This window comes from Phlebotomus argentipes, unplaced genomic scaffold (genome assembly GCF_947086385.1).
Source record: "Phlebotomus argentipes unplaced genomic scaffold, Phlebotomus argentipes genome assembly scaffold_4, whole genome shotgun sequence".
NCBI classification, from domain to species: Eukaryota; Metazoa; Arthropoda; class Insecta; order Diptera; family Psychodidae; genus Phlebotomus; species Phlebotomus argentipes.
The window spans coordinates 9888418-9944166 of record NW_026776174.1 but is presented as its reverse complement, the minus strand read 5'-3'; the positions used below and the strand labels follow the sequence as shown (position 1 = coordinate 9944166).

General features: G+C 43.7%; 9 protein-coding genes across 13 annotated transcripts; 4 read left to right on the top strand and 5 right to left on the bottom strand.

The window, feature by feature from the left end:
• Positions 1-509: 509 nt before the first annotated feature.
• LOC132257719 (uncharacterized) lies at positions 510-1548 on the top strand. The gene is made up of 2 exons (XM_059754740.1): positions 510-671; positions 733-1548. The coding sequence occupies exons 1-2, from the start codon at positions 594-596 to the stop codon at positions 1513-1515; spliced, it is 861 nt and encodes a 286-aa protein (XP_059610723.1). The 5' UTR covers positions 510-593; the 3' UTR covers positions 1516-1548.
• A 169-nt stretch (positions 1549-1717) lies between these two features.
• On the top strand, positions 1718-16044 carry LOC132258119 (intermembrane lipid transfer protein VPS13B). The gene is made up of 6 exons (XM_059755241.1): positions 1718-1897; positions 1963-7725; positions 10936-13756; positions 13818-14617; positions 14677-15756; positions 15829-16044. Exons 1-6 carry the CDS (start codon positions 1811-1813, stop codon positions 16042-16044), a joined length of 10767 nt encoding a protein of 3588 aa, XP_059611224.1. The 5' UTR covers positions 1718-1810.
• On the bottom strand, positions 9880-10775 carry LOC132258126 (uncharacterized). The gene is made up of 2 exons (XM_059755250.1): positions 10261-10775; positions 9880-10181 (listed from the first exon to the last, which is right to left on the bottom strand). Exons 1-2 carry the CDS (start codon positions 10739-10741, stop codon positions 9958-9960), a joined length of 705 nt encoding a protein of 234 aa, XP_059611233.1. The 5' UTR covers positions 10742-10775; the 3' UTR covers positions 9880-9957.
• Positions 16045-16047: 3 nt separating the features above from the next.
• Positions 16048-19638, bottom strand: LOC132258124 (neurofilament heavy polypeptide-like). The gene is made up of 3 exons (XM_059755247.1): positions 19487-19638; positions 16729-17869; positions 16048-16659 (listed from the first exon to the last, which is right to left on the bottom strand). Exons 2-3 carry the CDS (start codon positions 17821-17823, stop codon positions 16414-16416), a joined length of 1341 nt encoding a protein of 446 aa, XP_059611230.1. The 5' UTR covers positions 17824-17869; positions 19487-19638; the 3' UTR covers positions 16048-16413.
• Positions 19639-19697: 59 nt separating this feature from the next.
• LOC132258125 (dnaJ homolog subfamily A member 1-like) lies at positions 19698-21727 on the top strand. 2 transcript variants are annotated; one of them, XM_059755249.1, is made up of 3 exons: positions 19698-19809; positions 20009-21129; positions 21206-21727. In XM_059755249.1, exons 2-3 carry the CDS (start codon positions 20035-20037, stop codon positions 21311-21313), a joined length of 1203 nt encoding a protein of 400 aa, XP_059611232.1. In that variant the 5' UTR covers positions 19698-19809; positions 20009-20034; the 3' UTR covers positions 21314-21727. The 2 variants fall into 2 exon arrangements, with proteins under 2 accessions (XP_059611232.1, XP_059611231.1); XM_059755248.1 differs by having other exon boundaries at positions 19727-19947.
• A 38-nt stretch (positions 21728-21765) lies between these two features.
• On the top strand, positions 21766-24919 carry LOC132258127 (putative transmembrane protein INAFM1). 2 transcript variants are annotated; one of them, XM_059755253.1, is made up of 3 exons: positions 21766-22232; positions 23812-24109; positions 24184-24919. In XM_059755253.1, the coding sequence occupies exons 2-3, from the start codon at positions 23881-23883 to the stop codon at positions 24531-24533; spliced, it is 579 nt and encodes a 192-aa protein (XP_059611236.1). In that variant the 5' UTR covers positions 21766-22232; positions 23812-23880; the 3' UTR covers positions 24534-24919. The 2 variants fall into 2 exon arrangements, with proteins under 2 accessions (XP_059611236.1, XP_059611235.1); XM_059755252.1 differs by lacking the exon at positions 21766-22232 and having other exon boundaries at positions 23205-24109.
• A 942-nt stretch (positions 24920-25861) lies between these two features.
• Positions 25862-30289, bottom strand: LOC132258120 (atlastin). 3 transcript variants are annotated; one of them, XM_059755242.1, is made up of 6 exons: positions 30159-30289; positions 28478-28686; positions 27465-28400; positions 27109-27389; positions 26957-27023; positions 25862-26890 (listed from the first exon to the last, which is right to left on the bottom strand). In XM_059755242.1, the coding sequence occupies exons 1-6, from the start codon at positions 30193-30195 to the stop codon at positions 26735-26737; spliced, it is 1686 nt and encodes a 561-aa protein (XP_059611225.1). In that variant the 5' UTR covers positions 30196-30289; the 3' UTR covers positions 25862-26734. The 3 variants fall into 3 exon arrangements, with proteins under 3 accessions (XP_059611225.1, XP_059611226.1, XP_059611227.1); XM_059755243.1 differs by lacking the exon at positions 30159-30289 and adding an exon at positions 29582-29856; XM_059755244.1 differs by lacking the exon at positions 30159-30289 and adding an exon at positions 29409-29483.
• A 285-nt stretch (positions 30290-30574) lies between these two features.
• LOC132258121 (ecdysone-induced protein 78C) lies at positions 30575-33137 on the bottom strand. Its single transcript, XM_059755245.1, has 4 exons — positions 32363-33137; positions 31656-32242; positions 31028-31596; positions 30575-30957 (listed from the first exon to the last, which is right to left on the bottom strand). The coding sequence occupies exons 2-4, from the start codon at positions 32227-32229 to the stop codon at positions 30577-30579; spliced, it is 1524 nt and encodes a 507-aa protein (XP_059611228.1). The 5' UTR covers positions 32230-32242; positions 32363-33137; the 3' UTR covers positions 30575-30576.
• Positions 33138-33242: 105 nt separating this feature from the next.
• LOC132258122 (integrin-linked protein kinase) lies at positions 33243-35683 on the bottom strand. Its single transcript, XM_059755246.1, has 4 exons — positions 35571-35683; positions 35386-35493; positions 34517-35228; positions 33243-34456 (listed from the first exon to the last, which is right to left on the bottom strand). Exons 2-4 carry the CDS (start codon positions 35472-35474, stop codon positions 33911-33913), a joined length of 1347 nt encoding a protein of 448 aa, XP_059611229.1. The 5' UTR covers positions 35475-35493; positions 35571-35683; the 3' UTR covers positions 33243-33910.
• Positions 35684-55749: the final 20066 nt, after the last annotated feature.

The following is a 55749-nucleotide window of genomic DNA, read 5'->3' as shown; positions in this document are numbered from 1 at the left end:
TTAAATATTGCTCTCTTTGAATTTAGTTTGTTCAACATTCGTTCTTAATTGCAGTAAATCGTAAGAAGAGTTCAAATACCACAATAAAATAAATTACTTCTCAAACTAGTGGTTTTGATCTTGAATTGTATGACGCCGAAAATTGATAGTTTCCAACTTTTCTGTTATATCACCCATGAATTTTGTATGATTAAGCATTTTTCCATGAGAATATGAATTTCCTTGATTCATTTCATTTCCTAAAAATACAATTTTTGAACATTCCATCAAATTTCATATAAATACAGCAAATACATATGAAATATTTGTATATCCAGTTTATTTCATGTTCTCCACTCAATTACATTAAAAACACACAACCAAATTGTTTTCTTTCTTACGAAAATAATATTCCGTACACAGAAAAATCTCAAATTTCGCGCGCTGACAATATTTTGGCGCGTGTTGGTGAATTCATGGGAAAGCTTTCCCGACACTTCCAATGAGGTGACGTCACCGCTTCCAAAGCTAAAGTGACAGCTGGAAGGAAAACATTGAAGACTCGAGCGTTTGTTGTTCTGTGTTTTCTCCGTGAAAATCGCCAAAAATCCATTATGAGAAACTGTTTTGTCCCCTTTTGTGATATTCAGTGTAAGATGATGGAGAAGAGGATGATGTTCCTGCCGCCGAAGGTGCCACAAGTGACCTGGAAACTCCATGAATCTGGCGTCCTAATGAGTTTGTTTTTCGCAGGACGAGGAGATCTTCGAGAAGTGGAAGGCCAATTTGCCCAAGAAGCGACCATTCAAGCGCAACGATAGAGTCTGCGAGAGACACTTCAACCCAGAGGATGTAATTAAGACGTGGGAGCACGTGATAAATGGGCAGGTGTTTCATTTAGAGCGGGGAAAGCCGCGGTTGCGGCCTTCGGCTGTGCCTTGCTTGAACTTCCCGAACGAGGATGAGATCCGGGAGAGGAAGACGCGCAAGAGAGCATCGAATGAGGGCTCATCGCCGTCCGGGAAGGACAGCAAGAAGCCGCGGCGAGATGTTGAGGAGCTCCATGAGGAGGAAGTGAGTCCGGTGTCCAGAACAGTGCACATGAAGCAGGATGACAACTCGGAGATCATCCTGGAGACGATCATTCACGACGATGAGCAGCGGAAGAGTGTATTCGCGGCGCTGTTCGAGGAGATTTACGAGATCATTCTGCCATCGCTTCTTTGGGGCATTCATCGGGATCCAAATCACGAGTTCTTCGCATTCACCTGCTTCGACGGGCAGCGAATGTGCGTCTCCAAGCTGGTCCACGTCGACAGCGACCTGAACATGTCGGTGCACGTGAAAGGAGCCATAGTGTCATCGGATCAGCTCGACTACTCAACCATCACTACAGACTACCTCTCGGCAATCCTGTCCGAGATCGACGACCAGGTGATTTGTCCGGGAGACGATGATAAGTGCAAAATCTACCCGGAGGAGAACGCAGAAATGTGCGATTACTGCTATGAGTCTATAAAGGATGTGGAAAACTAGCCGATAAACATATTTGATGAAATGAAGTACATTTGTGCGAATTGAGATTGCATTTTTCTTGGGTTATGCAATGGGCGGGAAATATTCTAGCACTTCCAAGAAGGCTGCACGAAATTGTTTTTTGACGTGTCAGCGAGAAAAACAAAGTGGCAGAAAAATTTTCACGTTCCATTTGAGGCCAAAAATTACTGTAAATACCAGAATTTCGCGGAGATTTTGAATGGCAGTGCTTGTGGGAGGAAGTGTGTGATGTTCTAGCTTTGGGGGATTCTGCAAATAGTGTGAATTTCGCAAGATGTTCCGCATCGAATCCTACATAACCCCCATCATCCTCAGTCACATCGAGAAGTACGTGAGGAATATCCGGCCACAGGATGCCCAGGTGAGAATTCGCAATTTTCAGCTTCCTGATTGCCTGCAACACATCTTGTCTCTCATCCTGACCAGCTCTCCCTGTGGAACGGCGAGTGGGCGTTCCAAAATCTCGACTTGCGCCTCGATGTGCTGGAAGAGGAGCTCAATTTGCCCTTCATCTTCCTCTCCGGGCACATTCATGAGCTCATCATCCGCGTGCCGTGGACTAAGATCGCCTCTGAACCAGTCACGATCACCATCAACACGATAGAGTTCGTGGTGAAGCTCAAGGATCCGGACGCGGGCAGTGCGACGCCGGCCAGGGAGAAGGTGAAGAAGAAACCGGTGAAGGATGAGGAAGTGCAGGCTCCGCCCGGATACGTGGCCAGTCTGGTGAATAAGATCGCCAACAACATCTCAGTGCAGTGCCACAATATCATCTTCAAGTACCTGGAGGAGGATATTGTGGTCTCCATGAACATCCAGCTGCTCTCCGTCGACTCCGCGGATTCGGAGTGGAATCCTACGTTCATTGACATCTCGCCGACAAAGGTGCTTCTGCGAAAGATTGTGAGGATTAGCGATCTGACAATTTGCCTGGACAAGAGGAACGAAACTGGCATAATTGATGTGTGCCAGGAGCCAATTCTGTACAAGTGCTCAATGGAGATGCGCTTCCTGCGACGTTACAACATCTCCACACTACATAAATCTTCGGTTGTGCGCGTAGATGTGCACACGGACTGCATAGACCTGAACATTTCCTCGCTGCAGTTCCCGATGGTGATGCGGCTCCTGAATTTGATGCTGGTGCTGAAGCAGGGGAAATTGAGAGCCAAATTAGGTGGCAGTGCGAGTGCAGAATCCAACCAGGATGCAGATCAATCGGATGAGAACGGAGAATCGATTTTCTCGTGGGCATGGAATCTGTTGCCGTCGATATTCCCAGACGAGGAACTCTCGGAAGGTGGTGAGGAGAATCATGGGCATGTTTTCCACTGTGGAACTTACGTGAACAAGCTGAAGGTAACTTTTAAGAATCAAGAGATCATCAATGACTCGATCGTTCACACCACGAAGAAGATCAAGTACAAGCCAATGCTCACCATTGAGCTGACTGGATGCTACAGCGATACGATTCTGGTGGGGAATCGATGGTTCTCGATGACGGGTGGTTGTTCGGCAATTGAAATCTTCCCCATTGGAGATTGCGTGTGCGGACAGCGTCAACTGCTGACGGGATTCATAGCGACAGAACAGGGAATGGGAACGAACTATCTCGAGGGATCTCTGAAGGATCCCACAGCTGATGAGAACCTTGACATTTACAAGACCTACAACATGCTGTGGGATTACTACTACCTCAAGCACACCGAGAAGAGTCTCTTGGCCAAGACACCCGGCCTGGCCTTCGATATGGTGCACACGGTGGAGATTCCGGATGACATTGCCAGGAGTTCTGACATTGGAAGTGATCTGGAGTTCAGTGATTTGTCGGAAAAGTGTCTCTACAGAGCTTTTGTGGGGCCCTTGACTGTTCGCTACGGCACTGGCTTCTCCCATTTGGTAGACACCTTCAAGAACTACGTGAATCTCTACAATTACACACCATACGTGGAGGAGAAACCACCATTGACTCTCGCTCAACTCTCTCCGGCATCCACAGATGACTATGATGCCCTCATGTCAGAGATTCCTTTTCGCGTGTTCGAGGTCACCGTGCAGAAGCCAATACTGGAATTTTACACGCGGGATCACGAGAAATTGCCTAAAATTGGGAAAAAGAAGTATTCCTTGCCTCAGAGACTGGATTCCTTGCCGCTTGGATTGGCAATTGAGCCCAATTTCACACTTCATGCGGAGCGAATTGAGGCCAAAACAGTGAGTCCAATGTATCCAAATCGTCTGGTTCACACGACATGCCAACTTCCTGATCCTCCAGCGAAACTCTTTACAGCATGCTATACAAAGATTGAAGCAGAGGCCAAGAGGATTGAGATTGTTTTGAGGAAGGGTGAAAGTAGAAAGAAGGTGATAGAAATACCAGAAGTTATTTGTGCATATTCAGATCTCTTGCTGCCCGAATTGTGGGAGAAAGATGATATATTTCACACCATAGCAGAGATGTCCATCAAGAAACTGAAGATGGAATTCAACAGACTGCAAGAGTTGTTCTTCCGAACATCTATTCGAGATTTGCTGATGACGGAGACTGGCCAAATGGATGCTTCTGAGGAATTGTTTGACAGCAATTTGCCTCAAATCTCCCTGGAATTGGATGGGATTACAGCTACGATTAACAAGACACGATGCACGAGTGTCTTCACAGGCAATCTGTCCTCTGTGACAGCAAGTATTTGCATTCCGGGAATCTCCCATGAAAGTCCTGTGATTGCACAGCATGAGAAGGAGCACTTCGCTTCGATGGTTTTGCAAATATCACACAATCCGTCACGAGTGGTTCATCAGCCAATTCTATCATTCCAAATATCCGGAGTCGTTGTGAATTTCGACCCTCTGCTGTTTGAGTTTTTCACCCACAAGTACAGCAACAAGCATCAGGATTTGTCCAGCTCAAGTAAATTCGATGCTCTTTTCCCACCAATTTCTGATACACCAAAAAAGACAATATCTGAGAAGATTCTCAAGCGACCACCGCCAAAAGTGTTGGAAACTGTGCATAGTAGTTCAGAGAAGAACACAACAATTGTGTTCACAAAGCGAAAGGACATTCCGAAGAAGCAAGTGAGTCTTGTTGAGATTTACTCACTGTGGAAGAATCTTGTAATAGCCGGCGAGGTGAAGTCATCCAAGATTGTCTTCCCGCGCGTAAGCTTGAAGAAGGAGAAGGATGAGGAGACAATAATGGATATTTTGCGGCGGAGAGATAACTTTGAAATTGTCATTTTACAATTTCCTCGACTTGCTGTGCAATCAACAGGGAATAAGATTCCCTTCCCGCTTCTTAGAGAAAACTTCCCCATTGCTTTGCAGTGGGACAGGGAAAAGGACACTTTTCCCTGGAGCTTGGTTCTGGCTGAGTTCTCGTGTAGTGTAATGGAAAATGGGGAAGAATATGTCTGCTTGGCTCCTGCCAGAACCAACATATCTCTGGCCATCACGTACAAGACTCCAGAGTTGGACAAAGTGGAGAGTCCATTTGCTGTTGTCTTTCACATAGATATCGCTCCGCTCATATTTAGAATATCAGAGAGTCAAGTGAAGCTTCTCGTGAGTACTCTGAGGAATTTCTTGTCGCTGCCCATGATTGCGAATTTAATGAAGATGGAGGAGAATCCGGGAAACAACTTGGAGATTGCCCAGAGACCCATAAGTCCGGAGACTGATGTGGATATCAAGGAATTCCTGGGCATGAAGACCACATCTACGCATGATATGTCCAGCGATACGACTGAAGTTCTGAGAGATGATCGCGCAATATCCAAGATCTCAGTGTGGCTGCAATGGACATTGACGAGGCTGACGCTGAAGTTCTACAACACTGCGCCGGATGGTGTGAAGCAGAAGTTTGAATTGGAACTGGAGGACATCATTTCCAGTGTGGATTTGCGTGATATCTACGTGAAGTTGAAGGCTAAAATCGGTTCCTTCGTGGGAAGTTCCTTTCTATTGGATGAGTCAAAGACTTGGCGGAAGAATCCTCTGATGGGAATCTGTGGTCGAGCAACTGAGAGTTCAGATCCGAACGACACATTTCTTGATTTGACTGTGACGAAGGCTGAGACTGGAAGTGTTCACACGAAATGGGGAACTTCCCGGAAGAATCGCAACCTCAATGAGAGTCTAACGGAAGTGATGTTGAATATGCAGCAAATCGACATGAAGGTTGATCTTGATTCACTTCACAGTCTTGTGGATGTTCTCAAGACGCTGCTGAGGAGTGAAAGTGGCACAAATGACGCTGGCGTTCGCAGTGTTGATAGCATGCCTCTGATCTACTTTCAGAGCAAGGGCTTTAGGATTTTCGTGCCAATTGAGAATGACACAGAGAACTGCAATGTGTACATCTTGAAGGTGGGACAAGTGAGTGTGGCTCCAGCTGTGGAAAATCCCCTGTCAAGGATGCCAGTTCGACCGGATATCTACACCAAGGCTGCCCAGCTGAGGATCCTCAATATTCCCGGGTCGAAAATTGAAGATCGTCAGTACGAACTCATGCTGAAGAGTATCACAATTGGCACGGGAAATTGGGGAGAAGTGATTGGATTGATGGAGGGCACGTCAAAAGGATCGATTGTGTACAACGAGAATCCCGCCTTTGTGTGGAATAATCAGGCTAACAAAGCCGCCGTGGACATAAGTGCAATATTCAAGGACTTCAATTGTTCCCTAGTCTTCGCGCCGTGCATCGTATTCAACAACATTCTCGTGTGCGGTCAAGGAGTGGAGTTCAACTCCCTCACAGATCTCATTCTTCATTTGAATACGAATCAAGTGAGAGTTGGTCTGATTCTGCTGCAGAAGCTGAAGACACTTGGAGAGGCTTTTGCTATGCCATCAAAGCGTGAGGAGTGTTTGAGGAAGAAGGCTGCTGTGAAGATATCTTTGAAATCATCAAAGCTGAAAAGAGTTCATGAAAAACCCGAGTCAGACATCAAAGATTCTGGCTTTGAGTCCATCGAGGTGGACAAAAAGTCCACAACAGAGACGATAAAGGAGAAGGCAATCAGCAAAGCTGTTATTCCCTACGATTTGTCCTTCGTCGGTGGAGTTTTCACCATCAATCTGTACCACCAGCAATCTCCTCTGACCACAGTGTCTGTGTTCCAGCCCAATCTCTTCATTACCCAGGGAGTTTACGAGAAGACCATCCAAATGAGTGTATTTGATATGAAATTGGCACTGTTTAGAGAGCAGGAGAAAGATGAGTTCAGTGAAGTGATTTTCCACACAAGCAAAGGTGAATTGGACGCCATGGGAATTCCTCCGTCAATCTTCAAAGTCAGACTGCATCAGAACATTTCCAATGAGTGCAACCTCACCATTCAATTAGGACGTCACATGAAAGTTTCCGTGTCTGACAAATCCTTAAGGAAAATCCTGGAAGTGCGAACAGTAATGCAGGATATAATGGACTGTGATTTCTTTGCAAAATCAAATCCAGACCAAAGAATATCTACAATGCGAAAGCCAGCCAATGCTATAAAATTCATCAAATCTTCATTTTTGGGATGTGATAGTCTCTTGCTAACGCTTTCCCATCTGGAGTTATCGGCCAAAGCGGAGAGTGAAGAAATCAAGGCTGTCGCAAAGGATTTTTCAGTCAAAGTGAAGCTTTTCGAGAGACCATCACGAGTTCAACTGGATGTTGTATTGAAGGTCCTCACAATCATTACAGGAGAGCACACTTTTCTCCATCCAATGTCTTTCATCTTCAACACCAGTCTCATTCGTGAGGTGTGGCAGAAGACTCCAGTGTGCACTTGTCACTTCTCCACGAAGTATGTTCAGTTGGACGTGGGACCAGAGAATTTTCTCATCTTGCAGAAGATCAAGGAGTCTTTGTTGGAGTGTTCAAAGGGCTTTGGGATTGTGGATGGTGACAATGAAGCATCGTCGGAGATTTCTCAACCAACAGATGCAGATTTGGAGAATATTACGCCAATAAAACTGCCCAAATTCTCTGGCAAGGACGACGGCAGGGTCTCAGAGGAGCACTACAGAGACGATCTCAGAGCGGGCGCTTTTCAGTTCATTGAAGTTCACCAGAGTGACGACAATTTGCCGCTACCTTATCAGATTCAAATCATCAATCGTGACGTGGGGATTATTTGCTGGCGCTATCCTCAACCGAGGGCCCTCAAGAAAGTCGATGTTTTTCCAGTTCCATTTCCGGTGAGTCATATTTTCTGATTTACTATTCCCACGAATTATGATTGAAACACACTGTTGGAAAATTGATATTTTCCGCTATCACGCGGTTATATGTTCGAACGATTAGGCTATGGATTGTTTATCAATTATCAAAACACATATTATCTTTATTTCCCTACCTTTATTGAGAGGAGTTCAATAAGTCCATTATCTGTGAAATTGCTTCACATCATTGATATAATTTGTTCGCGATAAGAAGAAGTGGAAAGAGAAGAATTGCTGCCGATGGAAGGATTTTGGGACTGAAACTCACTTCGTCGGTATTGCAAGCGTCTCCCTGGCACAGGATGCAGGACTTATCTTCGTCGTCGTAGCATCGTGAATCCAATACCGTTTTGTAAATGCATCCTCGTTGAACATAAGATATGGTTTCGCCATCACTTGTCGCGTCTGGGGATTAATTTATGATTAGAATCTTATGGGAACGGAATGAGAGACCTTTAAACTTACTGAGGCGCCTGCTGTAGCATCCAGTATGTTCTATTGTGTAGAAATTATCGACAGTACAAGGAGTGGAGGTCAATTCCTCAGGATCATCTTCGCATTTCCTCTTGTCTTCTGCATCTCCTTGGAGTGAATTGCACTGATAGCAACTCATTGTGGCCTTGCTAGCACTGTTGCAGCTCACAGAATAGCAAGGAGGATCACACTCATTTGAGTCGCAATATGAATCTCCTAGACATCCACGACGTACAACGTCGTTTTGGACAATTGTGTAGCATCCTTGGACATCATTGCTGCACTCACTGCTCTTCTGACCTTCCTGATAGTAGGAGCATTCTGTGTTGATCTGACCTGAACATTGGTGGCACCTTGATCGCTGGACTGGAGGCGGAGTTGTTGGCGGTTCTGTGGTGGTTTGTGGTGGTTCAGTCGGGGGATTCACAACTTCGTAATTGCATCCCTGTGCAGAGCACTTAATGCACTCATCTCCAGCTGCTTCGCACGTTGACTTCTCTTGTGTCCTGTCTGACATGCAGCCACGGTAGACTGAGTTGCCCTCCTGGACAGTGTAGCATTGATCGTCGAAAGCGTAGAAGCGACAAGGTTGGGGCGGATTTCCAATGGAAGTCATATCCTTGGGGCAATCTTCAGCATCACTGCACTGGTGGCAAGTAATGCGGTCCTGCGGGAAGATATTGCTGTTGCAACGACTATCATAGCAGAGTTGGCAATTATTGCTGGGACAGAAGGTTGAGATGTCATCGTCGAGTTCTTGTGCGCATCCTCGAACTGTTTTCCCATTGGGAATGACTAGCTGAGCACACTGATCACCGTAGGCAAAGCAGGTGGTTGTGGGCGAACTTCCTGGATTGCTAAGGCAAACTGACTCTCCAGAAACGGCTTCAGCTTCAGAGTCACACACGTGACACTGCTGAAAGTCCACTTTCGTATTGCAAGTTTGTCCTCGACATATTTTACACTCTTCTCCGGTGCGACAGAGGCTGATGAAATCATTTGTGGCAGTCACCATGCATCCTCTCTCGAGTGTGCCGTCAAGCCTCTTGTGAAGATAACAACCTCCAGCCTCGTATTCATACGTGAAGGGACAGACATTCATGAAAGAGGATGGTGTGGAGGCACAGTTGGGATCTGTGGCTGAATCACAGATCGCACAGACTTCTCTCATCGTCTGATCAATATTGCATCGCTCGCCCTGGCAAAATTGACAATTTCCCGTTCCACTTTCACACACTTCCAACATGTGAGGATTCTCTGAGAGACATCCTCGCACGGTGACACCCATTTCGGTGAATTGCACAAAGCACCGATCCTCCACTCCTTCTGGAAGGCCTCCGGCACACTCCGAAGCGCGATTGGCGGATTGCATAAAGGAACATGTCTCATCGAAGGATGAGTCGCACTTCACGCAGGACAATGCAAAGCTTCCCTGAATCAGTTTCAGGAGAACGATCAAAAAGATAATATTTTTCATTTTTCTCCCTTGAACAGTTCAGCCAAATTTTGAACTTCTCCGTTCTCGTGATCTTGGTACACTGACGAAATTCCTGTCTCTGTGCCAGTTATTATTCTTATCTCGGCATGTCGATAAGTTATTGGTATCACTGGAACAACACTAAAAGTGTATCTATGATTCTTCAGCTGAAGAGACAGCAATAAAGGTAGTTTATCTCGCCGAATAGGTTTTTTGTTGTCCAATTCCGAAAATTCATTTTTCCTCATTGCGAAGTATCAAAGATAATATTTATTGAGTATTGAAGATAGAGCTAACATAAGCAGTGCTACTGTAGGATACACTTTAGCGCCTAAGCCCACATAGTGAGTGTTGCAACCGTCTTCCATGCAGATGACGCAAGAATGGTCGTTTTCATCAAAACATCGGTGTACGTCATTCACATAAGGCAAATAATGATTGCATCCACGAAAGACATATATGTCATTATAGCGTGTGTCGTCTGAAATACAAATTTCGTTGCAAATTATTAAATATTGTAAAGATGAATGGATTTGAGTACATGTGAACGATATCCTTACTTGTTAAGATACTAAAACATCCCATGTCTTCCTTACGGAATCCGTACGTAACACAAGATGTTGGTTCGATTTTTTTTGCATTGTCTTGGCAGTTTTCATCGTACCCACCATAACGAGGATGTGATACACAGCTAATGCAGGACATTATTGCCTTGCTTTCGCCGTTGCAGTAATGCAATCCGCATTCTTCACACTCATGTGTGTCACAATATCCATCTCCAAGACATCCTCGACGCACAATTCCGTCCTCAACACTTATGTAGCATCCTCTTCTTGTCCCTTCTTCGCACAAAGTATGATCTGAGTCCGAAATAATGGACTCATTGAGTGGTTGATAGAAGGAACAATGATCAATGTTCTGTCTTCCTTCGCACTTGTGGCAATGGTGAGGATATGGTGTTTGGGTGGTGGTCGATGTGTCTTGAGGCAAACTTGTGTGTAGAATTGTCAGTAGAACGATCACAAAAATTATTATTCTCATCTTTGTAGAATTTCTAGTGTATCACTTTAGTCACTTTTGCAGACTGACGAGTTTTCTTGCTTTTATACTTCAGACTTTTCCTTATCTTTCAGTTTTTTCGATATAATTTATTGATACGCTTACGCAGTTCGTCAGCGATTCATACGATAAGCAAATCCTGGTATTTCAACGTTATTTTCCACGAATTTTTACAGACACTGTCACCTGTGGAGATTCGTTGCACAATGGAGTATTATTCTGAAGCTCATGGACACTTTCTTCATCACTGTGAGTTCACTTTGTCAGAGAGTGAGATGAAGACACTGGAAATGCCTAGGGCGAGGATAACAGCGTCAATCTGGCGAGTGGTGATGTCCAGTCCAATGGTGTCTGTGGATGGAACGTTCTTCGAGGAGGAGAGCTCGTCGGCTGAGGAGGAGAGTCTCTTGACGAATCGCGAGCCCTTCATCTACAATATCAACGATATTCTGCAACGAGTGGAGACAGACAAGCCAGGAAATGCCTCTGTATTCAATCTCCATCCAAAGATTCTCGTTGCATGTCTGAGAATTGATTCTGTCTTCAATCCAGCCTTGATTGCCAATTTGAGGGGGTGCATTGACATTGCTCAAATTGAGATCAACCTGATGAATCACATCTCACGGCGACCTGTGAAAATACCATCTGTGATAAAGGGCTTCAATCCCACCGGAAGCATCACGCCCTGTCACTCCGTTGGCTTGCTCAGGATTCTCAATGCCAAAGCACATGTGAATATTTTCGACGAGTGGAATTTGTCCCTGGGAGTGGATCTGATGGCTGAGCTGTGCATTCTCGACTATAGTTATCTCATAAGTTATCCCGTGATTGAGAATGCTAGGATTTCTGCAGCTATTGAGAAAGACTGCGATGCAGTGGCAATTAATGTGCTGTCAGAGCCTATCAGGGTGAGATTTGGCCCTTCGGTGGGACATGCTTTGGCCACTACACACTCGCTCTGGACGCTGTCGCTTCAGAACAGCCAAGAGCCAATGGAGATGATTCTCGTGACAAGATTCTTGATATGCAACGCCACAAACATTCCTCTGATATTTGGACAAACAGAAACTGACGAGAGAATCTCGCTGCCAGCGAAAGTGTGTCACTTTTATGTGTTTCGCAGCGAGAAGAAGGAGCAAATGATTACTTTCACAGTGGATTGTTGGATTGATCCACCACTCCAGTCAGAAGCCTGTGAAATCTCGCGAGAAGGCACGAAGTCTGTAAAGCTTTCCAACGGTGGCGTTCTAATTGTGGTGATCGAGAAGATATCCGCAACACAGCGCAAGATCACACTTAAGGGACAAATGGAGGTGTTCAACATGAGCACAGAAGCTGTTGTTGTGCAGTTCAGGAGTCCTGAAAACTTGACTGACATCCTTTTGCCGGGGAGAAAATCTTCTAGTGCACTGAATATTTTTCCACACGGAGAATTGCCACATTCTTTGCGAATGCGATTGAATCAGGAAGGCTGGTCGGGTGAAATTCCCCTGAAGGAGACAGGAAAGAATCTGCCGTGGCTGGTGAAAGTGCCCTACAAGTCCTCTTTTGTGAGTTTCTGGCTGAGGATCATTCGCGAAGAGCAGCATCCACGTATCATAATAGTGGTGTGGCCACTATTTGTGCTGAAGTCTAATCTGGGCATTAGCAGTACGATTTACGAAGCAAAATGTGATAAGAGCTTTTCCATTCCTGGCAGAGGAGCTGTGTCAGAGCTCAGCTTCCCAGGAACACATGAGGATGAGCACAATTTGCAGTTCAACGCGAAATTTGTCTCAGCTCATGGAGAGGATAGAAGAGACGTGATGTTGTCTTATCGCGCCATTGAGAAGAATATGATCTTTCAGGGTGTGAATCAGGGGGATTTCGACAAGATGATTGAGAGCTTGGAGAATTGCCTGGTGGAGCCAAAGTCATCTTGGCCGTGCGCGCGCGAAGAGGAGCTTCTGTGGGAGAGAAAGGTGAAGAATCAAGGTGCCACGATTCCTATCTATAAGTTCTCCGCGAGTCATCCGAATTCCAACTGTCTGATGCTGGAAGTTTCCTCCTGGTGTCTTTTTATCAATTCGACGGAATTCGAGACAAAGCTGACCAGCTGGGATGACAAGCAATCCACAACGGCTCGCAGCAATGATGTGACAATGCTTTTTGGCTCAAGTGAGCCAATCAAGATGAATCTCTCGATGGAATCGTGCTCTATCTCGCTGCCGCCAGTGTCCTTCAGTGCATCTGATAAGAAAGTGACTCAGAGTATAATTCTACCCGATGCTGGATCTCTGCCGATGGAAGTGGGATTCGAGTGTGGAATATGCAAAGTGCAATTGACATCCGTGCAGGATAATTCATCACGTGTTGTGATCCTCTCGAGTCACTTCATCGTGTCCAATTTCACAGGATATGATCTCAGGATATGGGCATTTGCAATACAGAATCAGGACAGAAAGACTCTAATCAAGCCAAATGACGCTGTCAACGTGGGAAATTACACGATCCCTCCGCAATCTGGGCAGCATTCGAAAGGAGTGGCGCTCACAGCATTCTATGATCTGTCGCCAAAGAGGAAGAAACCGGCCAAGAGTTACAACTACTTCTTGGCCATCAGGTGCTCAGAAGATGGAGAATTCTCCTGTCCCGTCCATCTGAACGAAGCAATAAACTGCAAATCCGTCAGTCTTCCAAAGGATAACAATTACATTCCGTTGAGGATTTCTCTGATTAAGCGACAAGATCAGAGCTTCATTACCATCCATGAGGATCCGTATCCCAGAATGTGGATTGAAAATTTCACAGAATACAGTGTTTATGTGGCCCAGGCGGATTCGGTGACGGTTGGCAAGACACCTGTTGCCGTCCGAGAGTGCTTCGATCAGCACTTTTCCTGGTATCAGATTGTCCCTTTCAACACGAAGATTCCCTACACTCCACCACTCGTCGATCGCGCCTTTCCCGACGATTCCCCATCGGATTTCGGTCTCATCTTTGCCTTAGTCACTGCAGGTGAGGATCTTAATGGAGGAAGAAATACTCTTAGATTGCTTACTTTTCTCTTCTTTTTCAGGTACAACAATTCGATGGTCAGTTCCCATGTTGGTGAATGAGAGGAAGCATGTCTTCCTCACAATTCCGCTGTGTGGAGATCTCAAGGTCTCAGTGGACACTCGGTGGAAGTCTACGAGGATCTTCATTGACTACATAAGTGCTAATCTTGAATTTTCGGCTCGGGATATTCGCTCGAGGCTCCTGAATCCCACCAGAGCACCCGAAGTGCCTGACGTCATGTCTCAAGACAAGGTGATCTCCACGAGGAAGAGTCTCCAAGAGGAAGTGGCTGTGACGTCTCTATCATGCAATGTCCTCGTGAAGGAGATCAATCTGGTGCTTTACTACGATCAAGAGGAGGGGAATGCCCTCAAGAATGAACTTATCTCAATCAGTGTGGATAATCTGGTGGTGAGATTTGAGAACAAGACACCGAGGATGAAAATAGGGATTGGCAATATACAAGTGGACAATCAGCTACATTTTGCAGGAAAGTTTGACTTTCCGGTGGTTTTGTGTGCGGAAAAGCCTCAGAATTCACTGAAAAATGTCTCTTCACCGCTCACACTGCAAAGTAATCTCGCTTCTGGTCAGAATGAGTTTCTCTGCGAAGTGTCAGTGGATTTCTACGAAAGGGAGTTTGTCATGAGAGCCATCCATTGTCACATGAATCCTATTAAGGCGTACATTGAGGACACTTATATGAATGCCCTGTTGGACTTCCTGGTGGAGTGTCTGCCCACGAATATCGTGTATAAGACTCCAACGGAGATTGTGAGAGAAACGTGTCCGAGAGGAATTGTAATTCTTCCCAACGAGGTAAGACTGATCTTCTCTTAAAATAAAGATTCAATATATTGAAGAGTTTTCTTTTCCAGATCGTCAATCATGCTGTGCGTCTAGCCAAGCCTCTTCAGCTGGAATCCCTGCGAATCGACATTGTCCACGTGCTCCTTTCCGTGCACACTTGCGTTCGATTCTACATTGCCTTGGATCACAGTCCGCTGGTGTTTTCGGCGTTTGAGCGCAAGAACATCAACACACAAATGATGCGACTGGGCTACTCACTGGGCATGCACTATCTCTCGGGAGCGATCTTCGGAGCTGGCTGGGTTGTGGGAAGCCTAGAGATTCTCGGCAGTCCCAGTGGCTTGGCTCGATCTGTGTCCACGGGACTGCGAGACTTTGTGTCACTTCCCGTTGAGGGACTCTTCCGTGGCCCATGGGATTTCCTCGTGGGCGTCACACTCGGATCGGCGTCCCTCGTGAAGAACATCACGGCCGGCACGTTGAACTCTGTAACAAAACTCGCGACATCCGTGGCGCGAAATCTCGATCGATTGACACTGGATGAGGAGCATCTTCAGCGAACTGACGCTCTTCGACGGTATCGACCGCAGGGTTTGACGCAGGGATTTGCGCAGGGTCTCACGGACTTTGGGATATCACTGCTGGGCGCGATTGGTGGCATTGCAAGGCACACGCTCGAGGCGAAGTCCGCCACTGAGGTGTTCACGGGTGTGGGAAAGGGGCTGATGGGGGTGATCTTGAAGCCGATCAGCGGAGCAGCTGAGCTCGTGGCGCTCACGGGTCAAGGAGTGCTTCACAGTGTTGGCTACAACGCCTTACCCAACTGTCGATCGCCAGGATGTCTCATCAACATGTCAGGCACGCCGACGAGCACGAAGATCGCATGGAAAGTGCTGCCGCCGACATTCGCGAATGACGCCACACTTTTCTCCGTCCACATCACACTGATCACGAGCGATCACGGATTGAGAGCCACTCTGCTCACGGTGAGCACGAAAATTGTGACGCTACTGGACGTGGCGCAGGATGAATTGATCCAAATCATCCCCATGGAGAAGATTCAGATGGAGATTGACGAGAATGACGCCACAATTGTGATATTAAAGATAGTGGCGAAGGCTAGCAAGAAGGCGGATGATGATGCATCGGTGAGTAAATTTGTTTTGTTCCACAATGCATAAAGGACATGCAGTGACATCAAAGGGAATTTGTCTTTGCAGATGAATCAATATCCTGTTCATAGTCGCGTTCGTGAGTACATTCAGCGATCTCGCGAGCAACTGCCCGTGTATTCAGACCAGGCGTCTATTCACAGCGTGGAAGAGACTGACGAGGATCGCGAGGCTAATGCAGAAAGCCTCTCCTTCTACATTCACTCGCACTTGGGACAGCACTTGGTCAGCTATGTGAACTTCTTGCGGACCATTCAATCATGAGCGCCAATTGAGAAATGAACTACGCTCAATATTTCCTCGCATTGGAAATAAAAAGATAATACAGAATTATGAGAAAAAATGTCTTTATTGTGGATTGTATTTTCCAATTCGAAAAAATTAATAATAAAAATGTCAAGGATAACTATTCCTCGCATTCTGTGATTTCAATTCGCGCTCTACACAAAAAACACTAATCGCGAGTAAATGGTCTATAAAAACTAAACAATTTCTCTGCAAATAAACACCTAGTCGATATTGTAATGCGTTTGTGGCGCTTTCAAGTATAAACGATACAATTGAATGGGTCCATAGTTATAAAAATTACGATAATATGTAGAAAATACACGGAGGTTGTTGATCGGTGGGAACTTACATGACGACACAGGCGCGACGTCCCTGGGCGGGTGTCTTCATCTCAATGTCCTCCACCTTCTCCTTGAGCAGCTCCAAGTCCTCACTCACGCCCTCAGGGCCGTCCTTGGGCTCCTCGCCGAGTTCCACGCTCTTCTCCTGCTCTTTGGAACAATTCAAGTCGACCTCCTTGTCGCCAGCATCCTTGCCCAGTTCCTCCACCACGAACGACTGATTGGGCGTGCTGCTCTGGATGTTTGCTCTCTGCAGAGAAACAATTTCACACACACATCAGAAATCCACACTTTCTCTCATGCAATTGGCATAAATTACCTGAAATTTATTGCGCAGCAGAGTAACTGGACTGGCCATGAATCCCAGAAAAGCACTCAAATCGAGCCTGGCTCGCTTTCCCGGCGTCTTGTCCACAATGCGAATATCATCGTCACTGTCGTGCGGTGTGAGTTCCCTCTTGCGTCCCTTCACAGACGCCACGATGGGAGTGCGGAAGCTGTCGCTGTGGATCTCCGAGCCAACGGTGGCGTTCACGCTGGAGATGGAGTCATCGTATGCCTCAGGTAGCTTCCTGTACGACTCCCTGTGCGCATTCTGGAAGGTGAACTCGCGCAAGGGACGATTGGAAAAGCTTCGCCGGCCGCTGACGTGACGCAACGAGCCGAAAGACTGATCCACAGGCGGCGACGGAGCTACTTCATTGCTCTGTTCGCTCACTGTGCTTAGATTCACGGCAGTGCTCACGTTTTGGAGGCGCTCCGACTTCCGGAAGGGACTGATACGGGCGCGATTGGGCGTCGCGACACCCTTCAGTCCCTTGCCGGGTGTCTTGTTGGGACGCGGAGAGTCAAATAGCGCCCCGGAGACCTCATCTGGCTGCAGCACGATCGACGCCATCTCATCACCGTTGTCCTTGAAGCCCTTCAGCTCCTTCTCCTTGGCCAGCGACATCGTGGAAGCCGTTGACGCATTTAACTCAGACTTCGCCTCCGCTTCCTTCTTCTCCACTTCTGCCACTTCCTTCTTCTTCTCCGCCTCCTTGGCCGCCTTCTGACGAGGGCTCTCCCTCACTTTGCCCTCTCCATTGGTCACCTCCTCCGTCTTCTCACTGTTCACGCCATTTGTCGCCTTCTTCTCCGACGTAGATCCATTCTGGGCACCTTCAGTGGGCGCCTTCGCTTCCGGCACATTAACTACGACTTTCTCCGCAGGAGAATTAGCGGCTTTGCTCTCTTTCGCCTCCTTCTTCGGTGATGCCGCCACTGCCTTCGGTGTTTCTATTAACTTCTCAAGCGTAATCTTGTCCAAATTACTGACAGACACAACCATTGATCCCTCAGCGAGATCCTTGGGGATCTTCGGCTTTGTCTGCGGAGTCCTTCTCCCGGTTTGCTTAGTAGTGGGCTGACTCATCTCTGTCGCTCGCCTTTCCGGCTATTCCTCACCGTTTTTTTCAGCTCTGCAAGTAACAAGAGTAATTTGGTTTTTCATGCAAAGCAATTTAATGGAAATCTATGGCATCCGGGCAATCGAATCAATTGATTTCCCAAGTTCTTTGTTTGCACATTCAGCCACTCCTCTCGCTCTCTTGACACACCTCGTGGACAAAATCCCCGATGCAACACACACCGTTTATGCTCCCTGAGCCCGTTTTCTTAGGCCTGAGAGACTGTAAAAATAAACCCTCGGTGACGCTGTGGCTGCCCACTCAGGTAGACACTTTGCGAAAAACACGTTGAGCAGGAATGTAGGAAATGTTAATTGAATAGAGAGATAATTTTAGAGAGAGGCACCTAACATACTTCCTAGCCACAGTCACTCTAGTGGACATCAGCGTGTATTCAAATTGTATCTCTTCTCGGGCTTGATTAATATCTTCGGGAATGTTTCTCTCCGCTGTAACGGCTTTTCGTTGGCGAGTGAAAGAGAGGCTGAGCAATTGGCTTGCCCTTGGGCATGGTCAAAGATAGACACTTGCGAGGCACTCCAATGCTCTCTTTCGCACCGCTAGACTTACAAATCATTGATGAGGTTTATATGCCGCTCACACATCCGCCGTACACACACTCTGTGCGCTTTGTAGCGACGAGGCGAGTTACAATTTCAGTGATTTTCTACACAGCTCAAACATTTAATACTCCGAGGAAGTTCTTTACACAGGAAACCGGAACAAATCGCTCCTGCGATGGTCACACCTGCCTAAAAGCTCCGCCCACAAATAATCCATCTATTGTCTCTCCAAAGTCCTAAAGTGATCCTCAAGTCATTCTGCAAATCATGCTACGCGTAAACAACAAACAGATAAAGTGAGATGAGCGCCAAAGAGAGAAACTCGTTACTTTCTTCCTATGCCTAAGTATTTATAGGAGAGATAAGAAGCAAAAAAGCAACTCTCGAGAATAGTGTTTGTAACTAGTTTTCTCCTTTCCTCTCGCCGTACGCCTTCCTCTTCCCACTCGGGCGCAACCATGCCTCTTTGTTGCCTTTCTGAGCGAAAGAGAGAACTTTGACACCAATTTAAACGTCTCATTCCACTTAAATAATCAAAATATTTACAGAAGAACGCCCCTATTCAGCGTAATATCACTCGGTGACAATTGCGTAAAGGGTAAACAGAGTAGGCGCGGAAATTGCCTACAAATTGACTCGGCAAGTGCCCAAAATATTTAATTTTACAACTCCATAGAACACATTGTTTGATCCGCTCATTTTCCCCGTACGTTTTATTCACACTCCCGCCAAGGGGGCTATTCAAACCCCATTTCCCACACACTCTCGCGCTCCTCTTTATGCTCTCCATCGGTGTTGAGGTGGATGAGAAAAAGACAAGATTGTGAATAGCTATTGAGTGTGTTGCAATAGAAATCAATTGTGTCGAGAGCGAAGGTGTACGAGACATGATAACTCCACAAGATCGATAATTGTGCTAGCATTAATTTAATAAAAACTTCTGCAGAACTGCATTCCCGCGCTCACTCACACAACGCCATCTGCACACTCTCTCTCACTCTCCCGCAGTCTGGGCAATCACCCGGCATTCTTGGTCCATTATCCCAGGTAATAGGGCGAAAGTTACCTTTATTTCCTGCTCACTATCTCCAGACGTACCTCAGCTCGGGCTTGAGATACTACTTTGGTGGGAAATGTTAGGATTTTGCACAGTAAATTACAGATTTCCACAGAGCAACAGCCAATCAACCAAGAGAGGCGTCGAGAGACAACTTCACACTGCTCGTGGTGAATTCGACGGAGGGGAAATGTGGTGAATAGCGGTTTGGGACATCAATGCCCACTTTTTGACAGCGGCCCTTTTGTGCAAAGCATCAGAAGTTTCTCGAAGAGGCACAAAAGCAGCAGCAAAAACCTTCGTGTAATCGCATTTTTGCACAGAAATTAATTGTGAGTACAAGCATTTTTGTTATCTGGTGGTATTGGTGGAAAGGACGAGCGTCTCTAGAAGCAGGGTTGCACGAAATTTGGTGAAATATAAGGAGAATTGATAGGAAAATTCCTAGACAGTGACCATTTTGTTTTAGGGTGAGAAAAAAGCTTGCAAAACGTGGTCTCGGAGTATAATGGTGGTTTTTCTCTGTTGCAGACCTCTGACAGAGACACAAAGCAAGCATGGTCAAGGAGACTGCTTACTATGATATTCTGGGTGTGCGGCCAGACGCCTCGGCGGACGATCTGAAGAAGGCCTACCGAAAGTTGGCCCTCAAATACCATCCGGACAAGAATCCCAACGAGGGTGAGAAGTTCAAGCAAATCTCGCAGGCCTACGAGGTGCTGTCGGACGCCGAGAAGCGCAGCATCTACGATGAGGGCGGCGAGGGGGCGATCAAGAAGGGCGGCGGCGGTGGCGGAGGCGGCTTCACGAGCCCCATGGATCTGTTTGATATGTTTTTTGGTGGAGGGTTCGGCGGGGGCAGACGCCGGGAGAGACGCGGCAAGGATCTGGTGCACCAGCTCAGTGTCACACTGGAGGAGCTCTACATGGGGGCGACTCGCAAGCTGGCGCTCCAGAAGAGTGTGATTTGTGATAAATGCGAGGGTCGCGGTGGTAAGAAGGGCTCCATTGACAAATGTGGCCCGTGCCGCGGCACTGGCGTGGAGACGAAGATCCAGCAAGTGGGGCCGGGCATTGTGCAGCACTTCGAGCACATGTGCCGCAGCTGTCACGGCCAGGGTGAGCTGATAGCGGCCAAGGATCGCTGCAAGACGTGCAGTGGCAAGAAGACGGTGCGTGAGCGCAAGATTCTTGAGGTGCACGTGGAGAAGGGCATGCGAGATGGGCAGAAGATCGTGTTCAACGGCGAGGGTGATCAGGAGCCGGATCTGCAGCCGGGCGACATTGTCATTGTGCTGGATGAGAAGGAGCACCCGCTGTTCAGGCGCTCGCGGGAGAATCTCGTGATTACTATGCAATTGCAACTCGTGGAGGCGCTCTGTGGCTTCCAGAAGGTCATCAAGACACTGGATGAGCGTGACTTGGTCATCACATCACTGCCGGGTGAGGTGATAAAGCACGAGGCTCTCAAGTGTGTGCTGGGCGAGGGAATGCCGCAGTACAAGAATCCATTTGAGAAGGGACAACTCATCATTCAGTTCATGGTCCTATTCCCGGACACTATTCCAGCCGAATCGCTTCCAGCTCTCGAGAGATGCTTGCCTGGACGACCTCAAGTCACAATTCCAATCGACGCTGAGGAGTGCACACTCGTGAGTCCTTTCAGTGATTCTCTATCTACTTCTCCCTGACTTAATGTGCTGTTTTTCCTCTCTCTCTTTATTGCAGTCGGAGCTGGAGCCCGATCACGGCCGTGGCCAGCGATCGGCCCATGATGAGGATGAGGAGTTCTACTTCCACCAGGGCCCACGAGTGCAACAGTGTGCTACTAGCTAAATTATTTTTAGATTCTCAACACATTTTTAACTCCATAAGTGTGGATATTGTACGGACATTTAAGAGGAGTAACTTATCAATTAGGTATTCGGTATAGTAATTATGTAAAATTGAAATCAGATAACGCGCGGAGCAAGTTATAGAAATTTCTTATGCCCAAAGTGTGAGGAGATTCACAGTGTGCTGCTGATGATGATGATGATGATGATGATGAAGTTGATGGACAATGCTATAATAATCATTCCGATGTGAAGTATTTTCATCCTAAATGTTGTGAACTGGACAGCAACCGGGCGCATCATAATCCTCCCCACTCAGAAGAGAAGCTTCTCTAGAACCTAGCAAATCACAAGAGCAAAACAAAATGTGTACCGTGTGTAAAAGAATAATAATGAGGCAAAATATTTCCAATTATTTATCGACTTTTTCCTTCCATCGGAGCGTTTCTTTCAGTGCAGCGGAATGACTAAACTGGATTTGCTTGGCGGTTTTTTTTCTCACTCTCCGCGGGCGCGAGAGAGAGAATCGAGCTTTACGAGAGGAAACATGCGTCCTACAGTATATTTTCAAATCGCAAACCTCCAGCACAGTCAGTCCGAGGTGGTCGTGGAATAGTCACTCTTGAGATTCGCCGCCAAATCCTCGCATTATTAATAGAGACGCAGCAATGACTCACAAGCGGGGCCGCGACGACGGGCACTTGGAGAGCATTCTCGAGGAGGATCAGAGTGAAGTGCAGCCCAAGGACAAGTTCGCCGGAAGTTGCATTAGGCTGTGCACTGTGCTCATCTACCTCTTCTCCGTCTCCATTGCCGCCATCATCCTCTCCATCTACTACATTTTCATCTGGGAGCCGTCCGAGTCGAAGGAGGAGCAAGTGAGCGTCCGGGAGAAGACATTCCGACACCATTAAATTTGAGTGAGTGCTCGTGTTTGCTTTGCCACCCAATATTCCAGTATCAATATTTGAAAGAACACCCTCTCAGTCCGTCCTTCGCGGAGAGGCGACCAAAGTGGGAGACAAGATGGTCAGAGCGTTGCGAAAACAGCCGATCAATACTGTTGGGCAAATAATTCTAAGGTTTCTCTCGTCAGCTTTGGTCTCGTGTCACGTGACAATCGAGCTGTTGAGGATCAAGAAAATGACTGAAGATTAAGGGATTTGGAATTTGAAGTTTAAAGCTCAGGGATTTTACAAACAGATGAAAAGTTGGCACTGGTACTCTACAAATCTCTTAAAATACTTCACTCGAGACTAGAAAATCAAATAATTTTCCCATAAAATTGCACTGCGCGGAATTGTAAGGCAAAATCTAGGGAAAAGCTAAGAATAGAAATACCTTTAATTTAATTAATTAATGTTAGATTGATTATTTAATTGTCTGGAAAACGAACAATCTAGGAAATACATGTCTTCATAGCGAATAATTTTCCTCCTTCCACCATTTTTACTCATAAAGTTGTCTCTAAATATTTTGAAACTGAAAAATACACACCGATCTTTAAATCAAAGTAATAGAAAATTGCATAAAGAAAAAATTGATCAATTTCTAAGATATATTTTGTAGAAATCTTTAAAATTCTCCCTAACTTTATTAAATATCTAAATTAGTGTAGGTATATTTAATTCATGCTCAAATTAGATATTTAACTCAATAATTGCATGAGTTGTTGACCCCCTGTTTGCTCTCCACACGCGATAAATCTCGCGGCGTTTTAATCCGCCTCTGAGACGTTGCAATCCACGAGAAGTTCAGAGTCAGTTTTCCCATTTATTGGGCGCAGCGGAGGAGCAAATTCCCGTCCAATTTGCAGAGACGGCTCGTGTGTGCGTCGGAGGAGAACCCAATGCGCCCTCATCGTCCATGCGCACCCAATTTCCACGACTCCTCCTTCAGCACTCGAGAGAGAGACTCCCGAGAGTGCCTTCAGTTTTTCATCGACTCCACTCAATGTGGCACATTTCTCGCGCTAATCCTCACATATTTGGACTGATTTCCATCTCAATTTTCACGCCAGCAAACAAACAATTTGCCATCACTTTGTCCATCTCATCGCCAAACATAGCAAATCAGTGATCATTTGGCGTGTGATCGAGTGGACGAGAGCGGGATTCTCGTGGCCAGTGACTGTGAAGGAGACGCAAAAGCACATATTTTGGATGTAGACCAGAGGCTGTTTAGCAAATATTGTGCAAATTTCCATCCCGTGGCAGGCTGTTTATGTTATGAGTCCGTAAATATAGCCAGTGATTGGTGTGAGCTCGTGAATCCCACAAATTGCTCCTCATTAGCCAGTGTTGGGTCGCAGTGCAGCTGAGAAAACTCTCAAGGCTCAATTGCGAGAGTTCAGGCATAAATCACAGTCCTGGCAAGCGCGCGGCCCTCCTGCACAGGCAAATTCCGCGGTGAATTATTTTGATGATCCATTAACCCAATTTCTGGTTATTTACCTCGATATAATGTTCGAATCGATCGGCGGTGTTGTGTTTTAAAAAGAACGCGCCGAGCACGAGTGAAGAGGGAGCGGAAAAGGGTCAGATGATGTGAGAAGTGCACTTGGTCAGAATGAGCTACAAGAGCAACTACAATCCCGAGGAGAAGATCATCCTGGCCAGAGACGATGCCAAGGATCGCCTGTACGAGCCGAAGCCCAACAAGAAGGCCATCCGAATACTAACGGTGGCCGCGTATGTCCTGTGCGTCTCCTTGGCGGCTATTATGCTCTCCCTGTACTACATATTCCTCTGGGATCCCACCGTGAAGCCGTCGATGCACGCCAAAGTGCCCAACTGCGGTCTGTCGCCCCAATTTTCTCACCCCCAAACACTGAGATTCCCTAACAATCTGCTATCGATTTCTCTCCCACAGATAAAACCATCATCCCCGAGAATGTGGCCATAAAACTAGCAAATTCATCGGAAATCTCACCAGAGCAGTTCTTCAAGATCTTCCTCAAGCGCTACCAAGCGTACCAGGACGCAATCTCCCGCCCAGATGGTGTGTATGAGCTGAGGCAGCTGCCGGAGGAGCCCATCGTGAGGGCCACGAAGAGCGCGCAGGACTTCAGGAGTGCGCTGAGAAACGACACGGAGAGCGATGACTCGGAAGGGGATGATGACGTGGAGTCCAGTGGTCAGAATGAGTTGTCGTACTCCCACATTTCCAATGACACAGTGCTCCTCTTCGATCAGGACAATGTCATCACGAACACTTACTAGCCACACATTCAGAAGATCTTTTTGCAGTAGCAGGAATTTGTAGAAACATAAGTGAGAAATGACCTCCACTCTGCAGATGGAATTACGCAAATTACTTGTATGTTTTCAAAACAGTGTTCCGGAAGAGTTATTTGGGAGTTATAAACACTGAAATGCCAGAAGGAAATCTGCAATCACTCAACTTATTACGTGTGAATTTGAACTACAACTAAAAAGCAGCATTTTATAGGAAAGGACAATGATTTCTGTCTAGATTTTCAGTGTTTACAACCCCTTGGGAGGATGCTAAAACACCCCTGACTTTAAGAATACCCTTGACCAATGTGTAGCATCTCCAGAGTAGTGTTGGGGGCGCCTTTAGGACGTGCTAGTTATAAGTTATATGCTCTATAGTTGTTACTCAACAGTGAAAATCCTGTACAGAGAGCTTAGAATCCTCCGCAAGAGTGTTGTTTGCGTAATATATTATTATAAAAAAAAATGCTACAGAGATGGAAAGTGCATATTTTTCTATAAAAAATATTTATTTTTAATTTTATTTACCTACACCAGAGGAAACACTCAATTAATTTTGAATAAAATGTTAGTGATTAGAATTCTTAACAGTGATATAATTTTACAGGATCTATGAGTTTTTTTTGTTATGTCTCCATCGTCCACAAGTTCTCTAACTATATCAACACACACACACCTTTGACAAAGGAAAAGAATGTCTCTTACTTCACTAGAATCGCCTAATTTATAATGCTCCAGTCCTTTATCATGTTTTTCTTCCTATTTTCTCTCTTGTCTCAATTTTATATTTATTCTTAAGGTTTCTTTCTCTTTACACGTTATCGTTAGAAGTAGATTTAGTTTTTTTATGTGTCTCTTCGCGCTTTTGCATTGCAAACAGTCTGAAAAAATCGAAGATGAGCTTTCCTCAATTTTCATCCGAAAAAAACAAACAATTACATCGACACAGAACAACATCAATTAATGCCAATATTACCAAAAAGAATTAAAATTGCTTTTATCCTTTGTGAACTTGTTCAACAAATTGTTTGGAAAATGTTATAAAAGTACGTTTTCACACCGTTATTTTTTTTTTACAAATATACATCATTATCTTATGGCACATGGAGCATTTTTCTCATTCTTTCATCTCAAATTTTCTCATTTCTCTCTCTTGTTTTCTTTTTTTCACTTCTCTGTTAGTAACGTGTCCCAAGCCTAACACATGAAGAAGTCCGGTGGGTTTTGGAAAAACCTTAAAGAGAAAACTTTTGATGCCTTTTGTCCAAGGGTGACAACAAAATTGAATGAATGACAATAGAGATACCAGAACATTACATATTTCATTCCAACACTGTAATAGGTTTACAAAAAAAAAGAATATAACAATAAAAAGGGTAGGGAAAGTGTATAACAATTCAAGATGGGACTATAAATACAGAGACAGACAGGACAACAAATTCATATTACGTATAAGAAAGAAAATTGTCTCATTTCTGTATGAGTTGGCAAGTATTATTGGGTTAAATATTGTTGATTTGATTCCAAAAGTAGTCACATTAACTATATAACTTCACATCCACAATTCAAAGGTACAACTAAATTGACATGAAACATTGTTAATTCTCATTGAATGACGAAATAAACAATAACATTCACTGGAAGAACAAAAAAAAACACTCTTTTCGAAGTGACTTCAGGTGAAAAGATCAGAAATTACAAAGTTGAGCTGACTGTCATTTATCTTCCTATGTAAACATATATACCTCTCTACGTCCATCAACAAATACATAATTCGTCACTGATATAAATTACAAAAAAAGAACAAAGGAGGACAACAGTGATAAAGTATTCATTTCATGGGGAAAATTATAATTAATTTATAAGTCGACAGTATGTCATGCACAGACTGAGGGTTTAAGTGCTAAATCTCCGCTCATGATTTGTGCCCAACAATTTTGGGGAGATGAGCAACTGAGCGCAGCATTTCCCAGTGAATTGAGTCAATCAACATCTCCTCTTTCGCGCCTCCGTGACTGAAATTCACATGAGAAATACTGCCGAGTCGCACGCGAAAACACTATTTCACTATGACCTCTGCTGTCTTCCTGGATGACTTATCAGCAATTATTGATTTTATTAGGCACAAATTTTTTCGACTTCTTGCGATTTGATGATGAATTCTGCTGTCTTGCATTCGCGTACTCTCATGAGCTCTTCACTTTGCCATTCGCCGCATGTTCACGGTTGCGGTGTCGCTGACTCTGGCGGTTCGTTCCGCCGCCCACGGACGTCTCTACGGCATGGGTGGCCACATGCTGGATGCCCTTCTCCATGCACCCCTGGTAGAACGGCTTGAGCCACTGCGAAAGCCAGAGAAAAGCCACAATAAATCACAATCGTTAAACACAGCTGCACGACAAACTCACATTTTCCCACAAGAAATCCGCCAATACGTCAAGCTTCGACCCAAAATCACTCAACTCTCCGCTGTATCTGTATGGCGAAAGAAAAAAAAATCAAATCGAGATCGAGTGATTCTTATCACTGATTAGGCATGATGAATCGTGCGAAAAATCACCTTATATAAGCCCACATCGCGAGTGTGAGGAGTGCAGCACCCATGACCAGATTTGCAGAATTTGCAAATGTATACAATCCAAACAGACCGAAGATTCCGCTCAAGATGTACATGACAACAGCAATTGCAAAGTACACGGCTGGCGTTCGTGCAGCCTTGAAGATGTTCTTGCTCTCGTTGTGCGCCCGGAAATTGCCGAAAGACTCCTCCAGATCCATGTCCAATTTCTCACGATACTTCTCTGAAAACTCCTCGCCTCCCATCTTCCGCTTGGCCGAGAACTGCAAATGCACAATCACACAGTTTAGCGCCAATTCAATTACAAAAGAAAACTCTGATGCGGATAATTCCCTCACCTGATGCAGCGCCTTCTCCTTGATCCTCTGATGTTCAGCGTCCAAATGTCCATTGCTGAGGAAGGGCTTCGTCCCTCCGCACACATCCTCCATGAGCTGCACATAGAGATCTTTGGCCTCAGCCACAGCCGTCAGATTGTTGGCCTCCGCCGTGGCCACCAGCATGCTCTTGGGCTCCGGCAATTCGCTGCCCCTGTAGATGTTCATGTAGGAGATGAAGTACTGGATCAACTCCCTCGCGCGCACCTTCTGTCCATTGATCTCCTTCACGATCAAGTGCTCCGGCGCCAGCAATTGCGGTATCAACTCCTTCAGACTCTCCTTAAATTCATCCGTGATGTCGGCCAATCTGCCGTCGAATTTGGGATTTGTGGCCACCGTCAGACCGGGATGTGGCATAAGGAAGCACGCAATCTTGGAGAAGCATGACTTTATGTGTCGCCGCAGGGATTGCAATTCAGGATGCTGCTTGTCCGACACCTCAAGGCGCCTCTTGAGGATCATCTCACCACCTTTGGCCCCATATTCCGCCTCATAGGGGAAACTCCAGTCGCGCACGAGAAACTGAAGTCGCTGGAAAGGTGTCTTGCCAGAGTCAGCGAGTGCAAGCCTGCCGTACTCTGTGAAAAGCTGAAGATGCTGCAAATCATCCTCTTGGATGTTCTGCGACAGATTGAAGATCTGCACGGAGGACACCATCGTGCTGAGGGCGAATACTGTGGCACAGTCGCGCACGGTGCTCTGACTGTCGAATGCGCCCTGCGTGTCCAGCAGAATTATGGCCACCTTCTGCCCATTCGGGTAGTCATGGAGGAATATGTCCGACCACATCAGGATCCCCGTCGTGTCCCTCTCCGATCCGCCGCGCCAGGAGAACCCACTCAGCGGCTCATTGTCACCGCCCAGCCAGTCTTTGGTCCGCTTTTGCTGGCCGTACTGCAAAGACACACACACAGAGCGAGAAAACACATTATCCGCGACCACTTCTGCCACTCAGAGTGCAAGTGACTCACCGTTGAGTACATGTAGCGCAGGAAGAAGTCAAGGAGGAAGCTCTTGCCCTTGCGAAAGGCGCCAGCCACTGACACCACAACCACAAAGCGATCCTTGATGTCATCCTGCAGCAGAATCTCCGTGAGCGCATCCTCCTCGAGCAGAAACGTGTGATCCTCACCAGTTTCGATGATCTGTATTGGTCGCGCCTGATCCATGTTGCCGTTCACTGTGTGGAAGAATCAAGCAAATTGTCAATAAATAAACTGTGACATCAATTTCTCTCCGTGTCTCTAGAAATCGACGCAAGTTCAATCTTTCGTGGATTTCATTCTACTAAAGCACCACTCGAGCACTCACACGCGCCAGGCATTGCCACTTCGCAAGCTTTTAATGTATTTAATAACAAATCGCCAATTGCGTATGTGATCTTTCCAAATATCCTCCCCAAAAAGCAATATTAATTCACGATCATTGCGAACATTCCACCAAATGTTTTCTGTCAATGTGAATTTCTCAGACCGTCTTATTCGCAGATACAGAGTGTCATTGTCTTTTCCTCGATTGTGCCTTTTTCACATAAACTTGATTTTTGTGCTCTTTGTGTCTCGCACTAATTTCATGTATAATTAGGTGCACATATTCGTGCAGAAATAGACAATCTCACTACCTAAGACTATGTGAAGTATATTTCAATTGATGACAAGATGTATTAGGACAGATGCAAAGCACAGAGTGCGGCAAAAATTGGGCAATTTCAGGTTCTTCTGCCACTAATTGGCATTTAAGGTGAGAAAGACTCAACCAAAAATACATTTATCATAAGAAATGCTATTCATCTGAGTCACTTTAGTGGAGTTAACATAATTTTGCATTTAGAATTTGTAGAATTTATAGACTCGCGACTGTGGAATAGTGTGTAAAATGTGATATTTTACAAGAACACTTTACATGATTTGGTCGGAAAACCCCGAAAACTGTCTTGTTGACGTCCGTTTCCGCCGCACACTGTGCTCACGACACGATCATGTTATGCGGATCTGTGATTCAGAAAAGGTGAGTGAGAGATTTGGGGAAAGCGCGCACTCTGCGATGCTGTACAATTTATTAATAAAAGGTTCAACCTTGGGGAGTCATTTATCGCGAGAACCTCCTGAAAACCCGCGAGCGACTTTCGCGAAATGCGTTTCCACTAATGAACTAGAAAATTATCACACAGTCAGCATGTCTCTACGATTTTTTATTCACGCGCCCGGACACCGTGGATTTTTCCTCGTATCCACACACAGAGATACAGTCGAGGGGAGAGAAGAAAAAAAAAACAGTAAATCGAGTACAAAGATCACGGAACAAATGCCCGTTCACGTCACGAATCTTCCCACCAGCGACCGTCCATCTGCTGAGGCGAATTTACGCGTAGAAGTGTATCCCGAATGTGACTGGAATTTGCACATTTTGCTGTTTCTCGCTACTTCTCTCGTGACTTTTATTTTTTATTCGCCTCTTCTGCGTTGGCCTCCGTAGGCAGTGAAGTCAGTGCGGACGTTGCGACAAAGAATGCACTTGTCGCCACTGCGAAGCGTGTTGCCGCGAGGATTTCACGAGAAAAGGACGCAATGGGAATTGGGGATGATTTCGCGATGGGAATTAACGTGGCAATCTCTCAGATAAGTGCAATTTGAGAAATTTATTTCAGCTCACCTGAATTATGTTTACTTCTCTCACTGTCAGTCGCCATATTTTCCCCACTCGCGATGGTCGCGTAATTTTCTATGATGTCATCATGCGATGTTTCTGACAAATTCACCACTCTCACTTCCCGCCACAATTTCCCACGCACTGCCAATTCAACACGGAATCCTCGCAAATTTATGAAAATCCACCAACCAACGGATTTCTCAGTAAAAATGCAATTTATTTAAATATGTTTCCAATCAATAATGTGTATGGCAGATAACAAAATAAGTATGCTACAGTATAAATCCATGTAATCCTTTTTTGTTGTAAATAAAAACCGTTGGGCAAAGGGAGTTCGCTACAATTGCGTGACAAAAATTATTTAGACAATAAACTACACAAATTTCTCTAAAAAAAAATGAGCACTAATTGGCTTTGCAAACTACTGTAAGTCTTCTTCGCATTTTGGAATATCGAATATTTCAGCAAAGAGTGGTGGAAGCCTCATGATGGACCAATTAGTCTTAATCCAATTCAAATGAACACAGTGTTTGGCACTCAGTGATCGCAGCTCCGCGATCTTCTCATTCAGTTCCAGGATCAGCTTCATGGAGGCCGTCTCATCCGGCCGGGTCTGCATTATTTGCACCCTGAGCGCCTCGGAGACGCGATCGCGAGTCCGCGAAATCACTCTCGGCTCCACAACGCCAGGACGATCCACTGCGAGGAGAATGAGAGCGGAGAAGAGCCCAATCTCCTGGTCGCTCAGCAGATAGTTGTTTAGCACGTTGGAGAATGTGAAGAAGGAATTGGCGTAGTCCAGCTGCGAAGAGGCACAATTGATTGAGAATTCATGAAATTACAGAGACATCGAGTGACTGAATCCAACTTACATCGTACATAATCTCGAGCTGCTGCTTCGTAAAATAGTAGCCATCGTCGAAGATCATGGTGGATTCCGTGGTGGACTTGGCGATGTGATTCAGCCACACCTCGAAGAAGCCCAGCTTGATGAGGATCAGCTGGTCGTCCTGCGTGAAATCACAAAACTCTGGGATTCGCTTTGCGAACTCCACGACTTGCTGCACGGATGGCGTGACGCGGTTCGCATACTGCTGCCACAGCCACATGCGGTGCTTCTCCAGTGGATCCTTCACCGGGAAGTCCTCCTTGCCTCGTTGGAAAAGCGAGGCGATGGGCTTCCGGCTCAGCGTCTTCAGCAAGTCATCAGTGTAGTTGCAGAAGGCGCTGTGAGCCTGCGAGACCAAGCTAATTATGTCGTTCACGGAGAGTTCCTCACTGTTGGGCGTGTCGATGTCCGTCACGATGCTCACGAGCTGAGATGAGGACGCCACGGTGTCTGCTGTGGAGCATCCCGAAGAACTGGACACGGCGGCAGAGGAGTTGTCTGGCAATCTCGGGGAGTCTCGAGGCTTCTTGGGAACTCTGCCATATCGGACAGCTGAAAGAAGGAGTGATATTATCGATAGGGATCAGACGAATGATCTCAAGAGTCAGTACAGTCTCGACTCATTCCAACTGAGAGGCACTTCTTGAAGCGACAGAACTGGCAGCGATTTCTGTTCAGGCGAATCACAAGGCACTTCCCATCGCGCAAGCATCGATACTCGATCTGCTTCTGGATGCTGCGTCGGAAGAATCCCTTACAGCCCTCGCACGAGGTCACGCCGTAGTGATAGCCGGACGCCTTGTCGCCGCAAATCTTGCACGGGATGAAGGACTTCACGGCGGCGTCCTTGGTGGAATCGGCCACGAAGAATCCCGGACAATCTGTGGCCTTCTTACCGGAACTGGTGACAATGTGAGGATCTTCTGCGGTGGGTGTGGCGAACTTGGTCGGTGGGGATTCAATTGATGTGGACTCCACGGAGTCAGGACTGCCGAATGTGGCGGGAAGCTCGGATTCCGCCTTGGCAGCGACGCTGCCCTCACTGAAGTCCGTCGAGTCGAAGAAGTCGAGATTCAGCACGGAATTGGCGTCAAACGTGATCTCTGGGACATCCTCAGTCTCTAGGATGTCCACAAGAGTGCTATCGAATCCCGAACTGGACGACTTGATCTTGAATACATCCATTTCAATCTCTTCTCTGGAAATTGGGAGAGAGAGAAAGAGCGTTGAGAAGAGAGAGAGGGAGAGAAAGGAGAGGAGAGCGAGAGAAGATAATCTAATTTGATATTCTCGATCATGATCTGAATTCGCCCCTCACCTATTGTGTCATAGCGGAGGATTATTGGCTCTTATCGCATTTTAGCACTTGTGGAAAATATGTAAATCATTTGATCAGAGCGTCTCTGGATCTTCGTCAGCGAAGAAAGCACACACTTGGTGGGCAAAAAGCAATGCAACTGTGATCACGAACACTGCATTTCTGCTGAATTGCACAAAATTCACGAACAGGAACCACTGACACTGGCGGAACTGGGCAAATGGGCACACTTACGAGCGCTGGAGTGTCCCAGCGTGAGTCTTCCTCTCGCCAGCGCGATCACTTTCGTCTGCCACAGATGAAAACTTGGGAATAGAGATCACAAAATATCAAAATTGAGCGTAGGGAGAGGAGAAGCGTAGTGAGAATCTTGGCAAATCGGGAATGCCTGAGATCCCCAACCAGGTAGATGTCAATGCCATGGCCACTGTTGCAATGAGGCGCGAGATGGAAGACGGCGCAGCGACTCGGGCTAGAGGAGGATGCCACTATGAGGAAGAAACATAACAAGTTCAATGACCGACGTAAGTTTTGTTGGAAATACACTCGCCTATATCTATATGGAGTCCAACTTTTGTAATATATATCCATGTATTATATGCCTCTACAGAGGAACATACACACGATTGATGAAGGTTGTTGTTTCTCCTGGTGGAAATTATCTCGCTCTCTCTCGAATGCTAAATTGATACAATTCTCCAGTCTTTTCTCCGCGCATAGAAAATTTCCTCCACATCTTTTTCATTATCATCTTCTCCTCTCGCGATCGGGCCCGACAGAACTCCACCAGATTATTGCTCCACAGCCAATACACAGGCGCGGGCATGAAAAACAACCGATTGCGAAAATCCCCAGAGTGATTGGGAAAATAAAATTTAAATTCCTCCTCTTGTTAATGACTTTTTATTAAAACAATTATACTCTGCCTCATGTAGACACTACTATCAAAGTGAAAATACACTCTCTCCGCTGCAGAAGAAATTGCAGACAACACGGTTATGCTTGTTTCTCGGATTTTGCTCCTCTGGATTCGCTGGATTTATCCAGTCTTCTGGTCTGTAAAAGTTAACTCTTTCGCGTTCGACTAGCTCATCTCAGCACATTCATTGATCGCGAAAGGGTTTTCTCCGCGCAATTCGCCCCTTACGTAATGCCCAAGAACTTGTGAGTCAACTGAAGTGCTTATTAAAATTCCACTCAACGATCTCCGATCGCTATGTATCACTACTACTTGTAAATAACGATTTTTGGCACGAACATTGGAAAAAAATACCCAATTAAGCTCCTTCTGCTGCAGCGTCGAGAAAAAATACCTCACAGTAGGTTTACAAGAGAGTTAAGGCCAAGTCACACAGTATCGTCAATTTGCACTTTGCATTGTAAGAACACTTTTATCTTCTCCTTCTTTCAAATTCGAGAGTTAATGGCGATGAGGAATTAGTAAAAAAAAAAAGAAAGAAGTACATTTTCGATGAATTATCACGTGGAAGAGAATTAGGACGCAGGAAGTTAGTCTCTTTGTGAAATCGAATAGATACAGCGCATAATTTAGCGCTTCATTTTGTCAAGAATGGGGACAACCATGTCGAACTTGGGTCGCTTGCCTGGGTCCTCATTCATGCAGATGCGAATGAGTTTGGCCAAGTAGGAGGATGTACCTGGTGGGATCTGCACGCGCAGTCCCTCTGTGGCGATGCGCATGCCACACTCCATGGGCGACAGATCAGCAAAGGGGATCTCGCGCGTCGCCAACTCCCACACGCAAATTGCAAAGCTCCACATGTCACACGCCTCCCAATTCCGGTCGGATCGCTTCTTCTGCAGTGCCTCAGGTGACATCCAAGCGGGCTTGTACAGACGTCCGCGCTCCTGGAAGGAGAACTTGGCGTCGCCCATGTTGATGCGCGCCGTGAGATCCTCGTCGATCATCACGTGATAGCTATTGAGGTGATACTCGGGGATGATGCGCTCCAGTGAGTGCAGATACGCCATGCCGCGAGCGATGTCCAGGGCGAATCTCACCGCCTGAGCGGTGTCCACCACAACTCCCACGGCACCGTGCAGGAGATCGTACAGCGATCCACGCGGCATGTACTGTAAAATTAGTGCCAATTATTCACTACACGCCATAAATCTAATCTCAAGAGCACCCACCTGACTGATGACAATCAAATTTGGTGGTGAATTGCATGCCCCAATCACGGGCAGGATGTTGGGATGCGAGAAGATCCTCAACTTGGGGAACTCCTCGTTAAAATCCCGCGAAGTCCTAGGGTTGCACTCACGTATGTTGAGTATCTTCGCCACGATGTCGTTCTTCTGCCAGCGTCCGCGCCACGTCTCACCGGACGCCGGGATGGCCAGCTTCGTGTGGAGCTCCAAGTCACGGATATTGATGCCCTTGTACCGCGACAAGGTGGCATCGCGCGATCTGGTCTTCAGTCCCAACCAGCTCTGGTCCTTGAAGCTGATCTTCCTCAGCTCCTGCCCACTCTCCACCGCCAGATCGTGCAGTCGCTTCGCCAACTGCGCCTTGGCTTTGTCCAGAGGCGTGTCACCGTCCTTGTTGGCCAGCGACACGAGCCCACCGTGATTCACCAGCTCCTCCGCGATGGCAGTGTATCCCCAGAAGGCGGCGTAGTGCAGGGGTGTGTTGCCGTGCTCATTCGTGGTGTTCACGTCGGACTTGTGGCGCAGCAGCATCATCACGATCTCCAGATGTCCGTGAGCAGATGCCAAGTGCAGAGGGATGTCATCGCCCATATTTGTGGCATTCACCCGAGCTCCGCGCTGCAGCAGCATCTCCACCAGCTTCGAGTGACCCTCCTTGGCGCACCAGTGCAGCGGACTGAAGCCATGATCGTCTCTGCGGGCGAAAAGGCAGAGATCACTCACCATCTGTTGTCCACTCGAGCCATTGCTCAATCTACGCCCACACAACACTTCATCCCATTTATAGTCGTCCCCGGACGGCTCTTCCGCAACCCACTGACCCCAATCAGCCGAGAATGCATGCCACTCACCCCTGGTTCATGTCGTGCTCCGTGTCGTCTAGCCAGAGACGCACCTGGATGGAATTTCCTTCCCTGCACCAGTGAAAAATGTCCTCCATGATGGGCGATGAGGGAAAACTGCAAAATACCAATAGAAATCAATGCAACAGCCACATCACTGCAGTGTGCAGCGCATCAGCGGAATCTAGACTCACCGATGGTGCAGAAATAAAAGGCAATTCTGCTTCTATTTATTAGGAAAAAGGCGAGAAGAAGTCTGAGGGAGGGAATAAAAAACAAGATATGACGTCACTCTTTGACACTTCAACATGGCAGCCATTCTATCACTTTTTCTCACCACATCGACGGTCCGCCATTCGCGCGCGCGGTTTCAGTCGCGATGGTGAAATTCTCGGTACACAGCTGATGGAGAACGCTAGCTGAAGAAACAAGCAAGATTGCCAAAAAACCACAAAACCCATCCCCTAAAAAGTGCATATTGTTCTCCAAGGTGATTTTTGTTCGCTCAAAGTGAAGAATCTGCGTTGTGGTAAGTTAGAAATTAGAAATATGAATATATTGCTGTACTATTTGTGGCTTCCATGTGGAAGGAAAGGCAATTTTCCATTTTACATTTTACTTCCGATTTTTTGTAGGTTTGCTTGCCTCAACTATCGAGTTATGTTAGTTATAGAAGTTAGAAAGTTTATGATTTCGCTTCCGTCTGCAAAATTGGCATGATGTATTTGCAGGCCTTTGCATGCATGAGAAAAAACCCTTTTTATTGCGCTATTTGTCGACAGAGGGGGTTTGAGAGTGTAAGCTTGCCTTCACTTACCTTCCTGCACTTTAGCAAATTGAATCTCCTGTGTACACGTAATACAATCTCAGATAAAGAGGCCTCCAAAGTTCCACTTAAATAGTATCGAATACGAAAGCACCTTGGCTCCAGGCAGCCTCGAACTTCGACGTACGTCCTTATCAGCTCACACTATTCAATAGTGAGATGCAAAGCCCCCTTTTCAATCGCTTCAAGTATTTTATGGGCCAAAGTTGACGGGAGATAGAGGCTGAAATGGGAGTTGTTTTCAGCAGAGGGCAAAAGTTTCAACGAGTTTCCTTCCCCAGTGCGGATGATTGTCAATAATATTGCTTCAGTGATTAATCCTCTAATTGGGGGAGCACACTGAGGATCTCAAGAGGAGTCTCTGGTGGAGAGAAAAAAAGTAATTTGATTTGCGCAAGGGTAGAGAGACAAGTGAGACAGCATTTGTGTGAGCCTGTTTAAAATGCAAAGCTAGCGCTCATGTCCTAATGATCTAACGAGAACATTTCAGACGGTGTTCGTTAATCAGGATGAACAAATCAGTGACATTTGGAATTAAATGTTATGAACTCATGAATTTAAATCCTAATTTACCGTAGAGCGGCTTCCCAACCTATCTTTTGTTCATTTATTCAAAATATTACCCTTCACGAGAGGCGGGTTAAGCCACCACCCCCAGTGGGAGCCCCATTGGAAATCTGTCACTGCACAGAGCGGCCCGGCTAAATGGCCAAATGGAGGGAAAAATCATTTTAATTTATATTTGTTATTGAAATTATGGCTAAAGTGGTCTATTTACTGAGAACTTCGCCATATGTAGGAAGATTATATTTTTCGACGAATGATGAATGAAGCGAGTTTTTGCACACATTATTCAATGTTGGGGGGCAAAATTTATGCCATCAAATAATATGAAATAGCTCAACAATATTTCATTACTAATGATCATCTATTTACTTTTTTTCTCCCCCACTATATCATATATATTCTAACGTTTTTATCCGGCACAATGAACATATGTACTCATCGTGCTTCTCCTATAGAAGGGAATGCGAACACATATGAGAAATGCCACTAATTAGTCCCCAGCATTTCAAAGTGGCATTGCCAATTTAGTTGTGGTGAAATAACTTTTCAATTTCCTACCGTGGTGCATATGTCAAGAGCGAGGGTGGCATTTATACACACAATATTTCAAAGTACCTTCCAGATAAATTGCACAGTATTGAATGCCAGGGAGAAAAGCTCTCAGCTTGTGGTGCCTCTTATATACGACAATCAATATTGCAGCATCCTCGACAACCAATACCAATAAGCGAATGGTATTCTATATTGAATTTATTTTCATGTCAGTTGCAACTTAATTTAAAGATCTTCAATGCCATATTTTTTCACAAGAAATATATAATGCATGGAGGCACTTAAAAGGGTTGCTCCGGGAGACTCCACGAGAAAGTGGCCCGCCAGAACCGCCTCTCGGTGGTGAGCTTTCAGTGGTGCGAGCATATAGCGTGTGTATGTGCCACTATTATGTTCATTGTAAGCCCGGCAATAGTATAGGAAAGTCTTGCTAACAGTTCAGCAAGTTTGGTGGGAAAATTTATCAGAGTCACTCCCATGGCGTATTTATTGCAGATTATTAATATGGTTTACCTCGCTCACACACAATTTATTTTGATACCAAATTTATGACTCCAAGTCTCTCTTCTACTCCATGCAACATTTTATGCCACAGCGGGCGAAATGCGAGGAGGAAATTTGCAAACCACTGACCATTTGGACAGTTTCTTGTCATTTTTATTTCCTACACGAGATTCAACTCCATCGCGATGGTACTTTGTGAGTCTAGAGGCGTTTTCATGCCTCCCTCCACCCACGCCCGAGGCGCTCCTGTTCCGTCTCTCTCTCGCTCTGTTCGTCTTCGGCCAAGCATGGCCAGAAGGGAGGCTGAGAAAAAAAGTGCCTCGTATCAATTTGGCCATCTGTGAGTAGATCTCGAGCTTAAAATGTCGAGTGGAGAGACATAAAGATGAGCTTTTCACTTCAATATAGGCACATGACCCTTCCCAGGAGGTACCAAGTCCTTCATTTCCCCCCGCATCTCGCCCGTCATCTTCCCCTCAAAAACAAATTTTCCACATCAATTTTCCTCGAAAACGTGCCCAATTTTTTTCTCTCCACTTCTTCTATGTTTCAACTCGCCCAAATGGCTTCTGAAGGATGGCAGAGCTTGGCAGCAGCAGCAGCGGCGGCCGGAAAATCTCGCTCCTCTTGCTGATGGTGGAGGTCTTGCGAGATTTTATCCCATTTGAGAGTAATATTTGTCACAATATGTAACACCAATTCGGGATAATTGAAGTGCTTCATGAGGGGTTTGCCTAACATTGTGCTGAATAATTGTACATAAAGCATGTGAGTTACAACTGGGCGAAGCTTTATGATTAACCGAATATCCCTTGCCTGTCGAAATGTGGTACGTAAAAGCTCTCTGTCATTATCGTAGCTGTCGTTCATTAGATACTTAAATGCAGGTGTCGTTGCGTAAATTGGTCTGTTTTCTATGTGCCATGGCAGTGCTATTGCTATGGATGGAGATGTACGTGTAGCTATGTTGAACAAATATGCCATTCATTTAACACCCTTAAACTCACCGCAAGTCATTCGTAACGTATGAGTGACGCTGGATTATGGCGACAGTGACGATTAATTCCATTCCAAAGTAACATTTTGGGATGTATGCTGTGAGTATTGAGGTGGTTCAACTCTTTCTGCCACTCCATTCCCATGATGGTATCTGGGAAAGCACATGAGTGGAGTGAGTTGGAGATAAGTTGTTGGTATTGATTCTTGCCTGAAGTTTGTGCAGAACAAACTTTACATGTTTCGGATCTAATGAATAACCAAGTTTTCATTTTTTTTCTAGATACTCTGCAGAGTGTATCCTAACATATTCCTTTCGCCAAAGTTCCTTTTCTAAATCAATATCCACGTCAAAGTTTAAATATACCAAACTCTGAGCACAAAGGAAAGTTTACAGCAACGAATTTCTTTAATTCACAACTACCGTATAATGATAAAATGTGAACAATTGTTGATGACTATCTGGGTCATGTGTACAGACCTAGAGTGGTCAAATGGAGCATCCGATTTTCTTATCGAGTGCCCGAGGCACCTTGTTATCCTTGTATGTACAAGTGGTTACACATGGTTTGCAGGAGGAGGTCCCACCATTGTTGGGAATGTACATAATGTCGCTTATATGTGGCGTTGCGGTGGCATGAGAAACGCATGAATTCTTACCAAAAAGTAATTTCCAAATTTTCCACATTGTTACACACCATCCAAAATTTTAGGACGAAATTTATACTTCGACAATACGATTAAATTTTCTACATCTCTCGCCATGTGTCTACCCAGTAATGGGTGTGCGGAGGGCGAGAGAGGAAATTTTGGGGTTTCATCCCAATTTTCTCACCAACTTCCACGACTGATATGAATGGGAATAGTACTTTAGATAATATCACCCAGCTCAGTGGGTTTTCGGGTGTGTATATGTGTGTGTGTGTGTGTGAAAGAAAACACGGTGGGAGTGGGAGAAGGGAAGGTTGAATTTTGCACCAAAAGTTGGAAGTCAATATTGGCCAAACTATGCTGTAGTCATGAACATTTCACAAAGAGAGACTGACAGAAAAATAATCCTAATGAGTCAGCTGTCTAGCGCGGGGCGGTGGGTGGACTAACCATTTGGAGCGTCAATTAGTGTCAGAAGTCACCCGCAGGGATTTTTCCTCTCGCCTGACCATTTCCATCCACTATCGAACAGAAGAGGGAATAAGAATGAGGAGATAGAATAGAGGAAGAGTCTATCCCATCTAATGGTGCAGCGTGGAATTGCTTTCAAATACCATTCACTCTCTGGCTCAATGTTGAATATGTAAGAATTGTGCCACATATCCCTCGCAGGCTTATGTCATTTCAATGAGTCGAGAATTCATTCTTTCCTCTTTCTCTCTTCGCTCCAATCCCGAAGCGTGTGTTTTATCAATTCATTCCACCCTCCAGTCCGATGTTCCTCACTATATACTATAGCGTTGGTACTCATCGTCCGGAGAAGATTTAGTCATTCCATTTAAATTGACTAAACAATCGTTAAGATATTCTCACACATTGTTTATTCCTCAGTCACTCACCCGCCCACATTCTCCTAAATGCTAAATCGAAAAATTATTCAGGGTAAATCGCTATTTAAGTAATCCCCAGTTATTCCTTCATTTTTAATTCAATATTCGGTTCCTTTAGGAAATAGAATATTCCAATGTACCACCCAAAAGAGGAGGTAGTACATATATAAATTTTAATTGAATGCAATAATTCATCATAAATCCAGTGTTTTCACATAAATGACTTTTCCCATTATTCATACATTCACTTCCCATTGCCAGGAGTGAATTTATTCAAAATTTCACACAGGTACTTAAGAGTAAATGTCTGAATGATATGACAAAAAAATGTAATAGAAATTAGACTTAAATGTTCTTTGAGTTGAAGAAAGGACGAGACGCGCGTCTGCTTCTGCACACCTCAGCATGAATTTCGGCTTGCAAGCAAAAAGGAGGTGAATGCTTTTCCCCCACATGCCGCCCAACATGTGCGAAAGCGCACAGGGGTGAAAAAAGAAAATTCCAGAGCACTTGAGAGGTACAAGAAAATGCAAAACCTCAAACCCCATTTATCAACGGGGGTGCTTTAATTTTGTGTATCCCTCAGCGCACCACCCGAATTGTTCTTATCCCCAAAATTTCTCTGACACTCAAGGAGGGCCTGAGAGCTTTCCCATACTGGCGACGGTGGATGGGCTCGGAAGAGTGCGTTGAACAGACACAATCTCATAAACATCGGGCGGGGTGATGTACTCGTGGAGGCTGTATATATTTTCCAAGGGTGGCATAATGCTTAAAGTAGGAGCCTCGATCCAGTTTCACTCTATTTCTCACTCCTTCAACTTCACATTACATACATCCTTCAAGCAATACAAAGTTCTGGCAGTGACTGGGACTTGGAGGAAGCATTTGATGGCGGTGTGCTTCACCATCAGTTTTGCATTCAATGAGTGTGATTTATTTTGTCTGTAATAAATCACAAGGAAAACGGAAATCAACCCTCCTATCGCTCTCCCTTCACTCGGGTGTATTTCTCTCTCTCTCTACAATATAATACAGCACAATATAGCATTTCAAGTAGACGCGCGTTCTCTTGTTCTTCTATACAGTCATCTATATTGTGAATCTGTCTATAGCAATATTTTTGAAAAATTGCTATTTTAATTACAGACAGAAAGTTTTATGGGCATGGACGTTGAGGATCACGTTGACGTGTCGAAGGCGTCAATACTACGTGTTTCCTTTGAGCGCTGCACTGACGGGAAATATCTATATAAAATCGCCAGCGTGCATTTTCATCGCTCTATCATCATTACATACACTGCTGCTGATCCATAATACAGTCTTTTTACTTGAAATAATCCATACGCAGACGTGATAATCATAAATTGCGCCATATACATAATTAATGTACATATGTATGAGATAGAGAGCGACCTCCTGCAAATTATCATTATCATTCATCCTGCGGGCATTTAATTAAAATCTCCAGTGTGTTAATATCATTATGCGGCAGTGTTAAGTTTATATGAATGCCGTATTGCATATATTAGGTGACGATGTTGTGATCAAATGACAATTCGCATATACTTTTAAAATATGATTTACATGCCGTAGCGGGACAGTAAATTGTGATTAATCACATTTTGTCTAAACACAAACTTTTCCCATCCTGAAATCTCACTCGCTCTGCCGCCGCCAGTGCATTAAGCAGGGCAGAAAAAGGCTGAGAAAGCTTTTCTTATGCTCATGTATAACTTATTGGGATTTTGTAAAGGAATTTTTCCCTTTCTCCTTTTCCCCCCTTTTTCCGCGCTATGTGTATATTTTTGTCAATGTGCCAACTTGGGCAATGGAGAGGGATGGAAAGAGATGAGAGTGAGAGAGAGGAAGAACTTGAAAAGACGATATTTTTTCAAGTTGATTTATTGCTATAGAAATAAATCACCACATCCTTTCGATGTTAGATATATGTATGGAGAAAATTGGCGGCCATGTGAAATATATTATACATTTCCATTGAAGAGGACGTTAGATTATTGCTCAGCTCAATGTAAATCACGAGAATAAGTATTTGCTTGTATCGACATTTTCGCTCGGCATCCAATTCTCCAAGGTGGTTGCTTCTGCATATATGTATGTATTCACACCTACTCGGTGTGGAAGACACACTTGCTCCGTGTGAGAGGTATTGATTAGAAAGCTGATTAATTTAATTGATTTGCATCCATTTTCCACTCTGAATACACAACTTAATCCGAAGTTCAAAGGCACGACGGGAAAGGTGGCAAGAATAAAGATCACACTAATCTATTTGACAATCATTCGCTCCATCGTGTGACACTTATAATAGATCCCCCATTCACACACTTGTACGTACGATGGCCGCTGGAAAATGCTGAGAGAAACATAACACACAGACGGAAGGGGGTGTTACAAATCCCACTTTCTATTTCATAAATCATTCCGAAATGGACCGAATAGATTGTGTACACAAGAGGAAAGCTCTGAAGCGAATAGAGTTGAGTGGCGGAACATGCAAATTTCGAACCATTTAAATGTATGTAGATTTGATTTCTGTCTCTCTTTGTGATATGCAATGGATGAGGGAATATAATTCCGCACAGAAAGGCGTACATGTGTTCACACAGTTTCAACCCCAATGTTGGATACTTTGTCGTTAAACGGGGCTTTCGGATAATGCGCCGCACAGTCAGAAAGAGAGTTCATTAAGTTTCCCTCGCAATGGAAACGGGAAAACCCCACGCGCTCCTCTCGCTGTGCAACTTTCAAATATTTTTGATGATTCACTGGCAAATTCTCCCCCTTAATTGTTTCATTAAAATTTTAATTTCTCTCTAAACTCTTTTGCGCTCATCCACGTTCATTTGCGGGCGGGAGAAAAAAAGCGCCCGTGAATACGGTTGATGGATGAGTGAGTGAGAGATAGAGAGAGAGGGAGAGAGTGAATGAGTGGGAAAAGTCCCAGAGCTTTTCCAATTTTATATTCAATTGTGTGACATGACAAAATAAACTTTCAACAAACAACCCAAAATTGTTTGGAATGCTTTTTTGGTTGATGTCCCTCACAATTTTGGGTGACAGAAAAGCCATGGGATAACAAGAAACAAATTAGAATCAATTAAATTAAAGGTGTTTTCATTGCATGTGACGGTCTGAGCGAATAAATCCACATCCACCCCTTTCACTCCCTCGCACCCCAGCCGCACCTCAACGTCGCTATATATCTCTCTATCGAGCATTAGTGTTTATTCCCGTGGCATAATCCTTCCATCAATGATGGATTGTTGTTTTTAACGGCTCATTTCGAGTGCAATAAATAATTTTCGACATAGTTTATCCTATCTGTCTCACTTTCCGCATAATGACATGATTAATCGCTTTGTTTCAAAACGCTCTATGCATATTCGCGCACATACATAGGTATCTATGTCAATTATAAAATACTCCTTGCGAAAGTCTCACGAATTTCAATCCATATTGAGCCACTATGCGCACCAACTCAGAGATTTTCCCTATTGCGATGTAACGAGTAATTGGTACATCGTGTTTCGCCCAGAAAACACGAACGATTCAATTAAACAGCATCAAGACATAAATATAGTCCCAGCAACGTATTAATACCCATTTGGGAGTCGGGCAGAATCTGATAATGATAAAAAATAAATGAGATAGTAAATGAGTAAAATGGCTCTCCATGGCAAACAGGGCGATATAGCAGTGCGAGCCTTTAGCTAAATGGAGGAGAAATCATTCTGCTACCCACTGATAGTGAGTTAATATTTTTATGTACAACGATTACAGCCTCACTCCGTAAGGGGAGTAAATGGGGCGCATTGGATGTTTTCCGTCAAAGGGGCGCGCACTCGGGGAAAACACAGAATTTATTCCGTTCCATATATACTTTCTTAGCCATTTCTCTCCTTTCCTCTCAAGTGTTTTTAATCTCAAATCCCGTAAAACTTTACAATTTATCGGTGCTTGCGCGCAAAAGTTGGTCTCAACCATAACAAGTGATTTTTTACAATGTTCAAAATACACTCCCTGTGCACATTACATAGTGGATATTGGGCTGAGGGTGTGGGCTCTGGACGAATGGGGTTAACGATAAATGTCGCCAAATTGGAGATACTTGTGTGAATTTTAAAATGAATTCCAAAGTACCCATCCGACAGGTGTTGCATTAACATTTAACCACCATCCATCCGCCAGAAGTGGTAGTGAGCAACAGAGGACAAGCGGCGCTACATTATTAATAAAATATTTTCGTATCATCCCCATCTTTATTTTTAAGTGTGCAGAGGAAGCAACAAATTCCAAATTACTCCCCATCATCTACTTTACGATATACAGTGTGTTCCGTCTTCAGTACAACAATATATAGAATTCAATTTATCAGGTTTCCATTGTATCATGCGTCATTCGTAAAGCATAGCATCAAAGCAGATCTCTTCATTTGATATCTCAGAGTGAAATTTCACTGAAGCATTCGTCATTGATCACATCTGATGAAAAAGCGCAATTGCATTGAAAATGAGACACACACTGCAAGCTGTAGTCATGCAATACTGGTATATGGATTTAAGCATTTTATGGAATACAAAATAGAGACATTATGTGAAATTTTCTTCTCCGACTGTGCAGCGAGAGAAGGAAACATTTTCAGATTTATAAATTATGTATGTTGCAAAATTGAATGCCCTCTATCACAATAGAAATGCTCAACGACGTCCTCAGCAGCGTTGGAGGATTTTGCTCGAAATTACGTTTCCCCGCTCACCCTCATAATCTCTCGCTACTCTTGCATTTAATCAGCACTTGAATGTACACATTCACCTGAAAATATGTCCCACTGACATTTATGGCATCCACATATGGAATAATTTTCCCGGATGTGGCAAAGTTTCGTTGGAAAAATGTAGATGGTGGATGAGGGAAAGAGTGGAGAAACTCAAAGAGAAGCATTTTTCATTCCAGCTGAGTGTGTGTGTGTGGGCTTTTTTGCATAAAATGGAGATAAATATATGCATACAGTGAAGTCAGTTTCTAACATTTTTTCCTCAACATCCAAGCGCCCCCCGGCCCCTAAATCAGGGTCTCTTGAGAACTATATTGGAATGTTATCTGAGCTTGTAAGCAAACCTGAAAAGCTCACAAAGTTTTATATGCAAAATTATACTAAAACTTTGGATTTTATATGAGGTATAAAGATGTGAAAACAGGACTCCACTGCCATCAGGAGAATTTTATATTCTTCTCTCTATGTAAATAGATACTCAGTGGGTGGAAAAAAAGACTGCTCTGCTTTTCTCTTCTTCTTCTTTTCATTTTTTTTGTTCAACATTTGATACAAACATGTATGAATAATATCAGTGAAAATATTGAATTCCTTGAGATCACTTAAAGTGGCAAAAGAGCCTGGGTGTGGAATCACTCACTATACATGACATCCTATTTTCACGGCTTTGTGTATCCTTTGTTTGTAGGGTCGGAATAAGATTACATGCATAACTCAATGATACGAATATGAAGGAAATGTGTGCATTTTGCGTTACATTTCATTCTCCGTCTCTGTCCCGCCTCGCATTTTCTCGCAGTGAAAAATGATACATTCTCGATGCTGTGTGTGATGTACTGTTTTTATGAATATAAATACGTTACAGCCAAATATGCATGCTCGTTGCTATGTTTTTCCTATTTTCACGCAGTCGCAGATTCGTAATACTACGTACTGTGTAAAACTGCGTTATATACCTGAGAAAGGTAAAGATGCAATCATACCTATACGTGTATCGATTAAATGGGATTTTAGCGCACCTCAGATGAAATTGATTTGCATGAGCCTTGATTTTTTGTCCAGCCCAGTTGACATGGTGTGATTTTGCGTAATGTGTGCTATATGTGGTATCTGGCATGCGAATCACACAGGACACACGCTATTAAATAGCAATTTAATTGACATGGAACTTTTTTCTTCCCTCATTGTGTGCTGGAATACCAGACGTTCCATCGCCATATAAATATGTATACGTGAATACATGTATGGTGTGGTGGGTATATGTAATTAAGAAGCTTTATGTGAATGCTTCGACGTGCTTCTCTTAATAAAGGAGATGATATAACAGAAAAGAGGAATGGGAGAGGCATTATGAGGAAAAAGCACACGTCCACAATACAAATATTCCGCTCCGGTGAACATAACACACATACATAAATTATAAGTTTGGAAAGAACAACAGCTGTGCCATTTTCTTCTCTCGGTACCACTTTTAGTTACCCAGTGATCATCTTTATGGGGTACAAATAGATAGAAACAGCGAGTCTACAAAATCTTGATGCGCTTGCGTTTTCCTTTTTTCTTCACCACTGCCCAATTCACTGCGCCCTCCCACCAGCTCGCTCAAGCGTGTCTGATTCTCAAAAGAAAAGACTCTTTTCTCCAGATGTCTGTGCGAGGAGCGCATCTTTAAATCCCTCTTTAAGTGAGATGTGTTTTCCAGGTATCCCCGTCCGCCCCGCGGCATGTTCGTTTGATGTAAATTGTACAGTTGCAACAACACCATTGTACATTTCACGAGAAATAGTGGAGAAGGAGAGAAAAATTTCACATGCACCGCTAAGATATTGTTTGGGGAAAGCAGGTTTACTTTGAATACTAGACAGTTTCTATTATGTGTATGTACATATGTTGTTTACAAGGATTTTGAAAGTTTCTTTCAACTTCTGATAACCAATGCATTTCACAGAATTTCATCCCTATGGATTATCGCTCTACTAAAGGGCAATGCAAATAGTGTCTTAGTAATTGATTTTATTCTTTAAGATCGGATTAGTATGTACAGATTTTATCGCCACAGCGATTAGTTTCAATTTCAGTACTACCACTAAGGGATGGTATAGCAATAATAAGATGAATTAGAAGGTCCTTCGTGTATAACATTTCATAATTTTAGCACGGCCCTCCAATTCCCTGCCGTCTAGTGACGATATTATTTATGTGGGTGGCAGAAAACTGATAAAGACATATATACATGTTACGAATTCATATGATAGAGTGCGGAGTGGTTGTGAATTGAGGGGAGTGGAGAGAAGGAACTTGAAAGTTTAAAACTCGGGCTACTTAAACTCTCCTTATTCTCATTATTGTTATTACAGTTGTTGTTGTTGTGAGTCGTTATTACTTTAGGAGTCTCTCTTACGTAACATTTATAAACTATGTTGTCGAACACCACCTGAAAGCGATGGTTCAGCAGCACAAACAGCCACTACCAGTAGTTACATAAAGCAGTGTCTCACAAGATAAATGAACGAAAACATAGTAAAATGTTAAAGACGCCAGGCGGAGAGTGGGAAGATTTGTGAACCCCACACACGATGGAGCATTTGCTCAATGGCAGCACAGGTCGAGACGGTGGTGAGGAAGCGGGGGTGGATGTGAGGAAGTGTGTGATGAATTATTATTAATTTCTAACTTCATGCTGGCTCAGCCGGAGTGTTGGGGGCCTTTCTTTGTATGTACGCCAACATTCACCCCGTAGGATAATTGATAACTTTGTGGCAGTGGGTGAAATTGGCACTTTAGTTTTAATTCTTACATCGAAATCACACTAAACTTTGTGCTAACTGCACAATGCTGCACTATTCACTATGTATGTGAAGGGACTGTGAAAACATGTAGTATTTTGCATCCGTAGAGAAGTCTAGGAGGGTTTGAGTTCAGTCCCCAACTCAACCGACCTTAATGCATATTCATTGCCATAATTGGCAAGTTCACAATCGAAGCACGTCCGCAAACGTGGCCGGGGTGTTATCGTTTCTACATGAATGGCGACATCAGAGAGAATTGGGGACGTGTTATCCGGTCAACCATAACATTGAAATAGTTACAATTTTATTTTTACCTCCCATTCTATCCTTCTCCGTCGTATTTCTATCCCTTTAATTCGCTACAAGAAGTTAGTTAGAGTTTTCCAATGTTAACAGATGAAGAGTCATGCATGAATCGAAATTCAGTTATACGCTTACTCACGCCTAATGGATGCAACCTTCCTGAATCTCCATGTGATTTGATTTTCTTTTTCAATTTTGCATATTTATTCCTCTGCCATTCCCTCTCTCAGCCCATTCTGCACGATAACCTGTCACAGTTGTTTGCCGAAAATTGTCTTGACAAAATTTCTCCACTCACTTTCCTGTGACCCGGACTAATGTATCAAATGTATAGGGATTTCGTTTTCTCCTTTTTTCTGTGTGCGCACACTGAGGAAGTAGCAGAAATAGGCGGAATGACGATATCAAAGGAGCAGAGAGATAAAGAAAGTATTTTCTCATTTAATAAAAAGCAAACAAAAGGTAAGGTCTCGGCGAATTTAATGGTTGAAATAATATTTATTTATTAAGGGAATTTAGAAGCATCAGAGTGATATGTACTTCTCTGTGCTTTCTACATATACATATGCATATATATATATATTTGCTATTGAGATCTGAGAGCGACTTCGTCTGTTCCTGAAAGAGAACTAAACTTCGTTTCTGTTATTGCCTTATATTTTCCCCACCACAGAACGTCATTCAATAAATTAGGAAAATTTCCTCTCAGTGGCTTAAGGACAATTGGACGGTGTATAGCATCGTACTCAATTGGGGGTGAGTTGCACGGAGAGAGAAAAAAATATGACAAATCAATTGTACTGGTACTTTTCGTCATGCATATACGGAGAAGGCAAAGTAGGTCAATTTTCATTGCGCTTGCTTCACAGTTAAAACTCTGGGAACATATAAGGTGTTCTCTCCACATAATGTACCAAGCTGGATCAACATAATGTTTCTGTTGATTTGACGAGCAATTTAATAAGTATGTGTATCACGTTTGGGGCTCCATGTTCCATACAAGTGATGATTGTAGTGATGATTTGATAGAAAAGTCATACCCTAATTTAATTGTCTGAAATCAGTGAAAGTTGATTAATTCAACTGCAGAATGCTGATTTTCTATTTTCTATTTTGCCATGCACACCGTGAGATTCACTCATGGATGAGGGTTCGTCAAGGCAAATTGGATAACATTATTTGATATATATTTTTTCTATTGAAAAATGTCACTAAAATTATTAAGAGACTGAATGCGAAAATATCCACTGGGAAAATTCAAATCACGTGCTACGTCAATTTATTTATGATTTTCATCAATTTGCGGGGATCCAATCTTATTTGTGGAAGATTTTTCGGCATTGGGGGAAGCCACTGCAAATAATCCCAACACATGCTCCATCATATTCTCTTCTCTCTACCCCAAAAATCACTTCATGAAGTTCAACAAAACTTCCTTCCCCGATACATGTTGTAATCTAGATAAGAAATCCACATCTCTTGCTCTGGTTGTGTTTGGAATTCCTCTTTTATTTGATTTTCATCAGACAACAAATGGGAAACCACGAGAATTTATATTTTTCCGATAGTTTTCTGGTGTGTTTTATTTTCATCCCCCGCAGAGCTTGGATTTTCTACCTCACATGCAACCGCTGAACTAATATTTAGTGATGTAAATACAATTGCAGTGAGTGCACATTTTGACAGATTTAAAGCTTATGTATGAAATTTGAATTAATTTCTTTCTAATCCACTCAATGTGATAAATTTGAAAATATGACAGTTGATTTCGTGAATTATTACACAATTTCCAGTCTATAGCAATTACGCGAATATTTATAATGAATCAATATTTATTGTTGATATTGCCAGATGAAAGAGGAAATTCCTTTATTGCATATTTTATTGCATTGCAAGAGTCGCCCGGAGCGCCCGGACAACATTTGCTCTACGTACTGTCAACTGGGGTAAACTTGCTCACATCCATTCGCTGTTTTCCAAGTTGTTAATGCAAATGAACGAGCATATCGCAGTAAGCTGCAGCCTCTGCTACTCCCTTTTCTATTACTGTAATGTAATTGCGCAATAGACTTTTTCCACAGTCATATTAAATTGATTTATACAATATATGCGATGTATAATCTGCATATTAATTATAAATATGTAAAGTTATATGTATGTATTTTCATTTTTCGATTTCTACATATTCAGTGGACTTTTGCAGCGCATTCAACGATTTTGATGATGATGAAAATTCAGTGAATCGTTTCAATTTGCAAATTTGAATAATTGATGAACAACTCCCACACCCCATGCAAATGCACTGGCTGATGTATACATCATAAAATTGTGGAAAATTCATGGAATGATGTGTAATGGAAAGTATAGCATCATCACTCTCTATCCCATATAGAGTCAATTGCATTAAATATTGTTATTTAGAAAATTAACTTTAGCGGAAATCTGATATAACGCATGGCTCTTTTGTTACACCACCATAAACGAATTTTATTTATGATTATTTCACAACTAAAGTATCATCGATGATCTGCCTTTTTTCACCCCTTCGTCAATCCTGATGGTGTGAGACTAATGCTGTGGGGATGAAAAGGGACCAAAATCCGATCGATATCATGAAAATTCAAGCGTAGTTCTCGCAATCGGAACTTTTATCATGGCTCACAAAGAAATCATCTCCTATTGTGAATATATTGGAGAGAATCAAAGTGAAATTTGCTTTTACAATTTTTCTTTGATGTCCTCACTCTTCTCACATTTTGCTTATGATGGAAAATATTTTCATTGACCAGCTGACTTGACCCCTTTTCCACTTGGTCGATTTCACTAAACCCTCCAGTCGTAATGAGACCATAGCAAGGATTCCCTCCTCCCGAAAGGATGTTACTTGATTATGTATGTATTCTTTGATGAGGTCTAATAACAATAGAATTGATTACTGAGGAAATATGGTCCATTGCTTGGTGTGGATGTCCAAGGCGCTCCATGACCGGAATAATGTATGTTTTGAGAGTCGCCAAGAGTCAATCAGAATGAGACTCATTTTTCTTTTCAATGAAACTCATTAATTAAGAAATGCTCCTCTTCGTGATTCATCCTCGCTGTTAATACGCAAAACATGAAATTTTATTGTTGCCAAAGATATAACACGAGAGTTGTACGCACAGCGCCAGGGAAAAAAAGGTTCCCATTTGTTTGGAATGTTCCAACAAAAACAATTCCTTTGTGAGGCATTTTCTCTCTCCTTCACTTCTTATGCAATATAGCAAATACATGGGGTATAATCTAGAAATTCTAATGGCGATATAATGCGAAGAGATAATTCTTCTGGGTGGCACAGATGTGGCCTCATTCTTATGAAAATAGCAATGGCGAAAGGAAGTGTGCGGCTAATGTGACTCTTGACCTTTTTAATCCCGCTTCTCGTTCATCAAATTGCGATTTGCATCTCTGTGGAAAGTCCCTTCAGCGTCCAGGGACGAAACAATATAATTGTTCTTATTTTCTCTGCCAACAACCTTTTAATTGTAAAAAAGGATGTCCTGTGGATATATTCAACAATGTTGGCAATATTCAACAATGTCGTTTGGGAATCAATATTAGCTCCTCTTCACATACGTTTTAAGCTAATGACATCAATCAGAAAATTGCTTTACATACCTGGAAATTAGTTATTAATGAAATATCAAGTCAAATAAACACTGAGTCGTACAAATATCCATATTAAATTCTCGGTAAATTCTCTATCTCTGTCTCTGTCTTTTTAATTAAATTGGTGAAATGTCGGTTCAAAAGGCTCAGTTTGAAGTGGTTATTGCTTTGGATATTGCCTCTATAGCACCACTTGCTCATCATTTCACCCCCTCTGACTGGCGTTCCTCAACACCCACACCATGGCACAGAAAAGGACACCCTTCAGTGTTGTTATCGTGTGTAAATGACCATCGACAACAAGCCACTTATCAGAAAAACAAATAAACCACTCATACAACAAAATATAAAAGCACCCAGCGATGGTGTCCTGCTACATAACGCTACATCGTAATGTATATTACGTTAATTGTATTATTTGGGGAGTTATCGGACGGCAGGAAAATGAAGTCGTGCCTGTATCTTTTCGGAGTGCTTAAACAAAAGTAATTAATTAATCAAAGTTCCGAGGCAAAAATACCATAGGGCAATCACGCCGGGCGACTTTCTGGTGGCCAGGGTCTGTTTTGAGGTTTTTTCAAGTCAATTATGCTTCAGAATGAAAAGGAAGAGTGAAAAAATAGGCGTACAGCTCTCCTCGCTTTCTTCCTCTTGCCAAATTAATTTTCCACCCCCGTCAGGAAAAATTATTGAAGTGAAAAGGTGTGATTTTTTTGAACGTGCGCAAAGAGATTATAAACGTAAATTTCATTTAAACATTTCGCCTATATATATAACATATTTTTCACATGTTTGACGGTTGGTTGCGTGATTCCGTAAATCATACATTTTTCAAAAGACACACACACACACACACATGGAGAGAGGAAAAAACATCCACTTTATTAAATATTCACCTTTTACCACAATTTCACACACAAGAATTGCCTGTGCTATGCATTGCCAAACAACTGATACATATGTACAGATTTATTGCTAAATAATTCCTTTCATATTTCCCCAAGCAATTCTCATCCTTTTTATTTCTCTTCCCGCCGCATTTCAATGAATTACCCCCGTCTTGGCAATAACTATATGCGGTGGGAATATGGAAGGTTGTAGGGATGAGGGTGAACACGAGGCGCAAATGTATTTGCACAGTGTTCACGGCAACTGACACAGTGCAAGGTGAAAGAGGAAGCACTTGTCAATATACTTGAGGTATCCTTATATTGCTCCATCTGAAAAATGTTCCATCCCCGGAATATTTCTCCTGAGGAAAACTGATACCAATGTGAAAATCTGCTCTGGCAAACTCATTTTGATTCTTCTGAGATATTCATAAATATTTTTTCCCGTCTCCTACTCACCTTCAACCCCCAAACGCCCCTCGGCCCATGTCATAGTTCAAAATCACAAGTATAACATGTATTTTAACCATCATGCCGTGTATAACCTCTGCAGACTCATACATTTTATATAAACTTTGGTATTTTGATAGCTATTCGAGGAATTGGAATGACATTTTTTTTCCTTCCTCGCACTTGGGTGATAAATCTACAAGTCCAATTTTACGGTAAAATCGTTTAAATAAGGGAAAGAATTCCGATAGAATCTTCTGCTATAACGTTGAATGAAATAATGGCTGGAATGGAGTGATTCGGATTTATTTTATGGCACGAACAAATTGCAAAATAAATTACAATACATATGACCCATATTTCCGGATGAACTTTCTAGATACGGGAAAAATGCATGACTATCAATCTAATAACGTAGTGACCAATTAATAAAATGTACTTGAAAATGTTGAAGGATGCAAAGAAAATTTATCAGACAAGCTTAATTAAAACAAAAACATAACTAAGCGCGAGTGTATTAAAAAGCAAATTAATAATTCGATATAATGTTTTCAATCCAAATTCACACTTTGAACGACAATCTCAAATATTAAATTATAAAATTAATTTAAAATATATGTTTATGCATTTATTTATAGGACTGTCACAAAAACAGATGCAAGGAAAATGATGCAAATTTTGTTTTTTTTTTATTTTGTTTGATGTTTAATTATTTTTGCAATTTCCGAGAATCTAAAAATATATAAAATTCTCTTTCAAAAACTTCCTGCAGAAGTTTCTCGATAAACCCCTTTAAAAAATTTTGCCACCGTCATTTAACTTTATTCTTGCGTGAGAAAAAAAACAGTAAAGAAAACAAAAATGAGTGTTACAGATGTAAAAGCTTTAGATGGTGAAATTCTACTTAGTGAGGAAGAAATAGGAGCTTAACACAAATTAATTACACTTTTTCCTACACATTTATATAGCCAGGTCGGGAGGGAAAAATGGGATTTATTCTCGGGTTTCGGGGGCGGACGATGGTGTGCGGAGTGTGAGTGAAAAAAATTATCTAGAAATCCAGCATTCTCTAGTGCTGTGTGTACATGCATATGTATATTGATGTTACTATGTAGTTTATGTATTTTGGAGTGTTTCTTATAAAGTACATTTCTGTCCTGTTGAAAATTAATTCGAAAAGTAGAAAGAAAGTAAAGTGTTCTTTCAACCCTCTTATGCTCTTCGCTGCATCAGGAAAAGTTCCTAATGGATTTCCACTATGTACGTTACAACTTTGATTTTTTCTAGTTCCTTCTCCTTGAACAATAAAATGATTATTTTCATACGAGAAACACCATTATGTTCCACTTTTGCCGCACACAAAGACTCCAACTTGTTTGGGAGTGAAGTTCGAGCACCAAACAAATTTATGTGAATTCATACATATTTGTGGCCCTCGATCCAAATTTATTGCATCTTTCCAATACGATGTGGGTTTTTTTTTTTAATTGCACAGGCAGGAGAAAAAAGTTTGATTAACATGGAAATGGATAGGGAGTGGGAGTACTCTATATTGGAATTGCTTTTATGAAAATTTATTCGATGCGTTTTTCCAAGCCAGAGGGATTTTTGGAAAAGGTGCTCGAACAAAAAAAATCATTGACAAAGTTTTCATGTACCATTCCAGGTAATACACTAAAATAATCCTCGATGAACATTAAGCGCTCATATTCATATTTCAATGGGTATTTACACACAGATGGATGTACGATGGTATATGGCAACACATAAAAATGCTATATTTTCGTTACATACGTACATATGATGCTGAGTAGATGATATATATGTGTGGATGTAGGTAATGTACGAAATCGTCGCCATGTTTTCTCACAGTTTTCACGCAGACTCTGTGCAGTTTAAAAACGTGGAAGATGCATCATTTATTGATTTTCCCCCAAAATACACGAGGCTCTTCACATGAAACTTCCCATTCATGGAAACTCCGCGCGCGCGGGGGGTCAAGTGGATTGGACAACTGGATGCGAAATGTTTGGTGTGATTGCTTCGCGTGAAATATAGGACAATTTGCCTAAATGATTGTCTTCCGGCAACAATGGTGTGCGGTTGGGTATTTATTTGAAAAGAAAAATATTTGTATTTATGTGCGAGAAAATGTATACATTTTGATGTATGAAAGTTCAGTTGATATCGACAGCTGTAGCTCCTCTCCTGCTCGATGCGCCACGCTTTTCCCCTGCGCCCCACATGGCCGCGTCGTGCGCGTGCCCGCACGATGTTTCCGAGCCCCACCAAGTCACTACCCAGTGTACATGGCGTAGGCTCGTACATAGGAGGATTCCGTACGGTGGTTTTTCCATTGCAATGTGGGGCCCTCGTAACGTCGCTCCCGAGTTGTGTGTATTTGTGTGAAAAATGATGTCTATTTCCATCCATCGTCAGTACGCAATCGTGCGTCGAGAACTCGGAAGAGACGCTCCTGTTCGGCACAAATGTTCGTGGGCTTCAGATG

Bases quoted from the DNA above. Each gene is read 5' to 3' on its own strand.
- LOC132257719 (XM_059754740.1), top strand. From the start codon at position 594: ATGAGAAACTGTTTTGTCCCCTTTTGTGATATTCAGTGTAAGATGATG. The intron at 672-732 runs GTGCCACAAGTG...TGTTTTTCGCAG, and splicing joins TGATGTTCCTGCCGCCGAAG to GACGAGGAGATCTTCGAGAA.
- LOC132258119 (XM_059755241.1), top strand. From the start codon at position 1,811: ATGTTCCGCATCGAATCCTACATAACCCCCATCATCCTCAGTCACATC. The intron at 1,898-1,962 runs GTGAGAATTCGC...CATCCTGACCAG, and splicing joins TCCGGCCACAGGATGCCCAG to CTCTCCCTGTGGAACGGCGA. The intron at 15,757-15,828 runs GTGAGTAAATTT...TTGTCTTTGCAG, and splicing joins AGGCGGATGATGATGCATCG to ATGAATCAATATCCTGTTCA.
- LOC132258126 (XM_059755250.1), bottom strand. From the start codon at position 10,741: ATGAGAATAATAATTTTTGTGATCGTTCTACTGACAATTCTACACACA. The intron at 10,182-10,260 runs GTAAGGATATCG...TTTGTATTTCAG, and splicing joins ATGTTTTAGTATCTTAACAA to ACGACACACGCTATAATGAC.
- LOC132258124 (XM_059755247.1), bottom strand. From the start codon at position 17,823: ATGAGTCAGCCCACTACTAAGCAAACCGGGAGAAGGACTCCGCAGACA. The intron at 16,660-16,728 runs GTAATTTATGCC...GTTTCTCTGCAG, and splicing joins TGCTGCGCAATAAATTTCAG to AGAGCAAACATCCAGAGCAG.
- LOC132258125 (XM_059755249.1), top strand. From the start codon at position 20,035: ATGGTCAAGGAGACTGCTTACTATGATATTCTGGGTGTGCGGCCAGAC. The intron at 21,130-21,205 runs GTGAGTCCTTTC...TCTTTATTGCAG, and splicing joins ACGCTGAGGAGTGCACACTC to TCGGAGCTGGAGCCCGATCA.
- LOC132258127 (XM_059755253.1), top strand. From the start codon at position 23,881: ATGAGCTACAAGAGCAACTACAATCCCGAGGAGAAGATCATCCTGGCC. The intron at 24,110-24,183 runs GTCTGTCGCCCC...TCTCTCCCACAG, and splicing joins CGCCAAAGTGCCCAACTGCG to ATAAAACCATCATCCCCGAG.
- LOC132258120 (XM_059755242.1), bottom strand. From the start codon at position 30,195: ATGGCGACTGACAGTGAGAGAAGTAAACATAATTCAG. The intron at 28,401-28,477 runs GTGAGTCACTTG...GTGTCTTTGCAG, and splicing joins TGCGCTACATGTACTCAACG to TACGGCCAGCAAAAGCGGAC. The intron at 27,390-27,464 runs GTGAGGGAATTA...GTGCATTTGCAG, and splicing joins AGGAGAAGGCGCTGCATCAG to TTCTCGGCCAAGCGGAAGAT.
- LOC132258121 (XM_059755245.1), bottom strand. From the start codon at position 32,229: ATGGATGTATTCAAGATCAAGTCGTCCAGTTCGGGATTCGATAGCACT. The intron at 31,597-31,655 runs GTACTGACTCTT...TCCTTCTTTCAG, and splicing joins AGTTGGAATGAGTCGAGACT to CTGTCCGATATGGCAGAGTT. The intron at 30,958-31,027 runs GTAAGTTGGATT...GCCTCTTCGCAG, and splicing joins AGCTCGAGATTATGTACGAT to CTGGACTACGCCAATTCCTT.
- LOC132258122 (XM_059755246.1), bottom strand. From the start codon at position 35,474: ATGGAGGACATTTTTCACTGGTGCAGGGAAGGAAATTCCATCCAGGTG. The intron at 35,229-35,385 runs GTGAGTGGCATG...TTTCGCCCGCAG, and splicing joins GAGCACGACATGAACCAGGG to AGACGATCATGGCTTCAGTC. The intron at 34,457-34,516 runs GTGGGTGCTCTT...CTAATTTTACAG, and splicing joins ATTTGATTGTCATCAGTCAG to TACATGCCGCGTGGATCGCT.